Raw genomic sequence first — 72,089 nt, 5'->3', positions numbered from 1 at the left:
TGATAGGATGGCCACGACTTCACATCTCCCTTTTAATAATGGAATAAAAATTCACATGACACAAGTTTGGTAGGTAAAGGATGGCAGGGATTGTATAAACTGAAACACGAATATATATTTTTATAAATATTTCACATCCTGAAAGATGCTTGATGATGTGGCTATTTTGAAACAGTATTATCACAATATGCTGAAATAAAGCTGGAAACTTAGAAAACCACCAACTGAGGCCAGATGGGCTGCTGAAGTTCTCACATGAAACATTGGCGGAGAAAAAAAACAAGTGTGAGATTTTAATCACATCAGTTTGCCCTTGCCCAGTCTTAACAGAAACCTGGTCAGTTGGTAAACACTTCATTTGCTGATAACGAAGAGCTCTAACCTTAGTTAAAATGAAAAAAACGTGATTATTCCACCTAATTTACATTTTAGCACGGGTACACTGGTAAATTCCAGAGTGAAACCTTATCTTCTGTTTCTGAAATGCCAGTGTTGCACTATATTCAACCTTCAGCCATAGCCCATACTGCAGCGTTGCTATTCACATTCACATCCAAGCTTGCTGGAGTTTATTGCTCTGTGAAACACCTAGGATATGATTCAGCTGCCCAAAAGGTTTTGGTGCCCTTCAAATCAACCCACTGCTCTTCATGTCCATGCCTCCCCATCCAGAGCGGCACTCAGATGCCTCAGGGAGAGACACACAAACAGAGCAGCATCACAAGCAGAGCCGGACACCAAAGGCTGAAGCACTGGATCAAATCCTCGGCATCTGAGGTGTAAACCTGCTAAGTCCCTATGGAATCAGGCATTACAGTGACCCGCCCAGAACAGAATTGTGGCTGCAGCCAGAAAGGAGTCATGGGTTTGATGCCCAGGTGGAATGCCTCAGCTCCTCACACATGGGGAGAAAGTTTGGTCCCAGTCAAAGGGATGAGTGGCTTTCGGTTAGTATTCAGACCAACAACAAGTCATTTGTGAGCTTGTCCAAAAGAATTTCAGCCTGCAGTTCCAGTCAGAGAATCACACACTTATTTTCATTGCACATCCAATCCATGTCCTTGTGTTTCCTGAAGCTTTGTCATGCTCGGGTAGACAGAAATTTTCTTTTCATTAATATTTGTATTGTTTCACATCTGGTTCATAATAATTCTCATGCTATTGTCAATGGAATTGCTCTGCCATTTCCTTTCATGATGTGCTTGATGGCTGCTCTGGAAAACAGTTTATTTACAGGTTCAAGAAGATGCCGTTGGGTGTATTTTCCATTTGGCAAACTACAAAAGTAACATTTACAGTTATAAACACCTGCATAGACTAACACATATGTTGTATAACTTTCTTCACACAGAGGTGTACAGCATAAATATCATGTAAACAGCCTTCCACAAATCAAAATGAACACAGAAAAAACCCAAGACTCTTAGGGAAATAAAAAACACAGAACTGCAAGTTTTTCAAAATTTTAACTTCCATTCCTTCCCAATCCTAGTCATGGTTACTTCAGATTTTCTCCACTGACTCTCTTTTGAAAGTAGCGAATATTGCATACTCATTTTGTATTCTATAGAAAAACCCCAAACTTTCAAAAACACTGATTTTTTTTTTTTTTTTTTTTTTTTAATAGCAGCTGGCTGTGAAAATGCTTTGTGTTCTGCCCGGCTCTGTATGGTCCTATGAGAAGTTTCAGTGTGCTCTTCTTTGGAGGAAGCTGAGGTCCTTGGTTGAGTCACATCCACATCTAAATCAAGCTGAGTTCTAAGTTCTTTCACATTTTGCTGGTTCTCACCTGAACATCCTCTGGCATTTTTAGGCACAGCAGTGTCCGTGCCACAAAACACAGCTAATCAGTTTTCAGACCTATTGTTCATCTGGAGAGCAGATATGAATGGAGTTGGATACATAATGTTCGCTTGTGAATAAAGACTGCAGCACCCCTGACTGTGGGGCTTCCAGAAGATTGTAACAAACTCACAGTTGCCCACAGCAAAAATGCCTGAGAGAAAATTCAGCTCTTACATTTGTAAACCTGGCACTAGTGACTGAAATAAACCTCTTGTCTGCTTATCTCTCAAAAGGGATGGAGATGGCTGTGGAGTACACCTTTCCTGCTCTGATTCAAAGACCAGCATCTCAATTATTTTCCTGGCCCTCACATTCCCATAGGAGCACATCTCTTTCTTCCTGCTCATTGAATGTCCTTCAGTCCTCTTCCATTGACATCCCCAAGGGAAACTGGCACAAAACATAAAAAAACCCAAAACTCTTATCTCTGCCTGTGGAGGGTAGGGTCCTACCCTGTAGAACTCTCCTGCCTCTGTTCCTGCACACTTCTAGGAGGTGCAAACCTACTCCAGTAGTGTGGAGAAACAGATCAAAGGACTAGCAATTTTTATCTGCTCATTATGGACAAGGCTGTAGCATGGACCTCTGGGCAGGGTCTTGGAAAGAACTGATTTAACTTAACTGGTCTCCAGAACTGCCAAGATTGTAGAAAAGACCACTGAGACCCCTGAAAAAGAACAAGATAGAAAGAGCCCCCTGAGCCCCACACTTCCTAAGCCAGGCCTTTGAGAGTTTCTGCACGTGTCAACCTTTCACAGGCGGTTGGGTACAAATGCTGAGCAAGGAATGTCGGCCTTTGCCAGGAGTATGCTTCAGAGAACAGCATGGACAAAGGCTAAGAAAAGCTTTCACAAACATCACAGAAAACAGGAATTAGTGAAATTCCTTTCCCAGCTGTAATTCACATGTGTTCTAAGCACTATTAACTCAGACAAAAACAAATTTTCAGACAGTTTCTGTAATAGCACAAGAGGTTCCTCTTGTAACAGGTTATGACTCAATGTTTCATTTTCTTTCATGCACTATAACTTACATCCAGCCATCTTTTAGCTGGCTCTGTCAACAAGTCCTGATTCCCTTTTAAGCCTCAACCCCTGGCATTCATAACTAAAGCAGTGAGACCAAGTCCTTAAACTTATCCACCAAATGTGTTGGCTTTGAGAGCTTTCTCCAGAATTATGTCAACCCTCCACTTATCACCTATCTTCCTACCTCCTGCAAGTGCCCCTATTCACCACACTTAGAATACAGCCTGGGACTTTCAGAGATCCTCATGTAACATGTTAAAGCCATTCTAATTGGCTGCTTCACACATAACCTCTCAATTACAGCTCATGATTCCAACCATCAGAGTTCATAATCTTTGTAGCATATTAGCCAAAAAAAAAAAGAGATAGAAAATCCATTTCCATTCTATCTTATCCACAACATGTGCAAATATTACCTCATCCACTCTTGAGCTGGCTCCAGAGATTAACTCAAAATTGACATGATAGATGTCTAATTTAAAAAATAGTCTGTTTCCTGGCAGTTGATTTTCTTGTGTGTTTTGTTTTAAACTTCAACTTTGGGTGTGACATTGCTACCAGAATTTCATATTTTTAAATACCATTTCACTTTCAAAGGCTGAAGCCAAGGATGATGTCATGTGAGCTAGTACCTTAGCACATATCTGCAGTGGGAGCTTAAAGATAAAAAAGAAAATTTTCCTTCCAAAAACAAGAGCAGGACACATAGGAAAAAGATTTTTGTAGGAAAGCAACATGACACTATTTAACCTTCTGATTAGGTAAAGCATTACATGAGTCTTTTAATTGAGGGAACATCACTTAAGCACTTTACTAGGCAGGAAGTGGCTACTGCTGCCTGTGGAAAGCAGGCTGCATGAGGTTTGACGCAGCATCCTTTTGAAGTGAATGGAAAGAGTTTTATTGAGCTCAGTGGAGGTACTCTGCATTTGTACTAACGCAATTCCGAGTACAATTTGACCCATGGGGATGAAGGGCACTGGCTAAATGAAAAAATAGCATGAATCCTTTGTTTATGTTACAGAAAAGCTCTTATTGTATGCAATATTACTAAGAAATAAAATCTCCTTTGCAGTGAAACAGTTTGTTCTTCCTAATCCAGTATTATTGTTACGCATGTGTTAAATCATAGGATACACATGGTTGTAAAAGCTGATTTATTAACTAACTAAAAATCAGAGGCATCCACCCAAGCGCCACCCAGCATTTGCTGGGACTAATGTCCCTCAAAAACGTCCCATATGTCAAGGAGAGTATATGTTCAGAAAAACACTAATCCCAGCTTGTCAAAAGGAGCAAAAGAAAAACAGGTTTAGCTTTATAGACTACAGTATTTTGTTAGTTTTCATTAAACACTCTTACTGATTTTAAACATCTGTATTTGTTAACTTGTCTAGCTCTTTCAAACTTAAGAGCACAAACAGTGCCATATGTGCTCACTGCTGGCATTTCTGTTCCCGGTCCTAACATTTGCCTCTGGAGACAGGCTTATCTCTGACAACTCAGTAAACATGGCTCATGATGAAACCTGAACTATGCAAGGTAGTTTGCTGCCTAGAGAAGGCACTGTGGACACGTGGAAATCTCTCTCTTAAAACCTGCAACACTGCTGTGGCAACATCAGCTCAGCTGAAGCAGGGCTGACAGACGGGGGGACTGCGTGTGGCCGGTTCTGTTGTCGCTGGTCGTTAACTTTCCCATCGCTTGCATTTGCAACTTGGAGCCATACAAGCAGGTGGAAAGGTAAACTCCAGTGACTCGCACATCCCGCTGCTCTACTATCATATAAGCTGGTTTAAAATGAAAGCAGTAGCTGCCCACAGCCAGTTTGCTGGCTTTAACTCACAGCTGGTCAAGAAGAAGTGGTTTGGCTTCAGTATATTAGTACTGCCACAGAAAAGAAATAGAGTGCACTTCTCAGCTCTTTCATCTAACAAAGGGGGGTCTCACGAGTTGGAAGGCTCAAGTTAAACACATTTAAGTGCTGAATTAGATGGGTTTTTATCAAAAGAAGTAGTTGTTATTACTGACCAGAACCAGTTACTAGGGAAACCAATGTCTTATGGCTGCTTTCCTAGAGGGTAAGTCATGGTCACACAAGTTACCTGTCCCAGTACCACAGTACTTCCAATGGATCAGACCTATCTATTCTGGGAACCCACCAAGCTGTAGATACATAACTCACACTCCCCAGAAGTGTAGGGAAACGACAGCCATGCTTCTTTCACTATGGGACCAAGGGAGAAAACAAACCCCTAATTTCTACTCATTTTTGGCAATTTGAACAGCCTGCTCAGAAAAAAAAAAAAAGGACTCATTTAAGGCATTTCCCATAGACTGCCCTCATTTTGAATATTCAGACCACTTTTTGCAACCATTAATCTAATTTCAGACTGATCTCTTTTCCAAAATATTTTGACTTAAATATTTCTTCTCCTATGATCAGCTTGTCATATCTAATTTCAATTTCTAATGTATGCCCCCCTGGCAGGCATGTAATCTTGGAACCTGGCCTGGAATTATCCAACCTAATTCTTGGCAGAAAATTTCTAGCAGCATGGAAATGGGCACCTCTTTAGAAATTATTCATAGCTTATTTTCTAAAGTAGTTTGCCCCTCTACATAGAGTCCATAGATACTGACATTAAATATTTGTCTATATTTAGAATTAGGAGAACATGTGTGCCTTTTGTCCTCAATGCCTGTTCCCTTTGCATTCAAGATCTATATTTCATATTATGTCTGCTAAACTGTGTCCAGGTTATAGAGACACAAGTCTGTGTTCACCTCTCTCGCTTAATTCCCCATGATCCAGGGGATGCCTCACTCCTCCAGACAGGGGGCACCTATACATGAGAGCATGTGTGTCCACATGTGTATGCTCATGGACACACAATTACTCCTTAAAGACATGCAGCAACTCTGCCTGCCTCTCTCCAGCAGATGACAGTGGAAATACTGATCCTACGTAAAGGCTGGGGGAGCAGCAGGAGAGAGGGAGGGTGGTAGGCATGTGTATACATACATTTCTTCAAAGGAAAAGAGGAATGGTTAGTGGAATGTGCATATATAGGGTTTTCAAATGGAAAACAAGAGAGGAAAAATAAAGGAATGAAAAAGTTTATTTGTCAAAGGCAAAGGACACAAAGTAGGCTTGTGAATACGGAACTGGGGACAGCTTCTGCGGTTCATGTGCAGGTGTTTATATATGTTGGAGTAGGAGAGGAGAATGCTGCAAATACAGAAGAACCTTTCCTGATCATCTCTGGACACATCCCAAGTCAATCTAACAGCAGCTGGATGAGGCAACTAACAGAAGATGAGGCCAGGAAAGAGATATGATACAGTCTTGGATAGGTGAACACTTCCCAAAGACAGGAATCCAGTGTTAGGTGAGGTGCTTTACAGTCTTTCAGAAGTTGAGTAAACAATCTGTCAGAGACACTGAACATCACCACTACTCCTAGAGACTTTCTGAAGTCTCGATCAACATTTCACCAACAAAAGTGTCCAAAATGGCTTCTTCTACCCTTGTACTTCACTACAGGAGGCATCAGCAACGTGAGCTGATCAGAGAACACATAGTTTCATGTACATGTAGTTGATATTATTTTTTTTGTTCCTCTTTTTCCTACAGCATCCCTTTCACTCCATTCTTCATCTGCCCCTGTGGCAGTGAACTTTTGGCGTACCAGTAAGAATGTGTATGTTAATCTGATAAGACTCAAGGTCTCCTAAAGAGGAAAAACAGCACCTGATAAGATTATCAAAAGTTTCAAGGCAATGAAACATCTCAAGACATCTGCCTTTACTCTCCTGGATGTGGACTGTGGCTTGTGTAAGGTTCTGAAGTGAGGGGCAGGTGTCTGGGAATGCTACTGCAAAGAAAATATGAAGGGGATTCCAATTCATATCACTTTTCTGAATTTGCACCTCTTTCCAATCCCAGCTATTGGGTGGGTTTTATCATTCATTACATTTTTACTCGACACTGTGAAGATCAAACAAGCAGCCAGTCATCAATTAACTCTGCAGAGCAAATACTTCAATATTCACAACACATATGCATTGCAGGCATAAAGGGGGGTAGTGAGGGATGGTGGTGGTGGGGATTTTGGGGGATGTGTGCACATGTAGAAGGAACCATGGAATGGGCTGCTCAGTTAACACACAAGTTTCCAAACACGTGGATTATACACACTTCTTCTTTTCCCCAAATCTTTCACTCCAAATGCAGGGAGATACACATGCACACACGTGCTGACCTTTGATATAAAATCGGGCCTGGTCCTTGCTGTGAATGTAATTTTCTTCTGCTCAGTGGCACTCTTAAATGCTCTTCTGTAAATGGTCTGAAGGGGCCACCAGGTAAGGGAATTTTGGCCCACCATGTTTTAATCCTCATCACACATTAGAGCCAGAAACAGCAATAGCTTCTCATTGTAAATTGTGCCTGTTATTGTAATTTATCAGGATCAAACAGTTGCTGGCAGCCCTTTCTATAATATCCAGTTTCAGTGTCTATATCAGCATTGAGCAAAATCAAACATGGCTTGCGAACAGAGGTTTAGTGATAAATAAATCACTCAGGGAGCTTTAAAGAAACAACTCTTCACACACACCAATGTTATGGTACTTGTCTTTATTTCTCTTCCAGCTTTCCTTTCTTTTCTTTTCTTTTTCTTTTTTTTTTTTTTTTTAATTTGATTCACAGTGTTCAGATGACATGTGTTTTGCCTTATTCAGCCATTTGGAGTACAGGTGCATGACTGTGTTTTTGATGGAGTGTTGCTATTCTGGAGTGCTCCATCCAAAACACAATCCCACACATGTAATCCAAACTGCAGAAGATGAGTCAACCATCTTCCCTTTTCCATGATAATTAGACTTTTTTTTCATTCAAAGTTACATAGTTATTAGTTGCAGATGCTATGCTTGAACAATATTGTTGAATCTTAAAAGGCTTTCACACCATGCTACTTTATCCCTCAGAGGGGAGGAAATGAACAAAAAGTCCAAGCTTATCCAACTTTAAATTAAATCACTTAAAATATTATTACACTGCAAGACAATTGTGACACCTAAATACCTTTAGTACACATGCAAAAATCGTAGTCTAATATTCAATTAAATACATACAGCAGCTTGCAAGGGAAGGTTTGTTGTAATTAAGGGATTCGTGGAACAGCAGCTTCCAGTTTTACTAATCTGGTCAGGCCACACATCTAAGTGTCTTTTCTTTGAAAACATTTCAGTTTCTTATCACATTAAGAAAATTACCATTCCCAGAAGCCTGAAATAACAAAGAAACCTCAGTAGGTTTTAAATCCTTAAGCTAGGTATTATTTTCCAGACAAATGCTTGCAAAAGGCTGCTTTCACAGGTCTTAATATACACTGTCTGAACCTGGGGACTGCTAGTGTTTATTTCTGGTACCTTAGGAGCTAATAGGTGATTAGTGGGGTAGATATGGAGAGAAAGAGAAGACACAGGAGAACAGGTGTTATAGTCATTTGAGGCTAAGCTTTAAGGACTATTTTGGTCCCATGACAAGCCGATCTCCGTGTGGCGTTTTTGGTACTAGGTGGGTGGTAGACAGACACCAAAAGGTTCCACTGCTGGCAATCTCTAAGTAATGACAGGTCATATCCCTAAAGCACTGTTTATAGGGGGAAAAAAAAATAAATTAATCTGCCTGTCCACATTTGAATTCCAGACTAGTGAGGTTTTCTACTCCATAGTACCTATCTGTCTGGGTCTTGTTTCATGTACACAGAACATCAATTTAGATTATCTTTTTTTTCAAGGTAAGGAAAAATTAAACCAAAAACAAGGAGGCACATGATGACTCCAGAAAGGTTGCTTCACCTGGTGCAGAATGAAACCTCCTTATGCCAGCACAAGGCAACAAAAGGTATCATGCTAGAAATGTGCTCAAGGTGAGGGACCTGAGCAGAGCTGGGGATGTGGCCACAGAGAAGGAGACCTCAGATTCCCCTGAATTCCTCATCCCTCATCTCTGTACTCACAGCATCTGCACAAACAGCATGGGACTGGGTCTTATGTCTCCACGAGTGAGAAATGAGGAGCTAGACAGCTACATTAAATTGACAAAACATGTAAATTTGCTTCTCACAGAGAACAGACTTGTAATAGTCACCCTGTCCCCCTCATCAATACTGGTTAACACATCCCAGGGTTTTTGTTATTGCATGTGAACACAGTTTTGAGGGGGTTATTCCTTCAGCAGCCAAAGACAAAAAGGGGTATCCATGACCACTTTATCTATCCTTTTTCCATTCATCACAGGAAAAAGTCTTCCTATACATTCACCTGGGAAGTCCACAGATCAGCTGGTGGAGCATAACTTGTATAGACAACAATTCTTGGCAGGAATCTGATTTTGCCCCCTCAAGCTTTTAAGATCTGATGCTCAGTTCCCTGTGCAGGAATGTAAGACCAAACCTCACAGAGAGATTTCAAAGAAAATTAAGAACTGTGAAGCAGTATATCTTCTGATGAAATTACAGTGAGAAAAAAAAAACTTGAGGAGAAAGGTAATAGGGATAAATTTCACACTCCAGATCTCCTGCCCAAATGTACACTGTAACTACCTTTACAGATCAAAAATACTTACTAGATAAAAAATACCACTTTACAAGCCACTTAGTTCAGAGGCATACACACATGAACACCCTCAGCCTGGCAGGGGGGCCTGAACCTCCAGAACAGTGCAAACTGGTGTTGGATTAGCATTAGTTACCACACCTGGGTGCATCTCCTGTTCCACACCACCCGTGGGAGACAGACCTGGAGGAAAGCCACAGTTACATGCAGGGAAATAGCAGTTTGGAGGGACTTCTCTCATATGCCTCCAAGATGAATAACCACATTCCTCAGCTGCATGACTAGTTTGGGGCACACTTAGCAGTGGGCTTCAAACAGGTAACACTCTCAGCCTTTGACACAGACAAAGCTAAACGCTGTGGATGCACAGCAAATTCGAAAACATTTTGACTGATTTTCCTGAGGAAATGCACCAATCTCTCTTTCGATCTCTTCCAACCCAAAACAAGTATACTGCACTGAGTGAAGGGAAGCACAGTCCTTGGCCGAGTGGGTGTTTCAGATTTCCACCCCTCCAATAACAGATCATTTTAAAATCAAGTCCCCCAAAAAACTGAACACCTCCCAATTGCACTAAACACAAGTTTGATTATTTTTCTGCATGCTAGGATAAAACATGGTGTCATGACTAGCTGCATTTTAGGGGAGAAATCTGCTGTGCCCATCCTTAAGCTACCTAACTTTCTGAGGAAAACATTGAAAATTGCAAATCTGTCCCTTAAGATCTGATACTGTTTCTGTACCAACAAATCTAATTGCACTTGCCACACTGTACTTTTTCAGATACTTATCTGAAGAGAAACGATGTTCCCCTAAACCAGCTTTTTAATATAAACACACATGCATGTGCTGTTTATTGTACTTAAAAAAAAAAAAAGTGGAGCACAGAGAAAGTTCTTCAAACTGCATTTGGAGAGTGACCCAAGATGTGGGAAAGTTGTCTATTGCTTATGTTATTTTTTCACCCACTTTTGAGCGCTTTGAGGCTACATTTCCCCTGAGTTATGACAGATATTGCCACCCACCTTAGTTCTTCCTGCCTCTGCCCTAACAGAACCTCTTTGTTGTTTTATCTAATCAGATTCAGAGGCCCTGCTAGAGTTGGCTCTTTCAGACTGTTCAAAGCGGTTATATTTCTTATTTCCCAGGCTTCAGAAGAACTAAAAATAACCAAGTGAAAATCTGAAATGCAAAGCTAACATTCCTGCCAGTGTTAAGCAGATATGTTATCAGGAACAACGAAAGATGTTACAGATCTGAAAAATTTTAATAAATAATAATACTTAATTTTTCTCTGTATAATTTTCTCAGTTTGATCTTTCCTAAGCCACCAAGAAATTTTTATAAAAATATTTGCCTTAACTTCTTCTGAATAGAACACATGCAGTGTGCTTTCACATAAAGAGAAAAACTTACTACAAAACCTTCTATATGTAAAGGAGAATATTCAAGGCAGATAAGGGTTTGCAGTTCAAATTATTTCAGGTGGAAATGACCCAAGTCACTTCTCCAGTGCCACAGAGTAGGAATTGTAAGCATGTTGCCTGATGCCAAAAACTGAGAATTTTCAATGGCAAAGAAGGGCCTACAGTAGGCATAGGGCAACATCATAAGAGTAAATAGTAAATCAAAAGTGCTATAGTTAGTCAAACCAGCCATGTTTGTATCTGTCTTTGCATAATAATTTCCCCCGGATTTCTCAAAAGCAACAGAAGGGATCTTGCTCCACTAGCTGGATTACACAGTGGAGCAATGTTTTCCAACATATTTATAGAGAATCCAGAAATGAAAGAAAAAGCAGTATTAAATGTTGGCAAATGCACTTTAATCTGAGAGAGTGATAAGCACCTTTAATTATCAACTGCAAACAATCACCCTCTTGAAAGAATTTTTAATTGCTTACAGTTGCTGGGGATAGGAGAGTTTCCTCTATGATGGTGAAGGATTTATTCCTGCAGCCAGTAGTTACAGCAACTTTGCACTCTTCCAGAGAAACTGAGAACTTGGCAGTACAGGGCACAACATTAAGGCAATTAAACATTTACACAAATAAGCCAGAGGGAGGATCAATTTTCAAAAAGCATGAGAAACACTGCGTGTCTGCTAACTTCCAGAAAACGGGAAATGGCCAGCTACAGCCCAGCCTCCAAACTCAAAACTTTGCAGCTCCCTTCAAGCCATGCAAGAAGAAATAAGATTTGTGACCAGTCTGAGTCTCTGGAATAATTTGAAACATGACACAGAATACAGTTCTCAGCCCATGGAGAAAATTCATGATGGAAAAAACCCATATGATGAGACGCTGAGTTCAGGCTACTGTAACTGAACCAACCAAAAATCCAACCCTTGGGATCTGAGGACTTGTTATCAGTGATGGAACAAAATGATACTTGCAGTGAAACAAAAGCGGAAGTATTAAAAATGCTCTTTTAAAACTACAATTATAGTTATGTGAACTATTTTACAACTAATCCTAATCTGACCACCATTTTCTCATGGAATACAGTTACACATGATTCTTTTTGTTTTCTGTGCAATTTCTAGTTGTAGAAAGCATTTCTTTTTCATGATGTGTATACTGGAAAGGGCTTTTATTGCATCGTCACTTAAGGAAGTCTCATCACGGTGAGCATACACAGAGAATGCAATTTTAGCTTCTTAGTCCACCACTGTTTGTTTGCTTTTGATTCAGTAGGAAACTGTTAACCCTTAGAAAAACATAACCAAGAATATGGTGAAATATTTATTATCATAATCTCCTATTTCACATATTTGCAAGTTCAGTACTGAAATACTATCTGATGCAATGCTTCAGCCAAAGTGAATGTGGCAGAATTTTTTGGTTTTTGATATCTTTTTCCCCATTGACTTTTATGGATGATACAAAACTGAAATTAGACAACAGAATAAAAGTGTGGATATTTTAATCGTTTTAATTTTGCCATTAATCTTTGTAAATTACTATAATAATTACTAATTTTATTACTAATAATCCATGAAATCTCCTATTTTTGCCATTTAGCAAGAAAAACATATGTATTATATATGCACATGCCACATATTTAAATGAGAAGCCAATGACTACAGCAGCAAAATCTGGTTTCACAGAAGTCAAGAAAGGCTTCCCACTCATGCCAGCAGAGCCTGAAATTTACCTTATAATTTGGGGCTCTGTCCAGCAGGATCTATTTTAGAATTTGCATCCGTCCTTCTGCTTTATTAGCACTGCTGCCCAAATTGCCACGTTCCTGGCTGAAATTCATGGCTAGCCCTGCTCTCCCATTTTTTAAGTTCTGCTGTTAAAACCTCTTGAGAAAATTGCTCCAACTGGTTGGCATTAGAAGGAAACGAAAATCTTTTAAGTGGCTATTGTGCATGTTATTTGAATGCACTGGATGACATTTCAACACCAGGCAATGCCTCTTCTCCACCACAGTCATCAAGAGTGGTTTAGGTTTTTTCTTTCCCATATGGGCACTGAGGTTTCCAACAGCATTGATCCCTCTGCACATTTTTCAATACTTTGTATAAGGCTCTTTGAACATATTTCTGCAAACAGAAAAGCTTCAATGTGCAACAGTTTTTTAGCGGCTTGAAGGACTGAGCCCTTGATGTGATTATTTGATCATATATGAAGTAACTCTCATGATCAATGAATGATGTCACAGCTATCACTTTGAAGTAAATGGTAAAATTTGCATTGGCTTATATCTGAGCAGGATCAAGGCATGAAGCATGACTAGCATTCTTTTAATTATTTTCCATACTTCTTTTTAAATTCTCATGCCTCACGCTATGCTTTCTCAAGCAACAAGAGAAAAGAATAAATGTTGGAAATTGATGTTTTCATCAGTAGGCTGTCGTGTGTAACAAATTGTTCTAGTGTATTAGTTCATGTGGGCATTCTGTCCTTGATCAGCTCCCCCATTTCCCACAGACAGCAGCAGAAGTTGCACATAAAGATGGAAAAAAATACTTTGCAAATGGAAACATAATAGTCCATCTGCAGACAATTGGCCTGATTGAAAGAACTGCTGCAGCACCTTTAGCAAAATAATTCCTATAGATTTCTGTGGAAAGTACAGGGCCCATATTTCTTTGCTTCTTTGAATTTAAACTATAATTTATACTAGCATTAAAAAAATCTGGGAAACATAAAGGCCATATTGGGAGTGCTGTCTTTATCTCTCAAGCTTACAGGAAATGAGAGGCAGTAGTAGGACTTTAACTGGTTTCTCACTTGCAGCGAGTACCCAACACCCTTTGAAAAAAACTTCAAAATCTTTTCGTTCCCAATCTGCTGAACAGAGGACCAAAACCCGTGCGTGTGTGTGTGTGAACAATGTCCATTTGTATTCTTAAGTGAACTTGTTTTATTTTGCCATTTACTAAATGCTGGCATAAAAATTCCTGAAGCAACGTGACTCTCACAACAAACACAACTGACAGACCCTCACTGGAGAGCACATGCAAGCACAGACTGCAATTGTTCTGCGGTTATTTGAGAGGCAGTGGTCAGGGAAACAGGGGTCATTAATTTCTCTGCGTGTTTTAAACATTTCCAGAGATGTGCTAAAACGTATTAAAAGCACAGGCCGACATCTAAAGCTAAAATATTAGGGAAACTTTAGAAAGGGATTTCTGTGAATAAGCGAGAAGGGATGCTTTGAGTCCGACCCTTGCATTAGGGAATGCAACGCACTTTTAACTCTTTCCTTGCTGCTTTTCCTAAAGATCAGCGGTACGACTTCTGGAGACGCGCCTGGAGTCGAGGCAGAAGGAAACCTGCTCTGACCGAATGACTGCGGTGTGTTGTACCTGCTGAGGGGCTTCGGTCCCCGCTCAGGTGGTGCGAGTGCGGCGCCAGGGCGGTTCCGGACCGCTCGGACATGGAAATTCCCTGTGCTCGGACAGGGAAATCCCCTCAACCCCGTCCGGCCCTGACGGCTTCAGGGACCACCCGCACCGCCAGCCCCGCCCGCCAGGGGGAGCCTCCCGCCTCTGCCGCCCGTCAATGGCGCCCGGGCCCGTCCCGTCCCCGTCCCTGTCCCCTCGTCACCCGCGGGTCCCGCGGTGGGCGCGGCGCCCGGGCCCGTCCCCTCCCGTCCCGCGTGGCCGCCGGGGCCCACTCCCCCCGTGACGTGTGTCCCCCGGCGGGGCGGGCAGAGCGGAGGGAAGCTGGTGGATTTGGCGGAATCACGTGGCGCGGTCCCTGCCGGCGGGCGGGACGGTGGCCGGGAAGGTTTCCCGGGCAACCGCGCCGCCGGCGAGCGGGGAGGCCGTGGCTGAGCGGGGCCCGGCCGGCGCCGAGGGCAGAGCTCCACTCCGATCAGAGTCCTCTTCCCTGCCCCGCTGCTCCCCGGGGCGCCCGCCGAGCCTTGGAGCCGAGCCCTGCCCGCCCGTCCCCGCGCTGCCGTGCGTGTGCTCCAGGGACAGCCGGAGGAGGAGGAAGCGGATCAGGTCACGGCTGGGGTGATTAAAAGGTTGCGCGAAATGTGTTAGGCTGTTAAAGCTTTCCTTCATCCCCGTGGTTTTGCCATACCTCCTCAAAGCTTCGGCTTTTTGCGCTGTGTTGTAGCATATATCCCAGCAACTGCCGCCTTTGTCTTGCGCACAAAGCGGTTTGTGAGCCGCCAGGTCTGAAGATACGGCTGAAAAGTGTAATTGCTAAGGTTAATGTTTGCCTATGACCTTCTGTTACCGAAATTGTAAACGTGTGTGTTGTCCTTTAAGTGACATATTGTTAGTTTTTATAAAAGATGTAGGTTGGCAGATGTAGGTAGATAAGGCAGGCAGAAGAAAGCCGTCATTCTAATGTAGGAGGAAGTACAGACAATGTCAATGCCTTTTCTGGCAAGACTAGAATTAAATATTCCCCACTTGCTAAAGCAGCTGGCACGGTTAGCAAATTGCTAAAGCATTCTGCGTTTTACATCAAGTGTTCTTTGATGTGAAAGTTTAAAAGGATACTGGATTATGTGTGCCCTGAGAGGTAACATTCTTAATCTCCTTACCGTGTTTTCAGAGATATTGTCCAACTGCTTACATAAGGATATCGTACTCAGTTCAACGCTGGGCAGTGTGCTATATAACTTTTTTTTTTTTTTTTTTTTTTAACTGCCAAAGCCAAAGTGTCGGGTGGTCTATGGATGGATAAGGAGTGAAAGCAGGAAACAGTTGTCACAACTCGCCTGTCAAAATCAATTTACTAGGTAGGTAACAGTCCTGTGTACTGAGCGGGCTCCATACTGGGAGAAGTTTTATTTAGTGGTAAAAGCACTTTTGCAAATGCTTAGCCCTTTTATGTTTACATCACACTTCTCAGCCTGGAAGATGCTAGTGCAGTTTAATGCTGCCATACATATGCGGTTTTGAAGGGAGCCGTATGTGTTGAGCAGTGTGATACACAAAAGCTTTGCAGCGTTTTGGTTGTGGGGCATATTTTATACCTAAAAAGTTGATGCAGACTTAGGGGAAGGAGAGGGGGGCAAGTGTCACTGGCTTTCTGTGTCTGGGCAGATCAAACCAAATGCCATTCCCTAACCTTAAAAAGACTTGCATGTATTTATTGTTTACTAAATCCAAAGCCCAGCAGAGATGATGAAACAAAACTAACAATTCCAGATGTCCCCAGTGTTGGAGAAGAAACATAGAAAGGAATTAATAGCTCTTAAAATGGAAATATTACTGCAATAGTTTCTCCTTTGATTATTACCAAAATGCTTAATTGTGGGTTGCTAAGAGAGCTGTTTTTTGAAGAAAAATATAAAGATGCTGAAGTGAATCATATTTTATTTATCCCTCAAAGTTTAAATGCTGAAGCTGGTGTTTTGGAAGTGAGTATTTTGCTTATAAGGAATTTTGGTGATCTAGGTACATTTGCACTGATTGTCTCATTTGTTTAATAAGTTTTGTAAGGAATGGGAGAATGGTGTTCGTCATCTCTCAAGTTTTAGACTGGGTTTTTTTTTGCTTACAGCTCTATTCAAGCAAATTGTTAGATCAATTTCAGAATGCATTTAATTAACTTTAATTTAAATTTTAGTTTTTAGACTCACTTGTTTGGAGGATAAAATCCAGCTGCAAATTATGGCTCATCGATTTTCAAAGGAAGAATTAGATGAGCAGTTTGAAGAGTTTCTGAAAGAGGTATGTTTGAGAGCAAGGTCGCATCCCTATTCTCTATTAAGAATGGGGAAAATTGAGTATGGAAGATTATGAAGTGTAAGATTCAGCTGTGCTTTTATCACATAGTTAACATAGCTGTCTTATGTATGGGTCTTTGCAAGGTCTTAATTACTAAGCTAAATTCATACTATTTTGCTGTATTGAAATCAGGAGAATAGTTTTGTAATTAAATAAATATTTTGTCATTGCCTAGTTGTGTCTCCAGAAAGAGATTTTTGATTTTTGTTTCAGTTTTATTGTGGCTGCTACTTAGTACCAGAAGCTTCAAATTGATGTATTATTGAAAATAAGGTAAAAAAACCCCTCTGCCTGTATGTAAGCACAAGCCACATTTTTTAAAAAATCTTTATTTTTCAGTGCAATATTTACTCTCCGTGAATTATATTTAAAAATTCTCATATAGAATAGAGCATGTTGTAGTGATTAGAAAATTTGAATTAGATTTCTTTAATTCCTCATGGTGCTTCATGGTTTTGAGTACTGGTAAAAGCATACAAGTGTATGGGTTCTGACTTAATCTAAGAATTATCAGACATGATCTAAATGCCCTGACTAGGTATGGCTTTTTCAATGCAAATAGACCTGTAATTTCAGAATTTGCCCTGTGGTCTTGTCAGACACATGGTGTGGTAACTCTAAAACATAAATACTGCTACATAAGGCCTTTACTATAATTTAATTCTGTATATAAGCATAACTAGTGATGGCAGCGAATATTTCTGGAGTCTCCGTTACATGTAATGTATGCTTGAATTTTTTTTAGAGTAGAGACTGTTACAATTTAATGACTTGTGAAAAGTATTTTAACTTAATGATGTAACTAAGTTAGCACTCTTGAACTCACTGAAATTATTACTGTTAGTAAAATTAGAAAACTAGTCTTTGCATTTCCTTCAAAATTCTTTTCTTACTGTTATCACAAGGGGAGTTGCTCTGGCGAAGAGAAAGGAGTTTTGTTCTTATTTGTTATGCACGTCTGTCAAAACTCTGTATGTGATTGCTTCTAGTATTTTATTCCTCATTTGATATGCTCTTCTTCCTCCTCAGCTATTGCCCACATTGAGAATGCTCATTAAAAACAAAATCCAAATAACTATTTAATTATTCTAAGTGGCATTTGGAGCATCCCAGAGAATATAACTTTAACAATTCATGTCTTAATTCTTTTATAGTCCAACCCAAAACTATTTTCACACTGCTAATCCAATTATTAAGAATATGCATTGTGTTTTTTGCCAGATAGATACAGACCCAAATAACAATGACATTATCTAATCTCCGTTGTTTATACACATGCATCTTCTGCTATGTCCTCCTCCTTGCTTCTGTTTTTTATAAAACGTGTTTTGCCTTTTAATATTAGAAAAATGAGAGACCAATGGGCTCCATCTTTTGAAATCTCTCTGTAGGTGACGTTTATGTTGAGAGTATCACAGCAGGTGGGGAATAGTAAAATCTGTTTCTCTGTAGTTTGGGGAAGACTAAATATTGTTTAAGCAAATCTTTCAAAGAGGAAATTGAGCAGGATTTTTCCCTTTTAAATAACTCTTAATGAATCTGTGTTTGGGGTGAGGCTGTGTGTGTATGTTTGTGATTAAAACATGAAGTTAAAAGAAAGACTGTATATACAGTTGGATGATGCAGGTCTAATATGAGGATTAAACTAAGTCTTTTGGCATGTACACTGAACTTTAAAAGCTATCAGTGGATTTTCTAGACTATTATTGTTATACAGAAGGAAACACAAATGTGTAATAACAAGGGCTGCATGTAGGATAAATCCTTTAATGATTCTCTCTGCCTGGTTATGCTTATTCCCAAACCCCTTGCCAAGACAGCCTGTTGTCATCCATAATTCTTCCCATAACTTTCCTCCTCCACTGTGTTCCTGTGGTCCATTGGCTCCTCACTGTCAGTATCCTGTTTTGGTGTGTGTCACCTATTGTCAGTTGGATTTCCTTCAAGCATCATCTGTTATATTTGTTTAGCTCCAGGTTTTCAGTGTTTGCTGTGTTGGCTGTGACATTCTCTTGGGACATGCAACATGAGGTAGTCTTTCTAATACACAGTGCCTCAGTTAATTGAATTAATTGCCTTTTCTTTATGACTCAAAGCAATGTTGTGAGAAAGCTGTTGTCTGCTTCTAGTATTTTCAGTTGATCTTTGTTCTACTTGATATTCATGGATACTTGAGAGGAAAGACCTTCAAAAGGAAAGGCTATACTATTTTTATTAAAATATCTGTAGAATAGTATCTAGAAGAGAAGCACCACACATTAAGCCATGGTTGAGAAACATTTTAAGTTTTTTCTTAAAAGATCAAATAGATTAACATATTACTGTGTAATAAAGGCATATTTTTGAGTAGACTTATTTAATTGAAAAATACTAGTTTCATGAATTAATTAGGACAACTGGTCATGAAAGTCTGAGTGTTTTAGATCAAATTCTGTGTTACTTATCTTTTTTAAGTTCCTTCACATGCAAAGGAGGTGGCAAGCTGATGATGTGGCATGTAGTTGTTCTAGTTCTTAAAACTGTCTCTTTTGGCTTTTATTTATGTTGAGATTAAACAACTGACACTTTTTGTGTGTCTGTGTTCCTGAAAGGCTTAGAGGCTGTCTGATAGAGGAGGGGAAGGAAGAAATTGGTGCCACTTACTGGTACAGAGAAGTCATTATGAGTCCAAAAAGTTGGTTGATGGTTGATTGATTGATTGGTTGATTGATTGATTAATAGATTTACCTTTTTTCAAAGGAAGGAAAAAAAATCTGGAAGTTTTGCTGTTGAGACTACTGACATTCTGGGAACAATGCACCAGTATTTTTGTGTCAGCATTTCTTTCCCAGCTGCAGTTTTACTGCCTGCAGTTGACAAGATGGCTGGACTTTGAAAGTTTCCTGAACTTGAGCACAACCTGTGGGAGTTGCAGGTTCTTTAGTTACAATCCACTAAGAAGTGCGAGCATCACTGAAGTTCTGCTTGCAGTGCAGAGGATACTGTTGGTTGTAAAAGAAACAGCAAGTGATAACAGAGCTTACATCAAGGACCTGTCAGTGCTTCCAGCTAGCAGGAGGCTGTCTGACCTTTAGGGACAATGGCACTAGTACTTGTGTTATGACTAGTATGAGGAAATTGTTATTTATGGGATATTTGTTAGAAATCTAAGGCTCTTTTGTTCTATGTCACAGAGGCAACTTAGAGAAATTGCAATACATCCTGCTGTCTCTAAATTTCATGATTTATTAAAATTGTTTTTTATTAAAGTGCAAGGCTCAGAGCACTTCTTTTTTCTTAGTTTTCTCTAGTGAAACTGAAAACTATAAAGATGTTAAGTTCAGAGTTACTACTAATAATATTTATTGCAATTATTTTTTCTTAAATTATAGTTTTGTATAGTTGGCATTTGATTTTTGAATGTTCTTGTTAAGCCCAGAGAAGTTTAAGTTTTTGTCATATAGTAAAGGTAGGCTTTTATGGCAGTGTTTTTAATGTAATAGGAGGCAGTGGATTACACGGGCTTGTTTTAATAAAACATACCCTTGTGTTTTGCATGTTAAGTATTCACAATCCTGTTGCCTCTAATATTTGGTTTATACTATCATATTTTCTTGTTTGTGAATATTTCAAAAATGAAGGTTTTGAAATTTTCTCATGTGATGCATTTCATATGTGAATTCTATGTTACCATTTATGGCTTTTGCTAAACTGAGCACCTTGTTCTTTAAGATGCTTCGGATAATTGGTTTTAACAGTTGTAGCTAAAAATTTAGATTAAAAGTATTCCATTCCCCCTAACTCCAGTTTGCTGCACAAACAATATGTAGAACATAGGGTTGCAGTGCACTAGTTTAAATATTTACTTGTTCAGTGTGTGGACAGCTAATTGTGGCTCTGAGCCTGCTCTAGGCCATAAAGAGGAAAAGAACAGAGGTTAGTCTTTTCCTAAAGTTAAAGAGCAGAGGTTAGTTGTCTTTTTCTTCCAGTTGCTTTTCAGTAAATTAAATCCATATAGTGTCCATACTCATAGATTTATTTTTTTACCAATTTATTTAGGCCATCAGTCAAAATCAGCATGGATTACTAACACATATGAGAGTTTAATACATAGTTGGGTAGTAGTGGCTCTTTAATTTCTGTTATATTCCATGAATAAAAAGTATAAAATAAATTTCTGAAATCTGATTTGCTGGCAGCTAGAATGTTCCTAGTGCATTTATTTTTAGAATATTAATAATAATGTTTCCTGTGCAAAGCAAGGACAGGCAAAAATTGTTTCTACTCTGCTTCGTTATCTTCAGGGATGTAGTCAGAGTTTTAGTTCTTATATATCTTGACTAATTGAAAAAGAGCTGCCTATGCTGTTCATTTGAACATACATTCTCTGAAGTAGATTTTAATATATACAAATTCTGGCAGCAGGATTATTAAAATATGCAGTATTATGCTACATGAATATAGTTATTGTTTCTTAATCAATTTTTTGATGCCTATACAAAAAAGATGAACAGGGAGATTGGGGAGTAATGAGAGGTGTCTGGTCTCAGAAGTTCAGAATTGAGCGACTGAAACAATGTAAAAATGTAAAAGCTCTCTTTAATCTTGCGTGTAATTGGTTCAGTCTCTTTCAGATGATTCACTTGGAAATTCAAAGAAAAAGTCCAGCATTCTTGAGAAACTGGGGCAGCCCAGGAAAAAAGAAAAGAAGAAAAAGGATTCAGTGCCGTGGTGGTTATCCGAGGAAGATTCAGATGATGGTGGTAAATTTAAAGTTTTGCAATGTTTTGGCCACAGGGGGTCAGGCTAGCTCTTTCTCATACTGCTTGTTAGGCTTGGTTTCAGATTAAGTTGATGCCACTCCAGTGTTTGAGAATGGTGCAGTGCAAGTTTGTAAAGCATAGAAGTCAAATAGGATTTTTTAAATGGTTCATATTCGAGCTGTATACAGGCTGACTGCTGTTTTTTTTCTGTAGCTTTTGGGTTAATCAAACTTGTAAAAAGTAAGCACATTATAAATAGTAAAATAATTAGAAAACATAACTTATGAACTCTGCAGAAATATTGGTACATGTGTTTTGTAGTCAACCTGTTCTTTATACTGATTTTTTACAGCTTTCTGTTTTCAAAACTGTAGTGTACAAACTACTCTAAGCTGTAGGTTGTAAAAACATATGCTAACTGCAGCATTTGTAGTAGGTTGGAATACCACAGAAAAACTTCTCAACACCAGCTGAATCCAAGATGTATGTCTCCAGTGTTCTCAACATTTCCCTTGCCAAGAACTGTGGCTCAAGGTGAAATGGGCTGTGATTGCTGGTTCAGCATTGACATGGTCACGTAGTTCTGGAAGAAAATATATAATTGTTGGCAAGCTTTCCACCTCTGCATTTTTAATGTCTGCCTTGTCTTCTTGTTGGGTAGTAAAGCCTATGAGTAGTGATTTTACACAGGGTGGTTGCCTCTTCTTCTTATAGTAACTGGTGGTTTCTTAATTTTCATGATAAGTATAAATCGCGAGTGGACCTTAACAGAAAGTTACAAAAATCAGCTTTTCATCTGACAGAGTTAAAATACTGCTGGTAGTCTCAGGTTTTAAGACTAGCTGTATCCTGTCAGTGTTGTCTTAGTGAGGAGTCAAATCCTAGTCAGCAGTTGTGCCATTTAGACTTAATCCTAATAGGGGTAGCTGGACTTCTTATCTGTCTGTGGCCCTTTAAAATGTTGATGTAAAACTCAGATGGATATGACAAAGATATGAGAAAGTCAGGTGGTTATGAGATACAATGATTTCCTTACAGCTTTTTAAATAATGTAAGGATGGAGTGTTTTTGCTGGGCAGTGTGATAATTAAGAGGTTAGCATGATCTCATTTTTCTACATACTATCATACATAAGAAAATTTTCTGGTGACTTTAGCAGTTCAGCATGTTTCCATGTTTTTTTCTGAGATGCTTGAGGCAGCTCAAGCCTTGATACTTCTTATGGTAGAAAACATACTGGAATAGGTTCCTAAAGCACAGGGTGATTATAAATTTTAGAGAATAGTGCTTGTGTGGATTAAGTAAAATTCAAAACAGAATCACAAGAAGCGATGTGATTATATCGAGATGTTCCATCCAAATGATTTCTACCTCTGTCATTTTAGAAATGTTTAAAGACATTTGAGAATATCTTATCAGCTGTGCAGGTTAACTAGAAGTAAACCTGTTAGAGCTGTAACAAACTTGATCTACAGTTTACTGATGTATGAAATATCTGGTAAATTTTTCAAAGTCTCTCTTAAGAGAAATTTCTCATTTGACAGAAAAACATTACTAAGGTGAGCCTACCCAGTTTTGCCAGTATGGAATCAATTTATGTGCAAAAGAAGCTAGTGTGTTCATACTGTTGATTAGGGGCTGGTTTGTTTGGCTTTTTTTTTTTTTTTTTTTTTTTTGGAGGGAGTTAAAAGTAATCTGTATATAATGCATTTTGCCTCCAAGATCCAACATCTTGGCAGTTGGACATAAGAAAACTGAGAATATAGGGGTGTACACCAAAGTGCCAGATCTGTGCACAGAATTCTTCCCAGAGCACCATTTTTGCCAGGCAGATTACTAGTTTTATTTAATTTACTGCTCTGTCACCACTCTGCATAGAATACCACACTCACGGAGCATATGCCTTAAGCCATATCCCACTTGCTACTTTAATATTGCCAAGCAGAGGGGCCTTTGATTCCTACTGGAGGGCTTTCCTCTTTCTGTCTGGGCAATTAACCTAGAGTCAAAAGAGCCATTTGCAGAGACCACCATGGCCACCTTTGGGATAAATTGAGCTTTTCTCTGCAGTTTCATGTGGCTATAATTTTAGTTCATGTAGATGTACTTGTGGTGGTTTAAAATGACTGGTCGGGTGACTGTAAGAATTCAGTGTGGATAGCCTTCCAGAATTCCTTATCTTTTCCTCTGTGTATCTCTCTGTTTTGTCTTGTATGCTTCCAAGTACTTTGTCAAATACCATTTTGCCATTTCTAATATTCTCAGCATGTGTATGTTGTGTAATGTGTTGCTCAGACCTCTTAAAAGTGGGTGATGGCACAGCAGCATTGCAATGTAAGTTACTGCACTGGATGACTGAGAAGATGATGATTCAGACTTGTAGTTCTCTGTAAGGTTATATGTAAATGTCCCCTAAATAGCAAAATAATTTCCTATGGAAGAAAATAATAACACTGCTGTGATGCTAACAAACATAAAAATAAGTTGAATTTAATTTCTGGAAAGTGTAATGTCAGCATGCTTCAAAATTTTGTGGAAATCCTTGTGTGTCCTTCTAGGCTTGCACCTTCATATTAGTTGCTGATAGGACATAATCAATAGACTGCCAGCTAATAGAATTCATATTTTTTAAGGTTTTTTTTATCATCATGAATCAAACTTATATAAATGTATAAATCTTACCTTCACCCAGTGTGGCACTGCATTCACTAGAAATGCATGTTCCATATATGTAAGTTGATGTCTTTGGGTATGACTGTATAGAGATAATGTTACCTGAAGAAAGCCAGGATAATTAGCTGGTGTAATACACTAAGCTGATATGTTGCTTGCAGTTTGAGGTTTTGATTTTGAGTTACTTTATATTCTATATCATGCTTTCTCAAAAGACAAGGAGAAGATTCAGTTAGTGCTCTACACTTATTTGTTATCTGTTCTTTTTTTTTTCCCAAGGCATTTTCTAACAGAAGTGCCAGGAAATAGGTAGGGAGTTAAGCTAATAGCCTGTTTCACTGAGAAGTGTAAAGTATGTTTTAAAATAACTACACTAGTTATTCTAGACATGTTTAAACTATTTGTTCTTCAGCTTTAAATTGAAATGTGCAAATTATGATTCAAGACACTGTCTCCCATATTGGACAGGTTAGAGATCTAGGTAATGTCCTTTCTACTTGCTTTTGTCATTTAAATGATAAAAACAAATTGGATACTAAGAATTCCTGTCCTGTCTTGCTTGTATGTCTGTTCCTGCTGTTTGTCTCTTCAAGATTTTAAAATAAAGTTTGTTAAAGTGAGAAAAGAGAAGAAACTGACAGAAAGCCATGCTGAAGTAGTGGAAAATACTGAACAAAAGAGTCCCCATTCAGATTCCCAGTCTGGTATTTGATTAAATATGTTTTGATATAGTTATTCAGTATCAACTGTGTATTACTACTGTGTTTCCTATAGAAAATCCTTAGCAAACTCTCCATTTGACCAAGCTGCCACATACTTCTTTTATCATTTTCAGAAGAAACTAATAATTGAGTGAACTTTTGCTCAGTTGTTGTATAATCATTCATCTCTACATATAGTGATGTACTAGGACAGTCAGGTATTGGATGTCAGCCTGGGGAAAAGGGGAAATAACTTCAAAATTCTGAACGAAAAGCTTTCACCTGTACTAAGCACATGTTTAGTAAATAGAAAGTCTCTTACACTTCCTGCATGTCATACTTGAGAAATGTTAATATTCATTGTTCTACTTGTTTAATGTCAAAGGCAGCAGTCAGATAAACATTTTACTTATTTTCTATTGATGCAGTTATTTTCCCTTTGCTGACAACTGCACTGTTTTGAGCATGCTGCCCCTGGAATGGCAACAGTTGGTATAAGTGAAAAACTTAAATTGTTTAATCTACAGGATTATTTTAGTCAGTGTAACTTTGGAATCATCATTTTATGTGAGTCGTTTTATGTTAGCTGAAAAGAAACTCCAGCGATAAGTAGGAATTATAAGCATTCATCCATTAAATACTTCTCTCAAATTTATGAACCTTAAAGACAATGGCAATTCACTTGTCCTGATTTAAGCATGGTATTGGTGTTAAATTTAAGCACATTACTAATGTTTTGGAGGGTCATGACAATGAAATATTTGGCACTTGGTCTTTGGATCATATTGGTAATCTAGTTTGTAGACTATAGAACATCTCCCTGTGTTAGTTTTCTAGAGTGTATGTGCAGCTCTAGAAAATACATGTATACGTATGTTTTTATTTGCATAGAATGGCTGTAAAGCATCTCGGTCTGGGAGATAAATACTAAAAATTAATTTATTTCTCAAATTAGGATTGATATTTGAGGTATGAGCAATAGGAGGACCTCTGTAGTTATTTCAAATTACTGTTTTAAAAGGTAGCAGGTGTTTGCATTACTTACAATAGATGGTATGCTGTCAACACTTCTAGTTTCCCAGTAAATGTGGGAGAATATAGCTCTGGAGAAGTAGTGCCTTGCTAGTGAACTTACACATCATTTGAAGGAATAAAGGATCTGAATGGATCATTGTATCAGAATGGATTTAATACCATTTCTTTCCTTGATGCACCAGCTTCCTTTAGTTATCTTGGATGTTTGAGCTGTGTTAAGTTCTGGTCACATATCCCTGTTCTAGAACTCTGTTCTAAATAGCAGAATATTTGGCTTGATGTCCTGAACTACTCCCTCTTGTGTCAAGGTAAACTCAAAAGACCCATAACTAAGAGTTTTATCTGAATTCAATTTTGAAGCCGCTTCTACTGTGACAATTTCAACATGGCAAAACCTAACACAGGCCAGCTGGCTAGCCTAAGGTATATAAAGGCTGTAGTGGAGCTGGCATGTAGAAGTCCAGAGGAGGCCACTAAGAGGGTTGGAGGACCTCTTGTATGAGGAAAGGCTGAGAGAATTGGGTTTGTTAAGCCCAGAAAAGACAAGACTTGAGATGACCTAACTGTGCCCTTGCAGTACATGAAAGGTGCCTGCAAGAAAGATGGAGGGAGACTTTCTACAAGAGCACATAATGACAGGATAAGGGGGAATGGTATCATACTGAAAGAGAGTAGGTTTAGATTAGGCATTAGGAGGAAGTTCTTTGCTGTGAGGGTGGTGAAGCACTGAACAGGTTGCTCAGAGAAGCTGTGGATGCCCCATCCCTGGAAGTGTTCAAAGCCAGATTGGATGGGGCTCTGAGCAATCTAGTCTAATGAAAGGTGTTCGTGCCCCTGTCAGGGGCATTGGAACTGGGTGATCTTTAAGGTACCTTCCAACTCAAACCATTCTGTGATTCTTTGATCATGAGAGCAGTTTTAAGCATAGGTGCTGTTATCTAAAACTTAATTCTGCTAATGTAAATGGAAAGTATTTGTTGTATTTGCTGCTGAGCAAGTTCCCACAAGGGTTTGAGCAAACAAATGCAGTTCTTAACATCTGACAGTGATGAAGACAGTAGTAATTTGTACTCATGAACCTATATTTTCCCACTTTTCTTTGAACCAGTCGAGATGCTTTCATTCAAACATCGTAGTAAAAACCTTTTACTGTTGAAGCAGTTTTAGTAGTTTTCTTTGTTTTCATGTCATTTATTGAGCTCCTAGAACAGTAATTGAATACAAAGTAGACATGGATCAAGAATATTTTTTAAAATAAAAAAAAGGGATGGAGAAGAGTAGTTCTATTTCCAGAAGTTAGAAATATTAACTTCAGGTTTTACTTACAGGTAGAAAATTAGAAATAATTTGATATACAAGAAACTGAACTGTATTACTTTTTCAGAAGTGTCACTTAGAAGTCTCACCTTTCATTCTTCTCTTTATTCCCTGTTCACTATGCATTAAAATTTATGATGTTTATGTACACTTAGAAGTAGTTCCCTCTAAATCTTCCAGTGCATCTCGCAGCAAGGCTTTGTCCAAATACAAAATGTTGGAAAAGTTTCATAAGGACAAGAAAGATTCCTACTTAGACAAAGAAGAAGGAGCCCTTGCTTCTGACAGTCCAGACAATTCTGAGGGTAACAAATTTACTGTATTTTATATGGTATTAAAAAGGTAAAACTACTCAGTTCTGACAGTCTTGATCAGATTAGGAAAAAAATTACCTACTTTTTGAAGTAGATGTTTGTCATTATCAGTTTGAGTCCTTTGTATTTATGTTTTTAAATGTTTCTTTGCAAGTGTAGCAGTTAGAAATATTCTTCACAGTGAAACTCAGATTCTTATTTTAATTAATTTCTGTTGGCTGTAGTTTAAAAAAAATACTATACTATGGCTAAGTTACAAAGTTTAATGGCTGCAAAAGCAGTATTTGTTTTTCACATTATTATGGAAGCTGCTTTTTAAGAAAACTTCTGATTTGACTCAAACCCTGCCTAGCAAAATATTAAAAATTATTAGTTAGCTTATATAAACCCCATGAAGTCTTCAAGATCAATGTACATCCACTGAGAAATTTCACTGGATATGAGGTGATTTAAATAAAAACTCACAGGATTTTTTTTAAACTTTTGTTCAGTTAGGCATTCTAATTGTTTTTTTTATTCTTCTATAATCCCTTCCCCTTTCTTGCAAATCTCTACATAGGTGGTCAGTTGCAGTTAGCATTTGATACTGCTAATATATTCTCATTCAAATATAGGTCATTTGAGATCTGGTGAAATTATGGGTAATCTAAAACTCTGAAAAAAACCTGTGACCCAGCTGACTAGAGTAGAGTGTCATCTGCCATTGGAGTAAATTACTTTAAATTACTGCATTTGGCTACCTGAGAAACAGGCTATTTGTAGTTTTTTACTTCAGTTGAGCACTTTGAGCTTTCCATTTTCTACTTTTCAATGTAGCAATATGTATTTATTTTGGCACTGACTTTCTATACAAGTAGACCTTGACCTTTAGGCAATGTCTCTGACCTTTATTTGTTGCATGCAAGGCAAGTCAGTCAGAGCTGTATATTGAGGACAGAGCTGAGGTTAGATACAGGAATGTAGATTTCAAAGATGTGTAATCTTAATGCACTAAGCCTCCGAATAAGATATGCAAGGGGACTTTATCATTAAAATCAAGAAAATAAACCTAATTTTGCTTTTTAAAAAGAAGGCTCTTACAACGAAAATAAATGTGCTGAGGGCTGCCCAGTAGGGAGGGAAAAGGTGTTGAAACTGCTACTTTCCTACCTTCTGTCACTCTAAGTACATTTTCAGTACCAAAGGGAAAGGATGCTCCATTGTCATGATATAGGCAAGCATGGCATTTTTAAATGGGACTCATATGGGCCTGTGTAGAGAACAGAGGAGGATCCCAGAGCTGAAGCACTTGGTCAGCACATGGAAGATTGATTTAGTGTTATTGATGTATGGATCTCCTCCAGTCTCCTGCAGCAGGAAATGAGCTGTTGTCGGTGTGTTCAGCACAAGGACACAGCACAGCTACAGCTACAGTCTCAACATCATGTGGCCAGGCAGAACGAAAAAATTCTGTGTGTTACCAACTGACTATTCATGTTGGAAAAGACAGACTTAGTTTCTGTTCCCTTCTGTGAGAACTGTTAAATAACTTAATGTCATTTGATAAAATGCATAAGCAGCTTTTCGCCTATCCCTTCTCCAATGAGAACTTACTCAGCATCTAAGTATTATATATATATAAATATATATATATATATATATATATAATATCTGCGTATTTTGCAGGCATGCAGAAGCGAGTTTTTGGAGTAGGAATGTCCTGCAATATCTGGCCTTTGGTCTTCCATAAGGAAGTAGTTCTCAGTGTTCTGTCTGAGAGCCATCATAAAGCTCTTAAGGTGGTGTTGAACCCTCACAAGAGTGAAATTGCAATTATGAGAGCTACTACAAGTTGTAGTTGCATAAATATATAGAATGGGAGGACTGGGTGTTCATCAGTGCCTTTTAAGTGACTTTGATTACTGTTTTCTTCCTTATAGCCTTTAAGACACAAATGAAATTGCTAAGCCAATGTCATAGCAAGTTTAAAAAAATCTGTGGTGATCTGAAGTAGTAGATCAAATCAAACAAACTGGATTTTAAGAAAGAAATGTCAATTTCTGTATGGGGTCCGTGTCTGAGGTTGTCTTTCATGAGTAATGTGATGGTGACTCAGTTTTTGCATTTGTCTCATGCTGAACTTTAAGTATGTTTTCAAAGGATGGGAAGATAACATTTATAACAGCTTAATTAATTAAGATTTATAGATAGAATCAGTGGAAATTCGGTGAATGCAATTCGTGAGACTGCATATCTTTGCAATTGCAATGTGAGATTAAAACTAGTGGTTCAGGAAGGAGACTAGAAGACTAATACAAATATCTTTTATATGGTAGTCAAGAATAATGCAACTTTTTTCCTAGAAATTCTTGAAGCCAATGGAAACTTTGTCAAGATGCAGAACACTTCACAGCCTGTGGGAGAAAACCATGACAATATTCATGTGGAAAAGATGCAGCCTCAGAAAAGTAATGGAGATGCTGTTGCTTTGAGCAGAGACAGCCTGGAAACAAATGGTGAGAACTGAGAGCCCAACCATTTCATCAAGTTAACTAGATCTAAATAAGTTAGTATTAAAAGCAGTTTACCTTAATTCAAGATGGGATTCTTCACATCTGTCAGCTGTGTCGTGAACTGAAGTCTCCTAGTACTAGTTTGTGTTGATTTGTTGCCATTAATATTTTACAAGTCCATCTGTAGTTGTTAACTATTATGGCTATTCTGTGTGGACATACAGCACAGACACAGTTTATTCTCTTTCTTGAAACTTAGATTCAGTTTTAGCTTCTGGCCCTAATCAAAGTATCATGGAGGTTGGATTGGATACTTTGGAAGAACAAGAAGAAAAGGAGATCTTCTTTGCCAAACTTGAACGAGAAGCTTCCTCTACTATTGATTATTCAAGATTAAATAAAGAGCTGGATTCCAATGATTCTGTCATACTAGCACCATTTGTACGGTAACTTAGATGGAAGAAAAGTTGTGGACTGTATTGGTGGGCACAGGTGGCTTGGGTATGGCCACTGAGATTTTGTTGGCTGATACCCTGTATATGGTTCAGTCAGGTTTTTTGTTTATTTATCGTGGTTTGATTTTTTTTCTTAAAGACAAGGACAGAAATTAGCTTAATAAATAGAAGTAAGAGCATGACTTAGTGATGAGTGGTTGTAGCTCCACAGTCTTGTGCATAACTCAGTAGTAACAACTCAACATTCATAATTGTAAAGAGTAGCTAAATTAAAAGGTAACAACTGATAATAATAAGGAAGTAGATCAGGAAAGATTCTTTGTCCCTTTAGACATGATATAACAAATGAATCTAGAGAAAAGATACTTCATAGACTAGGGCAACACATTTAAAATCAGTTGTGTGAAAATAAGTTCAGACATCTGTGAGAGAAATGGTTGAAGGCTAAGTTCAGGCTGCTGTTGCTGAAAATACTGAGTTCAGAGGCAACTTCCAGTATGGAAACAGTTAGGGGGGCAGAATTCTCGAGAGCTTTAGATAAGGACAAAAATTCTGTTTTATAGGAAAAGGGGAAAGAAAGAAAGAAAAGGTGGGTGGTTATCAAATTTATTTTGTGAGTCCAGAATGACAGGGTCAAAGCAGGAGGCAAAACTTGATGATAAAAATATTTTTTGGAAAGTTAATGTAGGTATTGAAGAGAATGCAGAAAGTGGGTTGTTTTAAGAGTTTGATTGAGAATTTTAGCTGGGAAATTCTTTATTTTAATAATTACTGACGCTTTACTACTTTTCTTATCTTTGATTTGATTTGTTGGACAATTTTTTTCTTTTATTTCTAATTGTAAGAAGTATCAGAGTGTAGAGTTCCGAGAAAAAGAAGAGTATTTATTTGCTGTCCAAAAAGAGAGTAGAATTTTCATTTTATTTCTCAGAAATGAAAATGCTGAAAAAGAAGAAGAACCTGCACATGAAGAGAAATCTGGTAATACAGGCTTTTCTTTTGTTTTTTTTTATTTTGCCTGTAGTTCTTATATCAGCCTTTTAGGCTGTCCTTGCATTATGACTCTGCAGCTGTTGTTCATACACCTGTGCTTTTCTTAAGTGTATTTTTAAGCCATTGTAAACCAAAAGACAAAAGAAAAAAGGAAAAGTAGCAAAAAACCTGGATCAATCATAAATTAAAAAAAAAATTCTGATGTTGAAAGTGGATTTGATGTATGATTTACTCCAGTGTCATAACTGTCATCTGTATTTTTTTGTCATCTGCCATCTTCTCATGCCTGAGTTTAATCTCTGTAATCTGCAGTATTACTCTTAATTGATTTTCACCCCCAAATTTCCACACTACATTTCTTGGTTATTTGCCTTTCACTTGTCATATCTCTATTTCATGCTTCATTGCTGGCATATGATAGTGTATTTCTGCAATTTAATGGATTGTATTTTCAAATTTATATATTTAGCTGTACTTTTGAGAGGTCCTGTTGTCAGGCTTGAATTTCCCAAGCATAAGGAGGATGCATTTGTAATCCATAAACTCATAAAAAACACATTATGAACCAGTGTTTTGCAAGGGTTCTGGTTTAAGTGTTACAGATAATGCAGACAGTGGAGCCTGTAACTGCAGGAGAACTGAAACTTGTGAAAGGACCTAGGTACCTGAAGGAAAAGCCTTTGGTTTGCTTGCAAAGTTTATTCTCTGACACATCTTTTCAAATAGTGCTTTCTCTTGAGAGTGGCTTTTGGTCCACCAAAGCAGGTCATAAAGAAGCCAAATTACAGATTCTGAGCCTCAAAACTGCTGGAGTTGCCAAAGAGAATGTACAGAGTACTTTATCTGCAGGGTTAGAATTGCATCATTTCACCCCTAAGCGAGAGAGTGTAAGTGAATAAAGGGGGTCAGTTCTAGTACATCTTGAGGAGACAAAACATGTCTGATCACAAGGCAAGCTTCCTTTGAATTTAGAGATACTATGTGTGACTTTCACTGTAGTTTTTAGTACCACACTCAGTTTTGGAAACTTTCTTTTGCTTTTATAAAAGTGGTAACATTAGCAGTAACTGTTCTTAGACAAGGCATTGGGGAAAAGGAGATAGCTGTCTCTTACTGCTTTATCTGAGTATTCATTCTCTTTGATGTTTATTTTACTCTTTTAGGTAGCTACAGTGAAGATTTTGAAGAAGAAACAGATACTAATCCTGCCCTTAAAACTGAGGGAGATCAGGTGAATCAAAACATCATGTCAGAAGTTGATTTAAGTCCTCAAGAACAGGTATAGCTTGCTAAATGTTTCTGTTACTTGCAAGAATTTTAAAAGCTCTGCAGTATGCAACTGAATATAGTAAACCTTTATATGATATGTACTGTCTGAAAGAATATACTGGCCCTCAGACTATATCTTTCTATTGAGGATATGCACTTTACTGTGATGCATCATAGAAAGGTTTAAGTGCTTCACAGGGTTTCCTGCTTACTCCTCCTTTGAGCTGAGAAATGAGGATGGAAGTGCACAAATGATGAGCTCAGGTGGAAACTCAGACTCAGAATGGGTAGTGATTTGTCAGAGCTATTGAGGTGCACGTGACACAGACTACTAGATGTAATTCCCTACAGAGAAGCCCTTTAGACAGACGACCCAAAAATCATAACTGTATGAGCTGTGAGGATGCTGCTGTCCACTGGCTCGGTCAGGTCTTTTGATATGTAGCACATAGGTGCATCCCTGGAGCACACATTCAGAATTGGGTTTTTTCAAAAGAAGTCTATAGAGCACCATATATTCATTTTCACTTGGTAAACTTATTTTCGTTTTAGTTCTTTTAAAATGAATTTATTGGAGTAGTATTTCTAATAAATACTCGAAAGGAAAAGTTAGAATGGAACTCTAAATAATGTGCTTACTGCTTCTTAACTTTCTTTTCCCAAATTACAATAAAAGAAAACCAGGAAGATGCAAAAATGCTCCTCTGTGCAGAGGAGCATTTAATTTCTGTTCACTTGTGAAAAGGTTTGTAGAATACAGGATGTTGAGAACTTTTTGGCGGTTTTAGAAAGTGCATATTCTTGGAGAATGAATAACTGCTTAGTCCTAAGTTCTGAAAACTGTTTTTAGGTATTGGACCAACTTCAAGTTTGTCCAATTTTTTTTCCCTTCATATTCAAAAAATAACTGTTTGGGTTTGTTTTTGTTATTTTTTTTTTTTTTTTAGGAAGAAGCAAACACTGGCATGCTGGCTAAAGGTAAAATACAAACTTTGATTACTGGAAGAAGATTAAATGTAACTTTTTGAAACTTCCTTACTTGATTTTTACTATTTTGATATTTTCACCTTGTTTTATGTTTTTTACTGAAAATATGTTGAATTTAAATAGTTAAAAATAATCTACAATATTAGCACTTCAAGATGATCATCAATGCATTTTTATATTTATTACACCCACTCAGAACTCAGATTTGTAATCAGAGTTCATTGGTTTTCAATTAAATGAAATTAAAAATTAAATGGCAAGAAAATAATCTACATAGTATTTTTTGTATGCTTAATACATCAAGATAAGCTCTAGTATACTTCTAATTCCAGTGTGATGATGTATAAATAAGAAGTTTTGTGTTTTCTGTAACATTTATCTTCTTAGTTGTATTGCTTGATTCACAAGATTCTACTGTAGAACTTCAGAAGGCCATTGAAACATTGGATGTAGCTCCAGGCGAGACTGAAGAATTCAGTGCAGTTGAAATGAACGAAGCAGGTAAGAGGTGCCTTAAAAAACAAAACAAAACAAACAAACAAAAAAACTAAAAAAAAACAAAAAAACCCAAAAAAACAACTCTACCACACAAAACTCAAAACCTAAAATCTTACTTTATTTAAATAGGTGACTCCAATGTCTTCACTTGTTTTTAGATTATTGGGGAACATGAAGCCCTTGGCTTTTGCCAAATCTTGAAAGCACGAGGAGCTATTTCAGGAAAAAGTGATGTTTCTGCTAAAAGAAAAAGTCTTTTTACACTTGTTTATTGCAAAGTAGCTTTTGATGCTGCAATTTCATCTTTAAATACCATCTCCTTTGGTTATTTCTCATATCTAAGATTCTTCATTGGCAGCACTGAAATGAATTATTAAATACATTCTCTTATCAAAATTTTCACAACAGTACAGGCCATTTATATCCAGATTGTGGCTGTGATGGCACCTCTTAAAATAGTCATATAATGTAATTTTAGTACTGATAAAATATTGAGGTGGGGAAGAATGGGGGAGAGGAATGCAAACTAGATGAGACAATTTAGTAGGCACTAATTGACTTGGCAACTGTTTCTTTTTATAGGAAAAGTGAGATTTTTTAATTATTATTTTAATCTAAGTGATATCACTGTTTTCCCCACATATTAGACCAACCTAGTAACTGAAACACAAGGTTCAATGGGATGTTTCCCAAAACAGAAAATCCAACAGTGTCTCTTACAAGCCTGCTTTTTTCTCAGGTACTTCCTATGGACCATCCACCAGTGACATGGAAGCACTACACCAGGCATATCATCACATTGATCAGTCTTTGCAGGACACTGATGAGCAGAAACTGCACAATTTTGCAGTGGCAGTCTCAGAAGGCTTAGAGCAAAGCATTTCACAAAATAATGACATCTATGCAAAAAACATGTCAACTGTTGATTCAGGTAAATGGCTCAAAGGAAGGCATATACTGTACAAACTTGTAAAATGAGTGAGCCAATATCTATAATACCATATATATATAAATTTATAAAACATTTATATAAATATATATTATTATTATATTTAGAGTCAATATATATTACATATATATGTATATAACAATATGTATAAATATCTGTTTCTGAAGCATTTTTAAATGTTTAAATGTTGTCCTTGTAACACTTTTTTTTTCTAGGTTGTCTAAATTTATTTTACATTTATTTCTCATTATTTAGATTTACCTACTGTGGAAGAATTGATGAAAACAATTAAAGGACATACATGTAATATCAGAAATTTTGATGTGGACTCTGAAAGGTATTTATTTAAAGATGCATTTTAAGAATTGCAATAACTTAAACCTGCAAACGATTTGTGAAAAATACCTTAAAATAACTCATCTGTCTCTTTCTCTTAATTAAATACTGAAATTTTGTTACATCCTGCACTGGCCTTAACTGTTAAATGAGTTATACAGTGTTAATAGGTTTAGACCAGGGATTCCCATAGTACTTTGGGAAATAAGCAGTAGTATTTATCAGTTGATTTGGAGGAGTGTTCATCATTCTCACAGCTAAGATCTCCACCTTCCCAGTCTTCTGCTCTTTCCCATTCTCTATGCATTTCAGCCCATATACTATCCTAGCTCTCCAAACTCCATAATCTGAAACTCAAATCCTCTTAAGATCAAATCCCACTGCTGTGATTCTTACTAACCTGTGCTCCATACCTCCTCCTTAATTTGCTGCAACTGTTCTGTCTAGAGCAGACAGCAAATGCCTTGGAACTGTCAGAAATACAGTGTATGATTCACAGATAAGTTCAGGGAGCTTATCATGTAGCTGCACTCAGCAGAAATACTGCTCATTTTTTTACTAGTGTTAATTGCAGGCTTACAGGTGTTTATCTTGTCAATTTTTCTACCTCCACAAAAACAGTCACTGCTGGGAAGCAGCTCCCACAGTGTGGGAGTGAATCTGTATGACTACATCTGCGAGATGGGTCTTAAAAGAAGCTTAGTAGCTCTTTGAAATTCAGGCAGTCCTTACAGCTGATACCTAAGGAAAAAGTGCCCTGCTTTTTTCAGAGTGATAAAAAAGCAAAGGGCAAAAGTCTTATCATATATGACTTCTTTTTTTCTTGTAGTCCTGTGAAACTGGTAGGCAGCACAGAAAATGACCTCATGAGCCACTCACCATTTGAAGACCCCCAGAGTAATACAGCTTGGGGGAAAAACTTAGTTGAAGAGTTTAACAGAGGAGAAAGCATCGTTCTACAGACAAGTGTGAATGATGATAACTTTCGGAGGATGACTGAGAAAGAAATTCAGACCAGTAAAGCACAGCCTGATATACTAAGAGAAAAAATAGGACAAGACTCTCTGCTTTCAAAAGGAAGCAAAACTAAAAAGGTAAGTATTACCAGCCAGGTTTTTATTATATGGAATTAATTTTTAAAGTATGTATTTTAGACTGCCTGTCACTTGATTATTGCTCTGATGTTAAGAAATTGAGAGACTTGTTATTTTTCTTTAAATTCTCATGCTGCCACTGCTAGTGTTAGAGGTCACCAAATCCAGTGGACACTGGGACCAGTGGGATTCTTCTTGTCCCAGCCCAACATGTGCAAGGTTGCTGCAATGCCATGTCTCCAGCTGAAGACAGTGATGTCTCTGAGCGTGTGAGCATTGGAGGGACACCTGTAAACACATTTGTACAGAGAGAACAGTTACAAATGCAGTTCAGTAAGAATATAGTGGTCATATATATATATGACAAATACAGTGGTCAGTGTCCAGCTGACTCAGACAAGTGTGGTGACCAGCAACCTGGTTATGTCACCAGCTTTTTTTATCTGATTTTTTCCTCTATTTCCCAGACTTGTTTCTTTACCTAGTTTTTGTTGTTTTCCTAAAGATCCTGTAAGTTTTGCGCATTCTTACAATCATCTCAGACATTCCAGAACAAGATTTACATAATCCCAAATCTTCTCCCTACATTCCAAAATTCTTTTCTCCTTGCATCCCTTAAATTAGCTTCAAACTCCTTTAGGCAATCATCTCTTGTGTATGCAAGGCAATGTAGGGACAGAGGTTTGGCTGATTTATACTGGTGGATTGCCCACCAGGGCAGACAGACTAAACTTTTTCATTTGTTGGAGTTGCGTGCTTTGTTTTTGATGATCAAGTTTAGCAGGGTTCCTCTGCCTGCCACTGTTCCTTTCTTCATGGCTGGGTTTCTATACTCACTGTTTATTGGCCTTTAGTCATGACCTACCTTATTTGGTAAGCAAAAGATCCGGTAATGTCTAGTAAAATTAAAATAAAAATACAATTTCCCAGATCAGCTAAACAGAGCCAGTACAAAGTACTTGCCCTGTGTAGTTCTGAAGTAGTACAATTCTGCAAAATTGCTTACTACTAATTTGGTTAAAAATAATGCTTACCATCACCCTGAGTCTTATAATTGTGTAATTTTGGTAACTGGTTCTGTTTTTCGATGGTGAATAATACCCTCAGTTTCCAGCAGAGTCTAAAACTTGTTTTAAACAAATGTATTCTGTCACAGGCTCTTCAGTCTTGTTCCTTGAAGAATGAAAGAGCAGAACCAATGACAACCAAACCAATGTCATATAAGAATATCAGAAGTTCAGCACCTGTACATAAAAAAAAACCTTCACATGGTCCTCATGGACTGGTTAGAAGTTCTGGCTATGGGAAACCCAGTTTACTTTCAAAGCAGTCTTTTCCAGTTAGTGAAAAGAAAACACCAAAAGAAACTTTCAAAAAGACCTGTATGAAAGCCAAAAGTCCTGCAGATAGAGCAAAATCTAAAGGTAATTCTAAGTTTTAAGAGTCTTAATTCTGAGTTTAAGAGCCAGAGAGGTCTGCTTTCTATGCTTCACATTAAAAAAACCCCAAATATTGTAGAGAAACCTGCTAATCTCAAATGCACTTAAGTACTGATTTTTTTCTGTATTAGCATGAAATTGGTGTGAGAGAGACTTTTATATGAATCTTTGTAGTCTTCATTTTCACTCACATTTGCTTCCACTGTGTTTGAGACTTATCTATTATTCACCAGTAGGACCAAAAGAAAAAAATCTGGGGTTCAAAAATTAATATCTACAAGTAGACATTTTTCATTGCAGTAAGTGCAAAGATTTGCTGACTCACTAACTTGTATGTTTGAGGCTGAATTCCTGTTCGCAGCTTCTTTTGATCTTTGTTTTCCTAGAGTACAAAAAAAGTACTAAAAAAGAAAGTCCTATTTTCTGTTCATGTCTCTTGGAAACACTATGAAAAGGAAAATACCAATGTAATCCTGTGTAAATTGGGTTGCAAGTAAAGGACTGAACCTTTTTGTTTTGGGATGAAACCTGAAGAATTTAATGAGATAATTCAGCTTAGTGTTTGCAGACAATGTTTTCTATCCCTGAGGCATGGACAAGTAACTCTACAGTAACCCAAGCTTTACTACACTTCTAGCATGCAGTGCTTTTAAAAACCCTGCAGTTAGTGTCAAGAAGAGCAGTTTAGGATTGTTACTTATCTTAAGGAGGTGCTTCAGTGGCAGCTTTTGAACTGAAGGACCTCAGTTACTCAGTACATTGTTGCTTCTCTCATTGAGGAAGAGAAGGTTTTACAGCCTGGTGAAAGTGGTAAAGTGAGTGACAAATGCTGAGGAAATCAGACCACTGGCTTCATTCAAACTTGCTCTTCCCTCTCTAGCTATAACCATTCACAATAGCAATTTTAGGTGATTTCAGAGATTAATCTCACCTGGCTGCATTCTGCAGGGGCCCCCTCTATAGGTAGGAGGAAAATAGTATTGAATCAAACAATTCCCAAGTCATCAGTGCTAAGAGAGCACCTTTCTGAGGGGTCTGTGACACTAAAAAGGTATAAAATTTGAAAAGAATCATTATCTGATGGGTTGGGTTTTTTTTCAGGTGTAACATTCCTAAGCAGGAGCAGTTGAAATGGCAATTGTAGTTACTATCTGTATTTCAGAAGACTGAGATGTGAACAGTTGTATGCATGTTAGTGACTTTTGGGGGAACTTTCTTGATTTCTTATTCCAGTCAAGTTGGTATTTGATGCAACAAATAAATGTTGCATTTCTTTCTGTGCTGTCTGCATTCCAAAGTGTGTTTTGAAAATTGCTGTCTTATCTTCCCCAGAACTTGAAATATGTTGTGTTTCTGTATACTTAGATAACTGGCCACTTCTGAAGTGTAGGAGTGAGGTTAACCTTGTTTCATGAAGGATTTATTATACAGCTACTTGTTTCAGTTGTTCTCCTGGGTTTTATCTTGTCATCAGTTCCTTACTAAAAAAAAAAAAAAAACAAAAAAAACCCCAAAACCCTCCAGTTTTTCCATAATTCTCAAGTTTCTGTATTTCATTCAAAATTCAGATTTTGTAGAATATTTTATATACCTGCCTAACCTATATAGGTTGGATCACATAAATACATATTTCGCTTAAAGGACATAAAATTCTGAATTTAATTTGTTCTGTTTTACTTTCTGCCTAAATGAAGAAGTCTTATTTGCTACTCGGATAATAAGATCTGCAACAAATGAACCAACTTTGGAGGGAAGTATTAACAGAGTTTTGTCTGGCCAATCAGTTGTTAGTAATCTTGGACACCAGGCTGTGGATTATAACAGGCAATATCATCGTGTGAGTAATAATCAGTGATGCTTCCAATTATAGCATGTACAACTTGGTTTGCAAACCTATTCTGTCAAGGCTTTTAGCAGTTACCACAAGGTTGGCGAATACTGAAATATTGAATGAAGACTTCTCCTTGGTCAAACACTAGTTTTTGCTTTTAAAATATGCAAATATAATCATGATGCTTTTCAGTTGCTTGGATAAAGCTGTTGCTTTGGTGGTTCTATATAAAATTAAAGTTGCTTATTTGAAAAATTACTATTTCATTGTAAAAGAAGATTAAATAGAACTTCTACTTACAATATTCTGCTTTGAATATTTAAACAGTACTACTGTTCAGGGACTTTTCCTATTTGCATTGCATAAAATATTTAATAGTATCTTCTGACTTCTCCAAGATGACTGAATTTACAGTACCATAATGGTTTTTCCTTCTTCCTTATCAACTGCATAAAAAAGCTGTTCATTCAATACCTGAATCACTGCTGCTTTTCTAATAGTAAGATGCATAATAGAACAATTCTGGTAGCAATATAATGGCTGTCATATGTGATCTGTTTGTTTCTTGGGTTTTTTGTCTTGTTTTCCTCATATATATTTTACAAATGAGAAGGTAGATCACTGAAATAAATATAGGATGTTTTGCTATTAAAATGGGTGGGTTGCATTTTTTGTTGTTTTTTCAAGTACCTTGCATTGTTGCTAAGAGCCAGACAAACTAGTTAAATAAAACTGATGAGCAGAGTTCTGATAAACAGTCAGCTCAGAGTAATGTTTCCCCAAATTGTCTACCCTAGGACTTACCATTTTCCCCTTTCAAAAGCTGTGATCGAGAGCTGTATTTGTTAAAACGAGTACAAGCAGCAGAGGAGGACCTGAACACAGCTCGGGATTTGATTCAGCAGCTGGCCAGCAAGCTTTCACAAAAAGAGAATGAGATGGAGTCCAAGGTGGTGGAATTGAAAACACTGCATGAAAAGGAGCTTTCCCATCTGGGTCAGGAAAACTATGTTCTTCAGAGTAAGGTATTTTATCATCTTGTATCCTGTGCCTATAGAAGAGAAGAAACATTGCTTCTGAAATTTGAATCAATGTTACTTTACATGAGTTGTTGATGAGCAGAAAATCCAAATTTGCACAGACACTGCAACTTTATAAGTGCATACCTGCTGTTACATTTATTGCCTGTTAGATTTTTTTTTTTCTTCCTGGAGATAAACCATTTATCCTGAGGTCCCTTACTTCGCTGTTTTGAGAGTCCCGCAGCAAGTTTTTTGCAGAGATTTAATTCACTCTTACAGATACCACTTGTTATAGATAAATACTATATGCTGAGATATTGTTTTTAGTTCTTGATGCATTTTTCAATGTCGCATTTTGTCTGTATGAAATATTCCCAGAGTTATTCCACTATACCCTTGTTGCAGATAACTCTCTGCTTCATAACGTTCTCTCCTGTCTAGACACATAAGAACAGAAACTTCTAGCTTTTCCCAAACACTTCATACCTTTTCTCTGTTTCCTAATGTGTCTGTAAACCTCCAGTAAGAGTCACGCACTGGTCTGCTGTCATACCTTAATGAAGAGATTGGACTGCAGTCTTACAGAAAATTCCATATTGCTAAGAAAACTTTCTTATTGCTTGTGTGTCTTTTTCTGAAAGCTAAGAAATGTGGAAGAGATGGCCCAAGAAAAGCGGTGGACCCATGCAGCAGCAATTCCTGTAACTGAGGAAAAACTGGCACAAATACAAAAAGAGATTGAAGATCAAGAGGTCATTATTCAAGGTTATCAACAGGTAACACCACACATCATGTTAAGCTGTGTTTCATCCACTTTCAGAAACAAAATTGTTTAATGATTACACTTTTCTATTGAAAACAGGTACCTTGTTTTTTAAAAAATTGATGGAATTTGAGTGTGAAGGGCAAACGTACTGCACATTTAAAAAGTCTTTCACATGTCCAGTTTTTCCACAGTTCCATGTAAATGTTCTAAATTGTAAAAATTGGTAACTTTTCAGTTGAGTACTGGGAAAATACTTCATGGTCAATGAAGAACCACAAACCTTTTGCCCAAATGTAGTTTAAAATTCGTACATTTAAGCAGCATTAGAAATCTCAATAATTTGGGGTTTTAAAATGTTTTTCTCAAGATCTGAGCAGCAGATTTCAAGGTAACCTTGTTAGCATACCTGATTTGTATTACTTAGTCAAGTGGAAAAATAGCTAACTCAAGCTTAATAATCCTTCTGAATACTTGCAGCTGTAAAATCCAGTAGGGAGCTCAACCAGCTTCCAGCTGATGCTCAGCATAATTCCTTGATATAAACACCACGTCTTTCCAGTATGGCTCTGAGCATCCCAAACAATGATGGTTTGTGTCTCCAGGACTGGAGCGTGGGCAGGCTGAGCTCTAGTCTATCAGCACTCTCCCCTGAGCACATTTTTAGAATATAGTTGGGATAGTTTGTAGAGGGTCTGTCTTAGCTCCTTCCTTCAGAGTGAGCAGACACTTGGATGAGATTGTAGATAATGAAAGTACACATCCATTTTAGAAGCGCAGTTATGAAATATTTAGTGTTTTCTTCCACTGTTTCAGCTGGGAAACTATATGATTCATAGGAAATTGTTTTATAACTGTAGAAAACAGTAATTTATGAACATGATTTTACTTTGTCTCAACTTAGGAAAATGAGAGGTTATACAAACAAATGAAAGAGCTACAAATCCAAAACAAAAAAAATGAGGAACAAATGTTTAAGGAGAATCAGTGCTTAAAGTCTGAATTAATACAATTAAGGTAGGCTCATTTACATATCTGACCTAAAATCTCTGGAGTTTTCTGGTGTTCATTGTTTTTTTTTAATGAACCATTGCAGAGTCTATCAGGTACATGTTTTCTAGTGTTTCTCCAGTTTGTGGGTTTGTTTCTTATTTTGAGAATTGGTTTGTGTTGGTTATGGGCACTTAATTCTTTGTTTTCTTGATGGTATTGCAAACCTGTAGGAAGACTAGAGACTTCCACTTGGGAAATATTTCAGTGTTCTTATTCATATCAAAATGCATAATACATTATACTACACTTGTTCTGATATTATGGCTCTGCTGATATTGTTAAGATGTTTTGATGCTGTTGTAAGATACACAGTAGATCAGGGGTCACAAGAGATTCTGCTAGAGAAACCATTCTATTCACTGCATTGTAGGTCCTGTGAGATTTGCATCCTGTGCTAGCAATGAGAAAAACAACCTAGCATTTGCATGTACTCCTAATCTACAGATCTTTGCTTTGGAGAGGCCTGTAAATGAGTTCCACTGATGCAGGGTAGACTTTTATTTCCTTCCCTTGTGTAGTCCAAATAAACAAGTTTGCCTTACAGTGAATTTTGTTTGCATACAAATGCTGTGCATATTTGCTTCTCTTTTTGTTTTGAACCTGCATGGATTGACTTTGTGGTACTATTTGGGGGACAGGGGGTTGTGATTGTTTTCCAGTAGCCATTGATAGTATGCTGATTCATCACATTGCATAACTGCTTTTGCTGCTACTGTTTAGAGAAAAGATAGAGAAGACTGATAACCAGTCACGAATCATGCAGGATTCTGAACCAGCCAAAAATCAGAGTTTCACAGAATTGATTTCAGAGCTTCGGGCAGCACGGGTAGGTATATACTAAAGCTATAAAATAACAGAGTAGTGCCTTTGCTTGTAGCACAGAAATAAATAAAATAATACTGCTGGAAATGTGTGGCCTGATGCACACAGGCCTGATGTAGCCTGCTCAGCAGATCAGGATAGGAGTGCACCTGCCTAGACACTCAGTCTGTTTACTGTCTGCTCCCAAAATCTCAGGCCCCCAGTTGATTTTTACTGTACCTGTCATACTTAAGACCAAGGGGCACCATCTCTAGAGGTGGCTCTCACACCAAGACCTTTTGTCCTACTTGGTCTTGAAGTTTGCTACTGTTCATGTGTAGCAAAAAGAAGAGAGACTGCCAGCAGAAAATGGCTAGAAGTAGAATGTAGTAAGGTGAACTGCTGGACAATACATCTGTCCATTTAACCTACAGTCTTCTGTCTCAGATGTAAGTCAAGCCATTTTCTTTACTGACCCTCTCAATAGGCAGAGGTTTTCTACTTCTATGACAGTTAAGTAAGGCTTAAAAAATCTGGAGTTTGGGGTGTTTTTTTAGTGTTTAGCTTATGTTTTCCCATGCTCTCCTATCACAGGGCCTGAAAATAATACCAAAATTAAAAGACCTTATTGTTGCTGTGGTCGGATGCAAGTGTAGTGATTTAATCTTTGTATAATGAAAAGGATGCTCAGGGGTTTTGTGTGATACTATGTGTTTAGTTTTTTCATGTTTTACTGTTTTCTCTAAAACCCAGAAAGAAGAAGCTAAATTGCAAGAAGAGCTAAGACGTCTAAAACAAGATAAGCAAGCTCTTGAGGTAGACTTGGTCCAAGCTAAGAAAGAGAGAGATTTAGCAAAAGTCCAGATTGCATCTGCATCAAGTAAAGCACCTTCGTTTTGTTGAATGATTTTGCTTACTTTGCATTTCATTAAATAAATTTGTAACAAAAACTGGTTTCAGTTTCTTAGTGAAATGCATCTAGAGTATTTCCAAACAAGTCTAAACTTCTAAAAATAGCATACAGTGAAGGACATGCTGCAGTACTTTTGGTACTCTATTAGAAAGTATCTTCCTGTATCCAACCAAACTCTTTGTTTTGGCCTGTTAAGTTTGATTTCTTGCCCATCTTTCACTGGACATAGAAAACAGACGATTTCAATTATGTGACAGCTCTGTTCATAAGAAAATATTATGTTACATCTTAGTCTTCTGTTTAGATTTAGCCCATTTTTTACCTATAACCTATGCCTTGGGACTTTTTTCAGAATTCTTACCAGAGGTTTTTCCAGTTTGAATTAATGAGAGAAGGCTCAAAATTGGACTCTCTCATTTCTAGTGTCAAGTATAACATGCTGACATGCATCAGATGTCATGCTAAGTGCAGTAATATTTACCTCCATGTCTCTTCTTAAAATGCTTGATCCCTAAATGGGAGGAGTATGATCAGTACACATCTAAGCATATATTCTATGTTGTCACCTTGATGCTAAAGGTCTGGGTATTAGAGCATGATGAAGAATACATCTCCCTAAGATTCTGTTTAAATACTTTATGCAGTGAACTGTAGGCCATTGAGTACTGCTATGTATGACAGAAATATAGGGATTTTTACAAATATTGCTGCTTTTAAAATCCTAATTAGGATCTGGTTTTAAAACTACTGCAGTAACAGTATTGTCAAAATTATAAACATATGAAAAATGCTGGGGAATACAGTGTTGATTAATTACTCCTTCAATGCATAATTGCTAATAAAACAATTCTAAGAATGTTTTATTCTTGTAGGTGAGAAGTCTTATGAATTTAAAGTTATGGAAGAATCATACAAACAAGAAATTAGTCATTTAAAAAAAAGACTTCAGTGGTATGCAGAAAATCAAGATCTTCTGGATAAAGATGCAGCCCGTCTTAGAGATGCAAGAGAAGAAATTGAGAAACTAAGACTAGAGGTGATAATATCTAGCTTTATCTAAGAACTTGGAACTGGAAATTGTTTCTTTCTCATTTTCTTTCCATGAGTGTAATGTAATTACTTCCTTCATAATAATACATTTTTTTTCCGGTATTTTAGATTGGTTTCATTGTACATCTTGGCTATGCTTCTGGGAGCAAAAGTAACATGCTTCCCTAAAACCTTCAAATTTCTTGACCTAAGGGAAAGAAATATATTGTTACATTAACAGCTGAGAACAACCTTCTTCTCATTCTCTTTTTCTTCTTTTTGCTCCATAGTAACTTAGACAACACTTCTTTTACCTCTTAAGTACTAGTTCTAAATTCTTTCTTAGGAAAAAAATCCCTGGTTACTGTAGTGGGGAGGAAAAACCCAAAACACTCAATATATAAAGCAAACAAATCTAATGCATGAATCTTGAATACTGCTGAGATTTGCCTTGTCTAGTTGTCAGTACATTTGACTTAGGATTCACAAAATTAAAAAATCTTACCAGTGCTAAAATATAAACTGCTCTTGGAATTTTTATGGTGTTTTATTAGAGAGATCGCAGATGAAAGGAGGTGCTTCTGAAGGAGCAGCCAGGGTTGGACACCACCATGTCAAACTTTGATCAAGATATCATTCCTGTAAAAGAAAATATTTTTATTGACGTTTTTTCTGGGATGGACTCGTGTATAAAAATTCTGGTGCCTAGAGCTGTGACTTCACTGAAATTATCAAATCAATCAAACTATAAAATGCTGACATAAAAGCATGACTTACACTAATATTACCAATGTGGGAGAGAATTCAAGATAGGAATATTGTTTAATATCCAACGGTATAATATCCCTGTACAGAGATCATAGTGGCTAATAAAGGTAGGAAATTCAATTTTGGATTGTAGGTTTGAGTCCTCATGGCCAGACTTCTTGGGAGTGCAAGAAAATGAGTTATCCAGGTCCTTCCCCTGATTCTGTGACTCAGCTTTTATTGAGGAACAATATAATGTTGCCTTTTGGCTGTTTCTATATCTCATGACATTGTGCAGCATTGCAAATCACAAACCATTTCCTAAACTCATCCTGAAGCATGGAATGCACTGTAATACTTTATATAACAGCTTATTAATCAAGCCTGCATACTGGCAGTATGAAAGAAAGAAACAGTTTTACTGGTATGAAGACAAGAGTGTCCCAGAGCTGAAATTCTCTTGGATTTGGATATCTAGTTTCAGTTGCTTTGGAGAAGGAAACTGTCACATGGGCTTAGAATCTGAAGAATCACTTAGTACAGAAATTACCATTACAAGTTTTTAAGTGCCAGAATACTTTCATTGAATGGTGTGTGTTTGAAATGCTTTTGTACTATGGGGCAGTGTCTCTGAATACATATTTCAATTTGTCTCCTGGTAAATTGGACAGGTGGAGAAGCTCAGAGCTGAAGCAGGAGATCAGTGTGTGCAACAGAAGAAACGCTTACGAGACAGAGCAGCAGATGCTAAAAGAATTCAGGATCTTGAGCGACAAGTATGCAGTAAAAGAACTATCATTCCTTTAACCTTTGTTTCACATAAGGTCTCTTAAAACTCCAGTGTTTTCATAAGGATAAAGCATAGCATGAAGTTCTGTGATAAAGTAACTTCCATTACAGTCACAAACACAAAAAGCTGCAATTATTTACTTAGAAAGAGTACTTCTTGCTACTATGTTCTAAGAAGATGATATCCCTCTGAAAATCATTTAAAATAACTGTTTAAGAGTTTCTTCAAAAGGGGCAAGAGGGAAGAAGCCAAAGTTTGCTGTTTATCGTCTTAAGACTTCTGTCCACCTTCAGTAATTCCTTAACAGCATGATGAATTTCAACCAAGTAGGGATTTTAATTCTGTTGGATTCCTACAAGATTCATGGAAACTGTGGGAGTGGACACCTTAAAATCCATGTTTCTACTAAAGAAACATCAAGTGGAGGTGGGCCTTCCTGAATTTTAGGAGGTGGCAGTTGGATTAATTAGGGATGAGGGACTCATGGGCAAGAGCCTTTGCAGAATTCTGGTATGAGTATCTTATCCATAGATAAGAGAAGGACTTGTTATTAATGTTGCATGCAAAGTGTTCAGTTTATGTTATTGCAGACTACAAAACAAAAGGCATACAATCTGTTGTTGGGAGAATAATGCCAAGATTGCTATGAAATATCTGTAACAGCTGGAAAAGTAGAATGCGAATGCAAATCCAGAAAAAACAGTCACAGCATTCAGAGCCATACTCAAATCCCGTTTTTTGACTTTCTGTAGACAATTGACATAAGGCAGTCTGAAGACCAGAGCAATATTTTAAGATCATGTGTAAGTTAGTCAGTAAGAGACGATGAGTCTTGCTTTTCTGTAAACAAAAACTTAAATGGGAGGAATATAAAATAATTCTCAATATATGCATATATGGTATTCATTCTTCTACCTTAAGGGAATGAAATTTGTTAACATTCTGTCACTTATTTCTGTTCCCTTTTCATTAGAACTTTATTATTTTTGACCTTTGACTTAATTTTCTTATGAGCAGATCAGAGAAATGGAAGGAATTCTAAAAAGAAGGTATCCAAATTCTTTGCCTGCTTTGATATATGCTGCTGCTGCTGCTGAGAAAACAAATGATTTTTCAGCTAAAACAAACACAGTTGAATTTTTGGAGAGAAGAATAAAGAAATTAGAAACAGAACTTGAAGGTAAAGATGATGAAGCTAAGAAAAGCCTCCGTGCCATGGAACAACAGTTTCAAAAAATAAAGGTAAAAGTTGAGTAGTCCACTTCTGCAAGTAACAGTCACAAGGCAACTGGAGTCTAACACAAGGCAGTGGTTAAAACTGAAGACAAAGACCACATTCAGGAGAAAAAAAATACTCAAAAGAATTTAGAACCAGAATTTCAGTACCTTCAGCATCTAAGATTAAAAATAGCATTGAAATTCTAGGGTAGTATTGAAACAAAGAGGACATGTTCTCAAGGCATAATAATTCAATTCTTACAATTAATGTAAGTGGTTTTCACCCTGTGGGTCAGAGTAGCTGCTTATCTAATTCCTTGCTGTACCAAAGGCTGTGATTTCAAAGGTCTGCTGACTGAGCACTTCTGCAGGGAGCATTGGGAACCACTAAACATGCTGTCCAAAAATTACATGATAGTGAGCCTGAAGACTCGGGTTAGGAAGCATGGAAGTCTGGCATTTCACTCAAAGGAAAAGTTGAACTGTGCAGGTGCTTAATGAGCAAGAAAGGAAAGCATTGGCCAGTTGTTCCACCTTTTCTCCACGAGTCGCTCATCATAGTTTCCTCAAAGGCCATCCAAGCAGTTTAAAAGGTTAGATTTTCCTCAGCTCATTAGGAGGAAAGATCCTGTGTGTCTCTGAATACATACTTCTACCTTCATACTTATAAATACATAAAAAGAAATATCTGTTCTGTTAAAAATTAAGATGTTTTGAAAAATGTGAAGTGCCGTTTTGAACATTTGACATGAATGTTTTCCAGCTGGTATATAAGAAGTACATAATGGCAAAATTAACATTGGTAGCATCTGAAGAGAACTCAATTACATAAAAATGAAATATTTTCTAGTAAGTATAATTTTCTATCCCATAGTTACTGCATCCATTGTGATTAGATTATTTTGTCGTAAATTTTTCAAGTAATTCTGTTTTGCAGCAGACTTAATTATTTCACTCACTAATTTTTGAACTGATTGAATAGTTTGTTAGCAAACATTATTTGTATCCTGTCTTCTGAAATCTTCCTTCAGACAGGCCGTAACTTTAAAAAGTAATAATAACAGTGGAGCTAATAATAACAGTGCACTTATGCAACTGCTTTTTTTTGTCCCTGCTTTCTACTCCCCTCCTAGATACAGTATGAACAAAGGCTTGCAGAGCTTGAGCAACTACTTGCCTATGAATTTATGAATGGAACACCAAAACTGAATGGTGATAAAGCCGCTTCTAGAGAACTTGAACAGGAGCTTCAGAATCTAAAGGAGACCCATCAGATCACTGTTGGAAACCTCCAAAGAGAAATTGAAAATCTTAAAAGTCAAAATTCCCAGTTAAAACTCAGAAGTAAAAATGATAATAAAGACTTAGAGTCCATGGACTCTAAGATAAAACAAGGTAACACAAAAGACAGGTTGTTAAAACTAAATGAAGAGCTGGTCACCAAAAATAGAGAAATACAAGACCTCACAAAAACTGTAGAGAAACTTCAAAAAGAAAGGATGGTGATGTTGTCTGATAATAATTTAAGAAATAAAATAAACACTAATGGAAACTCTACAGAAGTCTTGAAAAAGAATACCTCAACAACAGATAGAAGGAATTCCAACAACACTGAACCCTCTCTAAGCATTTTCAATGATGACAAAATACACCAACCACATACCTTTTCTGATTCTCATCTCTTGGAAGTTCTGCAAGAAAATGCACAACTGAAAGAAGAGCTGGAGAGATTGTCCCTAGAAATGAGCCAGCAGCGGGTGAAGTCTCAAGCAGCACTGGCTTATTCTGAAAGTAACATACGAAGGTAAATGCTCAACATTCCTTTAAAAACCTTCTTAAAGTGTTGGCAAATGTAGGATTGAAGTAACACATTAACATGTCAGCCATGTGTGAAGGTTGCTTATGCCTTCATTTGTACTGCTTTCTGGCTTTGGGAGGGGGTTTGGAGTTTTTTGTTACTTTGGGTTTTTTTTTAAGCAGTGGACTCTCAAAGTTCTTTCTACAGGCAAACCTGTATTCATGCTTTTATTAATACTACAATTTCTTACACTTTTAAGTAAAATATCTCAGTGTAAATCATCATATCTTAGATACTTTGTGTTGTATAGCATTAATGTTTGGTCCATGTTCTTTCCTTCAGACCTGGGGTATGCTTACAGTGGGATTTACTTGACAACTGCAGAAATATTATACTTCACCTAGTCTTCCTTACATCCCTTCACAATCAATGTAGAAGAAATTGGCATGTTTAGATTGCAACACATTCCTTTCTAAAATGGATACCTAAAAGAAGATAGCTGCATTATGGTTAAAAAGCATGTGTTTTCTCAACACTGTTTTAATAAGAGGAACCAGCAAAGACAATTGCCTGAATTTTATGTATCCTAACAGACTCTAGTTAGATAATGCACATATCCACCATCCTCCCTTCAGAGCAATAGAAGTAATTGTGGTCCTTTCTTGCAAGGTTTCATTATGAAATATCAAAGATATGCCACCTTTAACATTTTTGTTATTTAGTGTGTTCAAGTGAGAATCTGCTGCATTTTTGAAGAACTGTCTGTAGCTGCTTTGCTACATCTCACATTTTTCTTGCTCTGTTCAGGATGCAGGAAGACACAGCAGAATACATTGCATCTCTGAAGACTTCCCACCAGAGGGAAGTCGAGAAGATTGTTTGCCAGCATGCAAAGGAATATTCCACTTCTAAAGTAGCTGAACTAAAGAACAAAATTTCAACACAGGAGGTAAAATGCAGTAGATATATCTCTGGCTTCGTTGTAGGTCCCTTCAGATACTGGAAGGTTGCTATGAGGTTTCCACACAATCTACTCCAGGCTGAACAGCCCCAACTTTCTCAGTGCTGCTTTTTTTTTCTGTACTTCTCCTGCACAGGTTTTTGCATGTTGTCATGGGTGTGTATGCTAATGACAAAATATTTTTAAACCTTTTGTAGATGCTAATTAAACATCTTCAAGAACAACTTGGTGAACAAGACAGACGTCAAGAAGCTCTTCTAGTTTCACAGATAAGAGAGCAACTCCTACAGAAAGAGGTATATTTAAGTTTCAGTGGGGGTACCTTAGTCTAGTAAGAGTTTTTGTCATAATTCATGTCAAGCCTCAAATAATATATAGTAAAATATGCCTTAGGAACAAAATCTATGTCAATTGCTTCTACATCAATTGTCCCTGAGAGTGCAAGGTTTTTCTAGTGTGACCAGGAGAACAACACAGAACAGAATGCAGAACTTTGTTGATTTTAATCCTTTTATTATTATATTTATTTTGTTTAAATTTCTGATGTTTGTATGAAGGTTAATCAGCAGGTTAATCCATGTTTTCATATCCTCTGAGAGTTATGGTGGTTAGTGATAAATAGACCACAGGACTTTATCTTTATTCCTCTTTATTAAGAGGATTTTTTATTACTGTTTTCAAAACCTTTTCTTTTTTTCATTCTCCATTGCTATAAAACTAACTTAGGCTGTTATATATTTGGCTTTCTCCTCTGCTATCTCTGAAACTTAATGTGTCTTAAGAAGAGAGTTAGCTATAAAAGTTATGAAATTCAATGGTTTTGAGAGAAGTATATAGTTTTTTTTCCTCGCCTTCTACTTCTGTCAATAGCATATAATTCTAAAATTATGCTTGTTCTTATCTTTGCATTTGGGTTAGTATTGTGTCAAATTGCTGTCCACCTTCTAGCTCAAGCTTTTAGAATCATTGGCTATGCTTTTCATGTTCTTGAAGTACTGCCAGTCTTTTTGTTGCCACCTCTTGTTCAGGAGAAGGATGTAGCGTGTCTCAGCATTGTGCTTATGCTTCATTCACCATCTCCCTGATATATGAACATCACTAATTTTAACTTAATTTTAATAATACTCTAATTTGCAAGGGTTATTAAAAGTGCTTAATCTTAATCTCACTAAACTCGGATTGATCTGGGTATTTTATCTTACACATGCAAAATTCCACCTCTGTTGTGATGTATTTGTATAAAACCGTGTGTTTGTAGGGGGAGAAATAAAATGCCCTGTTATACAAGTTCTGTGTTTGCAGAAAAGAGTCTGAGACTTTGGGTATATAGATGTTGGCTTTCTTTATAAAGCTTGTTTCATTCCAGTGGTGTCAGTGTATGTAATACTTCTTCCTGGAAAAACAGGGCAAGAGTACAATGAGAAAAATATTTTTCTTTCCTCTATGACTGCTTTACAGATTATTGACAGTGGTGGTTTAAGGTGTTCATCCAGTCTGACCCACAGGGTAGAGGCCAACTTCAAGGTGCTGGTATTTAAGAAAATGTACAGGAGTATCTTTGTTACAGAAATCTTTGCAAGACTATACAGAGAGAAATATCTATGTAAAGCCTTGCTTTTGCCTCTAGCACAATGTCTGTGCTGCTTTTAAAATACATTTTAAGCATTAAGTGGTTAAATAAGTTTTGCTGAGAAGAGAAGACAGTCAAACCTGCGCATGGAAATAGTAGTGATAGGGGAAAGCACCTCACTGGTAATAGGATTGAGTCTTCTGTCTAAAATGGTGGTATGTCCAAAAAGACAAAGCTTTTCCTGAGGCTTCTTGGAAGATCGTTATTTGAATTATAATCTCAGAAATGCTATTCATTGGATGTTTTCCATTAATTGAGTACTTCTTTTCCTTAACAGCTTTCATGCAGCACTGTATTGTATTCGACGTGGTTTGGTCACTGGCAAAATACACAAGAGCCCATTTTCTCTTGAACCTTTCTTCCCCCTCATGAGATCTGTCCACTATGATTTTTAAATTATATTTAATTATATACTTGAGACCACCCATTAGCTTTCCCTTCAGTGGGGCAACTTAGCAGCCAAGCAGCAGACACTCATTTGCACAGACCCTTTCTGCTCCTCTGACAAACATGGCTGAACAGGTGCAATGCTGCTGGAGTAATGGACAGGCAAAAATGTACTGATGTAAGCCTTGTTATTTTAGAAAGCCACCTTAAAATGGAAATAACAGTAAGCTGCCTTAGAGTCACTTCTCACTAAGAGTGACAACATCTTATGAAGGGACAGTGCTTCCACAATGCAACTTGAATTCATTGAATTCACAGTAGAGAGCCAAGGATGGCTGAGTGCTTGAAGAGGGATAACAGCTCTCATATATATTGGCTAAGGGGAGCCAAGGACTATCATAAAGGTTAAAGATGTCAAAGTTTTCCCTTTAGTTTACTTATGCACATTAAGAGTGACCAAAAATGCTTTGAATGTTAAATAAGGGAATATTAAGTTACTTAAAATAGGCAAAGAATGGGAATAAACCAGTAGGGCTTTATAAGAAAACTTCCCTGAATTTCTGGAGCATTAGGAAATCAGTTTCAAGTCATTGTCAAGTTGGTTTTTACCTGGTAGTTGTTAAACTTACATGCAGGCTTGTAATCATCTTTCTTAGCAGCATGTTTATAATTAAATTATTCCTTAAAAATACAGCGGTAGCTTTTATATTTGGTCTTTATCTTGGGTGTGAGAAGGGATTGTGTAAGAACATCTAATCGTAATATTCTCTGTTAACTTCTGTTGTATGAAGTATAAATGTGACAGAACACAATCCCTTCGTAACATTATTAATAGGACTGGATTTATCAAAGAGACTGGACTTTCATGTCCTCAGGCTACTTCTTAGAAATGAGAAATCCTAATATAAGTCCCTGAGTCCCTGTTAAAGCTTTTGAACAAAGGACATTTCTCTTTTATGTCTGCTTTACTACATGTTTTGAATGTAATGATTAAACAATGCAAATGCATTTTTAAAGGAATCTGGTATATACACTGCTTAACACTATGATAACAATTTTCTTCAATTCTCTTTGACTTCAGGTGACAAAACTGTTGGAAGAACTGAGAGAGGCTAGGGAGAGCCAGAGTCCTGAAATGAAACATTTCTTGTGCCTGGAAAAGAAAATCAAGCATATAGAGAGCAGACATGCAGAAAGAGAGCATGAAATTCAAAAGGTACACCTTGCATTTACATCTAAGGAGCAATTTATTGGTTTAATTGTAATTTTATGGTATTTATTCAGGCTTATTTAGCTTGCACTGCAGAAGGGAAGTAGCTTGGTTTTGTCTTTGCCTGCTAATGCAGGTGAATGTAGGTGCAGACCTGGTCAGCTCGACCCTGCTGTGGTAATTAAGATTACTTTTGTAACTTCCTTGCAGCCTGGCCTAAGAAGGCCTTGCTGTTCCAGAGGGTTGGACAGTGTGACCTCCAGAGTCAATATTGTTACTTCATACTTCAGCTACAAAGTGAAAGCGACCTACTGAAAACTGACAAGAGTTTGGAATGCAGAGTCTAAGCTATGATATATTCCTCAATTGAACTGTGATTATCTAGTCCTAGCAGTCCTGTTCAGAAAAGCTATGTTAAAAGTATAGAAATATCTAGTTTTATTTTAAATTTTAAAACCAAATCTCAAGGAATATACTTTTAATGTAAAGATTTTTTTGGATTTCTTCTTGTACATTTTTATATCAGATACTTATTTTCTTTCAAAATAGACGTGTGCATAAAACAAGTCACTGGATTAAAAACAAATCCTGTTGCCACTGTTGTTTTTACTGTGATTTTTGTTCGCATTCTGTCCTGCTACAGGTGACTGTAATACAGTTCATTTCTTTGCTATTAATTTGCTTTTATATAATGTGAGGATGTCTTTACCATTTCTGTGAAGTGTTTGCTGCTGCCTACTCTGTGATCTAGCTCCACTGAATGCTGAGATGTTTTGTAATATTTTGTGGTTTTTTAAAAAGAAACAATAGTATACATAATGAGTACTAAATAATTTCATCTTTTTGTGGTGCTCCTTCTCTTGTTATATATTAAGCTTTGGGTTTTTTGTCCTAGTTTTTTTTTTCCTTTAACCATCAGCACTGGGCCACTGAACAGTAGCCTAAATGAATTATATCAAAATTAAAAGTGTGGAAAAGGAAATTGCTGAGCATGTAGTTAACAGGTTATCCTTAGTATCAAACTGCAAGTATGATAATTATGGCCTTTAAGTGATAGGCTTTCTTTAAAAATCAATTACAAGTAATTGTGGTGTGAGGGTTTTGATATCTTATGACACTTCTTATGATGTGTAATTTAATAAGATTATTTCAGGGATTTGTGTTAAAGTTGTTTAGTTCTTTATCTGCAGCAGCATGAGATCTTTGTGACTACAGGACAATTTCTGATGACTTACAGAACTTGTGGTTTTTAAAAGTAGAGTAGTAGGCTACAACATGTCATTGAGATTTAGTTTGTTTTGCAGAGAGTTATTTTAATTCCCACATTTAAGTGGCAATTCAAAAAGTTAATTTTGATTTATAGAGGGTTTTATGTTGTGTGTTCAGCTTTGTCTTAAGTATTCAAATTTAATAGCTGCTTTGTAGAGGATAAGTTCTCCTGGGGCTCATTAGTTAATAATCAATTCTACCCTTCTGTCATTAATGTAAATATTTAAAGGAATTCATTGCTATCGGAATGGTTTTTGTAATATTTAGAAAAAATTGCTTCCACCTATGCCCACAGTGTGAGTATTCAGCTTTGATACTGAGCATCAGATAAAATGATGTGGCAAATTTTTGCACAGTGGCAGCACTGCCTGAGTATTGGTGTGGGAAGTCACAGTGCTGACTTTCTTCTAATCTGCAGGCAACCCAACTGACACAGCACATTTCTGAAGTAAGGCAAACCCAGGAGGTGGAGAAGTGGAGAAGGCTGGCACAGCAGAAGAATCAGGAGCTGGAGAAGTTTCGAATGGAATTGGATTCAATACTGGATGTTTTACGTGAACTGCAGAAGCAAGGGGTTGTTATTCCTGCACCTGATTCCAGTGGATTCAGAGTGACAGACAGCTGTTGGAAGACATGATTAGGTAGTAGTTAAGTAGAGCAGCAGAATTTTAATATTCAAAGTTAGGTATAGAAAATGTTACTGAAAATCATTATTGTAACATGTAGAAATTGCATTGCATTCTGATCTTCACTGCAGTCTCTCATGTCCAGAGGCAGATTTGGATTGAGCAATACTCTAGTCATACTGTATGTTTTCTATTTTATTAGTAATAAATTTACATATTTTTTTAGTAATAGGAATATTGAGGTTATTCCACAAATTCAACTACCATTGAAAAATTTCCCTTTTCACAGACTGTAGAACATGCCTGAATATTTTTAAGTTTGATTTCTGACTTGTCTTACAGTGATTCCTTTGTGAAAAATTTGAGTAGTAAGTTGTTTGGCTTGTAAGTTTAGTGTACAGCATTGTTGTATTGCATTCAATAGGGCAGGAAAAGCATCTTTTTCCGACATATGCTGCTCTCCCTCCAATTCATATAATACTCCTTCCCTTATCTTTAAGACCCATTTCCACTTCAGTGAATGACTGGAGGGCTGGAACAGCATTCCCTGGTGTTGCTCAAATTCAAGCTGTTCTTTCTTTCTTTCCTATTCAGATAATTCCTGTGCTGGTAAGACTGATGGCAGAGTGGATCTAGCTGAATTCTTACAGGGCAGATACAGAAAAGGCCTATAAAATACAGTGTGAGAGTGGTTATTGGTGTTTCTTTTTAAAAGGGAAGGCTGTACTGATAAGGTTTTTACAATGGGCTGTTCAGGATCTGACATAGTAAGTACTTCTGTAGGTAATCTTGACAGCCAAAGAACCCAGTCAGATGTGAAGACTGTGCTAAAGTTCAGACTTCAGGGATGTGTAGGGGGGGAGATTAAGAGTTAAAATATTGAGCAAGTTGGGAAAGGGGCCAGGGGAAAAAAAAAAACAAACACCCCACCCAACTGAAAACCCGACCAAAAATCCAAACTTGGAGGTAACTCTGCTGAACTGACAGGCATCCTGGCAGGTAACACACTGAATGTTGGAGGCTGTTGCCTTCTCCCTCTCCTCAGGCCCTGCTAGTTATACACCTGGGCTGTAGAGCAGGTACATAAGAGCAGTCCCTATGGCAGCACAAATGTGTACCTTAGGGGCTACACTTTTGGTCTCTTCTTTTAAGAAAGAGATGCACCCAGTGGAGGGAACAAAGAATCGTCACTCCAGGAAATGTAGCCCTAGGAACCTCTGAAGCCATAGGAGCTGCACTGCTCCACAGAGGAGACTGGGGGGGATGATGAGCATGGCTATTACACATAACGTATATGAAAAACCTGCTGCTAAAAGCAAGGAGCAATTAAAAATAAAGAAAATTCAAAATAGATTATGGTAGCCGTTTGATGGTTGGAAGGAATGCTTTCCCAATAAATCACTACAGTATTAGTTTGAAGTTTCAGTGGCTGCAAGTCCTTAAGAATTCCTAAGCACATATATTGAGGTTGTGTATCAATCAACTCTACTTATTTAGGGCAAAGAGAAGATGAAAGCTTGAATGCACTCCTTAGGTCCCTGAGGACCTGCAGTATGGGTTGAAACTAGCATTTAAGTCAGATATTAAATAGTTCAGGTCTGTGTGTGTTTATGTATCGTGGTCTTCAGGGACCAGCTAGTAAATGTGTATTTTCTCTCATACAGACATGTGGCTGAGCATGCATAAGAAACAGATGAGTATAAAAGTTATACCATATAGACCTAGTGCTTAACTGCAAGACTATGTTTCTTTCTGGCTCATACACAAGCATGAAATGAGCTTGTATATACATATGTAATGTATACACATACAGTAATTTTAAAAGGATAGTCAATTGCCAGTTCATATGGTAATCTTGGTTGTTCCATATTCAGATATTTTCAGTATTTCTATTTTGTCCCCATCTAACAAAGTATTAGTCTATATTCATAAAATGTGTAAATATAAAAATGCTTTGTATATAAAATATCAGCTGTGTGTAAATATGATGTATTTTCTTGATTTGGGTCTGTTTTGCAAATAAAAATGATAAAAATTAAATAATTTCAACAATTTATTTCCTGTACAATTTGCTATTTATGTAATACTATATTAAAGTGTGTGACCTGAAGTCAAAGATGTTTTTTCAACTACTGCAGCCCTTGTGCTTCCAGAGAGGCCAGGTCCTGGATGGAGGTTCCTAGGACAGGAACCCTAGAGGAAGCACTTCTGGTCACTGGAAATTCTCTCCCCTGTATGTTCGTGTATGCCCTAGTGTTCATGCAGTTCATTCAAACACTTTTTACAATTTGTATAGTCAGTTCTCAGCCAATGCTGGTATCTTACATAGTTGGAATTAAATTCTCTCTCTGTTTTACTGAGCAGGGGCAGTATTATTTACCATTACTGTAAGCTATCAGATGGTTTATACCTTTTTCCTATAAGTGTTTATGCAGCTGTACACCCACTGAAGCATGGTGTTTATGTGTTTAGGCAGTTTTTAGGCATTTAACATGAAGTGGCCACTCTACACTGTAACAGACTCTCTCTGGGCTTGGGTGGCTGCAATTCATGTGTCCTTTTAGAGAACTAAGGTGCAAGTTTTAAGTTCTTTTCTAAAATTTTTACTGACTCTCTGAGGCTTTCAGTGTGATCTTTAAGGAGTTACATAATTATATACTCCTCATGTATATTTTTCATCTTTTTGTGCCATTCTGTTTCACCACGTATTTCCAGAAGGCAGCATAATGGATTGATTAAGAAAAGTCAAATGTAATGTCTTTAAATCATTGCCTAATGCTTAGCTGGCTTCATCTGTTTACAGCAAAGCAGCTGGAGCGTAATAATTTGAAGTGTCATGTTTGAAGCTTTTAAGAAATCCTGTGAACAGCTGGCTAGGTGACTCAGTGACCTAGATTGCTTCAAGAGAGGAAAGCATGATGTGCAGAAAAGTATCAGATTTCATCATGGCACTTGGGGCAGATACAGCAGCAGTGTGTTCCATTTCAAGTTCTGTGAAATACATGTCAAATTTGTTCATGTAACAAATTAAATAGGTTATTGTGACTGAAGACTTTATTTGATAGCACATAATACATTTTGAAGTCTTTCCCTCTATCCCATATTTAACCTATTCTGGAATATATAAGGAAAAAAGACAAGTATACCAGCACTAGCTGTGTAAATCCACTTCTGCACGGAACGGGAGGGGAGGGGGTCAGGTATCAAGTGCTGCCCTGACTCTTGAACAGAAATTCAGTGATATCTGAATTGAGAATAGCCTTTCATACAGCTAACTACATACCTGCCATCCAAAAATAAGAAAGCAGAGGCCTGCAACTCTTACTCTCATCAGAGAATGTGTGGTAGAAGGTTCTTCTCTGCTGTCCTTGCTACCTGTCAATATCCAAGGCTGAAACCTGGCAAAAAATGTCAGTGTGTAAGTGTTACAGTATTCAAAATGGAGAGCTCAGGTGCATAAATACTTAGTTTCATGATAAATATGCCTTATTTACTTCACCTTGCAGTCTCAGAGACTGTATAGCTCTGGATTGTAATAGACTATCACACTTTTACCATTTTCACATGTACTGATTTTACATTAGAGGTTTTGGGGTTTTGTTGTGGGTTTGTTTTTTTTTAAGATACACAACTAAAACTTGTTTACACAGAAGAGCATTTTGCAAGTATTTACCTTTGAAAACTGAGATAAATAACTTGAACTAGAAAGTTCTTACAGAATACAAGACATATTTAGGCAAACAAACACATGTAGTATGTAGCTGTTTTAGAGAAGCTATGTCTCTCTGCAGTTAAATCTGCTGCAGGTGATGCATATATGCTGAGTTTTGAGGTTTGAGGCTAAGCACTAAGAAAACTCACAAAATTTCCATTTTCAAACACCATTAAATTCCAAGTACTCCTTTAGAAGTTTACTTGGATTGGAACACTTTCTCTTCTGTTTCTAATGCACCAGTGAGTTATTTTCTGAGAAAGGATGAATTTTTAAAAATAGGTTATATATTGCCTTTTCCCCTGAGGCAAAATATGTCTTACTCTTAAAAAGATTAAATTTTTTTAAAAAAATAAAGAAGGACATACTCAAAATAGCTGCTTTTGGGGACTGTAGAATGCTTTTGCATTTGCCTTTGACTCTGCTTTAAGACAGAGGCAGAGCAAAAATCTGAATCAGACTATTGCTCCACAGTGTCTCTAAAGTGGTGTGGGAGCTCAAGAGCAGGCACTGACAGGTTATTTTTCTGAGAAAAGCAGCATGAAGGACTTTATATATAGAAGGGAGATAAGATGAAAAAAAAGTAGAACCATCATCAGGAAAGAACAGAAGCAGGAACTAAACACTTCAATAGCTTTACAGGATTAATACATGCTGCAGAAGGATATTAACTACCCAACTTAAATGTGTTGTAAGTTAAGTTGACATAATCTCTGGCTCATTTTATTAGGTACCTTTCATCTAGGCATTATCACCAGTACACAAAATGCTTCCCTTTTCTCCCCCAAATAGTAGTTATGTACCCAAAGAAAGCCACTGAGATTTAAGGTAGCAGAAGAAAAGCACAGGACAGTCTACAGGGAATAGCAGCATCTTCTTTTTTTTACAACCCCATTTGCATTATTCTGAAAATTCTGAGGTTTTTTTCCCCGAAATGGGTTGTGGAGCACCAGAACAGACTGCCCAGGGAAGCAGTGGAGTCACCATCCCTAGAAGTTTTAAAAAGCCATATGTGGCACAGCAGAAGATGATTTACAGGGGGACTTGGCAGTGCTGAGTTAATGGCTGGACTTCATGATCTTAAAGGACTTTTTCCCATCTAAATGATCTATGAAACATAGTTTTAAATGCCTTAAAAATACCATTAATGTCTCAGTTGCAAAGGAGATGGATTCCACATGGATTTTCCCTTCCTTCAAAACAGCATTGCTATTTTCAAGCACAGCAAAGGAAAAAATAAAATTAATAGCTCAAGCATTATTTTCTCGTCCAAAAATCAGCTATAAAAGCCCCATTTAGTACAAGTCCCCCCAACGTGTTGGCAAGAAAAATTTTGAGTTTCAAACTTTAACCATCAGATAGCTAATAGTTATTGAGGCACCTCAGCAGGAAGTAGATATTCATTGACGGATTTCCCAAATTTCGGAAAAGGAAAGTTGACACCTACAGCCTTCATACTTGTAGCTATGGACTTCCTGTGAAAGAAGGCCTTTTCTGCTCCTGAAACATTTTACTGGAGATGTGCATTGCAGCCCATGGAGCTGTGCTCATTCAGAACAGGGTTCATCTCAGTCTTCTCTGGAAATTATTTTCAGCGATAACCTGCTAGTTTTACATGGTCTCTGCTTTAAGTGTAATCACATTTCTTTAAACACTCGCAAGTCCTGCAAGAATTACATTTGAAAACAGGAAATTAATCTGTAAAGTAGTATGTAATAAGGGCACAGGATATAAAAATAAAATACGTTTCCTGCACTCTTTGTAGACAATTTGTATCCTTTAAATGCTCAACCCATTCATTCTCCTTCCTATTTGTAAGTTGAAGAAGGGATGAATTAATCAGCATTTAAGTGGCTGAAGAATGTATCAGCAGGTCTCTAACCTCTAACACAGATGTGTTGGATACAAAGCATGCTAATTTCAAGAAAATCCAGTTAAGCACAGTATCTGGAATCCACTCTTCGTCTAAATTAAGAATTTCCTGCAGAGCATACTTGAAATCCAACCAAGGGTTTGAACTTGGTACCTCTGTATCTTATATGTTTGCTCTAAAACCAGTCATTCGCTACCATCTTTTGAAGAAAGCTGAAATACCATTTTTAAGTACTCTCAAAGGTTCAGAACTTAATTCCATCCTTAAAAAACAAAGGTTGAAACTATACCTATTCAAATCATTACCAAGTCTTTCACTGGCAGAACAGCTGGGGTTGTAACACTATCCCAACTGAGAACAAAAAGAAGACAGAGCAAGCACAGCTTAGCTATACTTTTGGAGTTGGTCCTCTCTACTCAAAGCCTGCTAGCACTTCACTGGCCAATGAGTAAAGAAATGACCTTTTCTAAAGGCAAAAAGCATAGGAAGGTTCAGCCTATTAATAACACATAACACCAGCTTAACAAACCACAACCACTTGCATGTAGTAACTTTATTGGCCAAGAAAAATAGTTCTTTTTCTTATTTCCTGTGGTTTAGCTACTGAATCCTGTAATTACTGAACTGGAAGTTCACATCAGCAATTAACAGGAAAAAAAGAAAAAAAAAGAAAAAAAGAAAATGAGAGACAAATCACAGTTTGTATTTGTGTGTAGAATACTAATTCCATGTCATCATGGGGCAGCTGCTGAGGTGTCATTCTGAAGTATAATTACAGGCACCAATTTGCTTTTACTCAGCAGCAGGTGGTGATAGCATTTTGTAAACACTGTAACCAAATAATTTAATTAGCTTAATTTGCAAGTTATTCCCTTTGGAAGCTTTGTAAATTGGGTATAACCTGCACCAAAAAGCAGATAGGGATCAAAAACTGAAGTTAGTCCCAAGTAAGTATTTAGTGTGCTGCTCAGCTTCAGGCATCCTTATTGGGAGTAGCAGAATCTGTAGAACCTCCCCAGGGGCTGTTTATTCCTTTTTTTCAGTCTTCTCTGAGATATACACTTCTCTTAGCCAATGAATTTTCATAGACCTCCCAGTGCCAGGCTCCAGCCTTCACAGTCCTTGTAAATTATTATCCTTCAGAAGCATGTAATAAGTAGTCATTTAAAAATGAAGAACAATACAAGAAACAAAAAAATCAAAAAGCAAAAATAATACTGGGCAGAAGTTTTAGACCTCAGAAGGCATCAAAATAAAGCATTCAGTGTTTTTCTTCTTGTCTAAACTGAGTTCTGTCAGTACAGCGAGTTTTACAAGCAATAAAAAGCAGAAAGGTCTGAAATACCTTCTGTCAAAAGAGCAGCAGGCCAAGAAAGGCTTCAAATTGGACAATAGCAGGAATGTTTACCTTAAAGATTTTTTCAATCTAGGATCCGATGAGAAGATTGCATAACCTTTAGTTTGCTTTATAAAATGATTGGTGGCTCTGAGATGAGGAGATCATCCTCACCTAATGAAGAGTTCTGCTCAGTGTTCACAAAGTTAGGAATGTTAAATTTTGCAAGACAATGTAGGTCTTCCTCAAACATTCCATTGCTTTTGGGAACCTCCTGGAAGTGGGTTTTACTCTCCAGACTTGGACCTTTCTGTCTCTCTTTTTCTTTGTTCATATGGTCCACTTCATTAATGCAGAAATGGAAAAGTGACTGGGATTCTTCAGCCATTTGGTGAGAAAAGACCCTCTCAGACTCCAAAGGTCTTCCAAAATCCGCCACAAAGCTGTTCATACGAAATCTTTTTTCAGAAAGTTCTGCATTTCTATGGAGGAAAAAAATTACAGTAAACACAAAAGTAGAATTATTTGAGTTCTTATTAACGAGTTTGGTTTCAACAACCATTATAATCAGGAGAAAAAGGAACCCTACAATTTATCTACCATAGACTTTTAAAGCCAGCACTACTTATTATTTTCTGTTTTGAAGCAATTTTAAGTCTTCATTTGTTATGATAATTTTCCATGGGAATAAGTTAATGCCAGCACTCTTAAATGGCACCTCTAGTAATCTAGTAATCAATATACTATAATAACCACCTCACTGAATGAATTTATAAACACTCTTGATTTCAAGTAGTAACAATTGTTTTAAATGGCTCATAAGAACAGTTTGAGTAAAGTCCTTGATAGACAAAATGTTTCTGAGGCACAGGCAGCTCTGCTATCACTAAGGGCATTGAGTTTGTGCAGACATATAACCATCCTTTCTGCTGACTTCAGTCAATGAAATTCAAATTTCTAAATAAGGAGAATTTGAACTAAAGACTGCTTTAAACACTGGCAGTCTTAACAATCCAGGCAGCCCAGGAAGGATAGTTTAATGTTTTTTGGCAGTTTTCCCTACAAATCTTATCTCAAACCAGCGCCAATCTGCATGGACTCATGCAGGAGTCATTTGCTGCTGGGGGTGAGAAGAGCTCAAGCTAGGTAACAGTTTTACAGATTCATTCTTTGTCAGGCTGAATTTATATGCTATCATCACAAAATGCAAGTTAATTGCATTTGAAAGGTAGTAGAGGTATTCAGAGAATGAGCCACGAAACACGTTCTCCAAATCTTAATTTTGTTAAGAACTAATAAATCATACTCTTTACATCTGAAGATGCAGCAAGTAACACTGGAGTCAGATAATTGGACACCTAAAGGTCTGAAGAGTTTTTCAGTGTAATTTAATTTCCTCAAGCCTGCAGTGGGAGATAAGTGCCTAGAAGCTTTTGAAAGCCTCAGATGACACCTTCAGAAGTCTACCCACTAAAATTTTCAAGTTCACAGGATACCTGCCATTAGTCTTTCAGGCACAGTTAAAGATCCCTGCTTCTCAAAAGCTAATTTACTTCCATTACACGATGGGGGAATTCTGTCCTCACAAAAATCTCTTCCACTAGCCTAGAAATCAAAGCAGTTCTCTAGTTTGTTAAAACTGTATTGACTCACTCTGCATTTCAAAGTGAACCAGGTAGAAGAATAACATTTAAATTGATGTAAGAGTGACCTGTAACTAAGTAATAATCTACTGTGTACACAGCAGGGGGCAAACAGCCAGAAATACTTCTGAACTGACAACTGATATTTATGTATTTATAATGCAGTAAAAAGCACCACTCTGAGCTGAAATTTCATATATAATTTGGCAAATCTGTCCCACGGATTTCTACGTAGTGTTGTGGCACAGGCAGTAGAGGTGGCAAATAAGCACAGAAAGAAGGACAAGCGCTGTAAGCCCAGGAAGAAGTGCCTGCAGAAGAAAGTTTAAAATGCATCCACTACAGGAGTAGAATTGCTTCATAGGTGTGGAAAGTGCTTCATAATCCAGTGAGCTATGAAGGAGCAAAGGCTGACCATGCAGCGAAGCACACAGAACTGGCAATGGCAGCTTAATCCTAATGGAAGAACAGAAATGCAAATTTTACAATGACCCAGAATGTTGAGGATATATGATGAAGCATAAACCTGCATTCATGAGCAGGGAACACATGATCTAATATACTGTGATATTTTTGGATTTTGAAATTCACAAACACCATCTTTGTATTTCAGAGATGAATTATATGACTTTTTTTTTAAAAAAACTAGACCAGAAACTTGCATAGTCTTGCTCATTTACAATCTCCAAGAATTCTTCAGCAGGTATCTATCTTTTCAGAACACCCAAGAAAAGCACCCTCAAATATCAGGTTTGCTTAACCAAGATCAAATAAGGTTTACTTAACCAAGATAAATTTATTTCTTAAAAAAACAAACAAAAAAAAAAAAAAACAGTTATCTAACATCTACTGCCTTAAGATTACATCAGACAATATTTTGTAGAGATAGTTTGCGTGACCTCTTGCATTTGTTGCGCAGATGTGCTCTTAAGGACATTTTCAAATGCAGAAACAAATACGGCATGCTTTCCTCTTCTGAGTGATGAATGAGAGCATTTTTTGGGGGATTTAGATATTGCCAAAAATTTTTTTTCAGTTGCACAAGCTAATGTTCCACACACACTTATATATTCAGGCAAACAAAAGAGAAATGCAACAGACAATTTCCACAACTGATGAAATTTCTCCCAGTCCCCACCCATATCCTATCCATTCTGCTCTGGGAATGTATCTAACTGTGAACAGCTTGTGTAGTTTTGAAAAATATATCCTATCATTCCCCTTTATATTGAGCCAAGAAAAGCGTACTACTAGAAAAACAAAACAAAAAAAAACAAAACAAAACACAACAGTATTCTACTTCAGATCCATCCATCTGAGCCCAGATAGACTTAAACTCTCACATTAATGGTACTTTAAAGAACAGCCAAATAGCCTTACTGAAGTGAGAGACTTCAGAGACTTCATCCATCAGTCAAGCTGGCTTTCTCCTAGGACCTGGGAAACCCATTAACTTCTATTTCTAAAGGAGGGCTCAAGGCAGCCCAATAATGAGACACCAAGTCATGAAGAGTCAAGTCAGGTATCAAAACAGACGATAAGGCAGGCAAACTAAAACCAGTCTTCTCTGGTTTTGCAGGTAGCTGTTCTCCAGTTCCTATATACAAGTATCAAAAAATAAGAGAACACAACTGTATTCACTGCCCTTAGCATATTCCCAGAGGATCCATGTTCAGTACCATGAGCATTTCATTACCAAATGTTGAAAAAACAGTGCTCAAATTTGTTAAAGGTGGCAATTCAGCATACATAGCAAGTGGGCAAGCACTCAGGGACATGGGTCCCAAAGCTGCAGAGATCTATAACAAATACAGAAATAATTGGTCTCACTCCAGCAACTGAAGAAAAATTATATTTAAGTGTAGAACAGAAGGAACTTCTGGAAGTCCCAAACCTAATGATTAAGGCAAGGGCAAGTCTGAATTCTGATCATGTTATGTGGATATAGAAGTTAACCAAAGGTGGACATGTCACAAAATCTCTAGGACACTGTTCTGAGAAAATTGATGAAAAAAGTAGAAAAACGTGGGAGATATAAAGCAGGCCTCTGCTACCTGAAAGTAAATTTTTACAAGTATAAACATTTTTGACAAATATCTGTAGTAAACTCTCTCTGTATAAGTATTTTTGACTTCACCACTTTTTCCCCTCTCAAATTGTCCACATGGGATCCAGACTCATGCTCAACTAATAAATAAGATCTTTGTGAAAAGGAGGCAGCACACCAACACTTACAGGGATTTTAAATATGTTTGGGAGCAATGTCTGGTTACTTCATAAAAGTCTGTAGGGGAAGCAAAAATACCAGCATGTCAGTTCTATTAAATTGGACTCTTCTGCCTCTATTTTCTTCTCACAGGAGCAAAACTATAGGAGCACAGAAGAGGCTCAGTATGTACATCTGCCCTCTCTAGTGTGGCCCTGTCTCTCTAGATATGCTATTACATGGATTTTCAGAGCCACTTTACATGTGATTAAATAGCAAAGGAGGTAGAGACAGGCTGCTTTAGGAAGTGAGAAGGACCAGCAATTGCCTTTTACAATCAGCTTCTCATCATTGCTACCTGCCTGCAAGCAATCTCACGCTCTAGAAAGGCTTTTTTATTTCCACTTTATGGCACACAAGCCTGAGAGGAGATGTGGGTTCAAACTTTCTCAGAGGAAGGGACACTGACAGCCTGCGTCCTGTGCAAATGCAGATAAACCACTGAGGCAAGGCACGGTTTGCACATACTTATCAGCCAGAAAGGATAAAAAATAGAGCACTTTCAAGGGAGCCTGGTTTTAAAGAAATGTCGACCTGAACTTCAGCATGTATTTCAATTTCTCAGCAGAAACTAAGACACTCTCAGATCTCAGGGGTTAAGGGAAGATTTTGCAAATATTACCCATATCTATCTTTGGACTTGAACACACAAACATTTGGGAACCAGCCAGGCTACAGCTTCCTCAATTCAAGGTCTGAACTGCATTTTATTTGTATCTACGCTGTTGATATTTAGAGTATCACTCCATGAAAACTTGAGGCTACTTAGAACCGTCCCACCTGTTTGCAAAACAATAATCTAAAGGCACCTGTTTGGCAACCTGCCCAAAGCATCCTTTTTGTTTCATAAGAACAGACTAGAATAAAATGGTACAATATGAGCACTGCCACTGCTTGTTTGGGGGCTGCAAGAGCCCAGGTGTGCCACTTAGCAGCCTAGATTTGGTATTCCCAGTTTCAGACTCACTCTTGATGTGGTGCTCCTGTCTTCGTCAGCAGAGTCAGGACAAAAAACATGAAGATGACAAAAACTGCAAGACCAACCCAAAATCCAATCACAATGGAATCTGGTGGAGGGAAAGGAAAAAAAAAAAGAAATAAAGGGAAAGAAAGGAAACAAGATGATCAATATTTTACTTGCACTTGCAAAAAGTTGCCTTCTACAGGCAGCATGAGTGCAAACCCAAAACCATTTGCAGCTTATTTCTGGGTGACAAAGAGAAGGGATAATCAAATTTATTTTTATCTATTTTTAAACAGAAAGCACAAAAAATTGAAAAAAATCTCATTTCAAGGCCAAATTTTACTGATATTTAGACAAACCAGACAGCAGATAACAGAGGGAAGACAATTCTCTTGGTTAGTGAAGAAAGAGGATCTCCCTATGTGTTATCAGGCCCATTTCTAAGCATTGGTTTGAAATTCAGTGCTAGAACTAGGAAGAAAGGATTATTTGATTTTCCTCAAAATCCTCTGTCTTTGTAGAACTGAACTCCTGCCATTTTAAGTTATTTCTGCCCTAGACCATTAAATTTCTGGATTTAAATGCATTTCTTTAACAAAATATGTTTAGGAAGACCTTTTAGTAGCAAGTAGCAGTGTTCTGCAAGAAACAGAACCACAGATAAAACTATTTGTTACTTCAGTAAATATCAATAACCAACAGATACAAATGTTTTTGAATAATTTTCAGTTTGGGTTTCCAACTTAAGTACAGAGAACTGCAACACAATGTCAGAGGAGGGCAATAGATTTAAACAAAAAAGTCAAACCACCAGTTAATCAATAGGAAAACACCAGTGCAATAGCCAAATAAAGCAGTCATTGGAAAGAGCATGGCTTTTTTTCTGTGTGCACAAACTGTATCTACTATTCTCATTTATAGCAAATGGGCCATAGACATTTTGCCAGTACTACTAAAAACAAATCTATGTCCTCTTACAACTTCACGGTGGATCCACAGTTGCTCCTGGGGGAAGTTCAAAGTTTCCAGGAACTTCATTTAGAGAGGTTCAAGTGGGACAAACATATTTCCAGACAATTATCAACCAATTAGCATGGACCAAAGTTACAGAGCACCAACACTCAGTATCACCTGGCCCAGGACCCATCAGCACCCAGGGGTTTCTTTACCTGTCATTTCAGCTAGTTACTCTTTGCTTATGCAAGTATTCAAAACTACCAGTGTATAAGTTCAAAACCATTAACATACAGACATGCAAGAGGGAAGGCTTGGTCAGGACAGGAATCCTTTCTACCCTTACCTCTCATTACACAGCCACTCCCAAACCTCAGAGATCCTCACTGGCTGTAACGTCTGACCCAGTGCAACAGGCACAGAACAGAACTGTTGAATTTCCTACAGGATTACTAAAGACACTGAAAAAACCAAGGAATCAGCTATCCTACCTGGTGCTTGACCCCAGCTATTAATCTTGCTCCCACTGTGAAATATCTTCCATGCTAAAAGGCAGATGTGGAAACTGGAGATCAATCTATTCTCTTTCCCTGCAAAGTCAAAATGCCTGCTGCAACTGGAGAGTTTCTCCCTGAGAAAATACTTTATCACATTGAAGTCCCTCCTTAATCCCTTTCTCAGGTAAGCTAAGGAGGTTAAGTTTCAAGCCTCCCGCTGCAACGTTTATTCCATCTCTCCTATACCCTACCTTCCCCTCTCAGTACCTTGTATAAAACAACTGGAATGTTGTTTAAGTCTCTGTAATGGAGGGGGAAGAGATTTTAATGTCCCTTTCTGCTTAAAACATTCTGCCATGAGTTCATTTCTGTAATTCCATATATTATGTGCACTAAACTACTTTCAGAACCATTCTGTAAGCACAGCCTGTATTCACTGGTTCAAGATATACCTTATGGTCAACCTTCATAATAACAGCTCATCTTGTTGGACTTTGTAGTACCTGAAGATTTCATCTAAAAAGAAATACTCCCTTTTAAAAATTTACCAGTTGAACATTTATAGCTACTAGTACCTTCTAATTAGTCAGACATGCCTGGATGGTATGCAGCTGCATTAACAACCAGAATGCAAAATGCAATCAAGATAACTGAAAAATATGCACATAGATTATATCAATCAAACTGGAAAATGTAATTCAAAGGAAATAAATAAATAAATAAATATCAAGGCTCTGCTAAACTACTACTCCCCATAAAAATCACACCTGATATTATGTGCTGAATAACAAACCTGTTTTGTGGTTGGTTTGGTGTCCCTGCTCCCAACAGAATTCTTAAGTTTACTGACCCTAATGCTACATCTTCCTTGCTTTATTGTGCCTCTTAACACACTTCCAACCCTCTGCTGTATAAATTACATTGTTAGAATTTGTTTAAAATTCAGGCAGGTATCCTGAGTTCTCTTCAATATTTTATTTAGGCATCACTCACTTAAGTGGAAATTATTCAAACCTACTGAATTCTAAACACTTATTCAAAATTAACAGTACATAAACTGACTTGTTCAAAAAATATGATATGAAGGACACTTATACTGCCCAAAGATACATAGATAATCATGGGATACTTTTACATTTTAAAGTTGCAGTTTTGGCCTTCCTTTTCTTCATAATACAGACTCATAACATCCAGGCAGTTCCAACTCCTTTGATCATTCCTACCTATTTTGCCTCTCACTAACATTACTGAGGCTTCCTCATTTTCAAAGGCACAAAAAGTGATTTTGTTCTTATCTCTGCCAGTCACAGGTATCTCCTGGCTGTCTTTGTCCATTTAATTTCGAAAGTTTCAACGTACAAAATATCCGGTCCCTACTTTTCCAGGTTTCTTGATTTCTAGTTCCTGCCTTCACTTCTCCAGCAGAAGAAGAAAAATTCAACAAAAGGATACAGAATAATAAACAATAATGATCTAATAAAGAGAGGGATACTGCTAATTGCAGGGAATCCCAGGAATTAGGAGAGAAATGTTTTTGTACAATAGTCAGTCACAAGTGAAGAACAGGAACACATAGACAGGAAGCTCAGCTGCAATGAAGTGTGTCTTTCTGAACTTACACTTATGAGCCTTCAGGCCTTCGAATGACACCGGTCCATACTCATAGTACTCATAGTCCCAGGTGTAATCAGAGTTAGACAGGGCCTGCTGGGAGGTTCTGTTAGAGATCAGCCTCAGGGCAGACATCTTGCTCCTCAGCAAGTACAGACCTGTGGGATATGAAATGTGTTAATGGGGACTACACCTAGCAGAGCTCTTGGGGTTTTTGTTCTTTCTCATCTATTGGATCACTTCTTCATCGCTGTTCCCAGAGCAGCCACTGCCTCATCAGACAAGGCTACCCCATCCCCTCCCATTCCTTCCCCTCATTATAGACACTGGGGCCCAGTGAAAGGCAGCCAAGATGTTTAGGGAGCTGCAACACAGGAGGCACAAGAGCCTAAGGATTTGTTCAGCCTGGAGAAGAGACAGCTCCAGGGGGACCTCAGTGCTGTCTGCACTTAGAGGGAGCAGAGATGCTGCTGCCAGGCTCTTCTCAGAGGTGCACAGTGAGAGGACAAGAAGCAATGGACAAAAATTGGGAAATGGGAAATTCATATTAGATACAAGGAAAAAATTACCTGATCTAGTTGAACATGCTTTGAGTAGGAGGTTGGACCAGATGACCACCAGGGGTCCCTTCCAATCTAAATTTCTCTATGCTGATAAACAGGCTCAGTATGCCACTACAAAAGGAAAATAAAACAGGAGTGATTTCCCTCACAGATTAACAAAAACTGCAAAGCAACACTGAACATCATTAAATTATCTTGATAGGTATCTCTGTCATTACCACCATTCTGTACCAGAGCCTTACATTTTGCAGAGTAATTTTTTTCAGAATATGAGACAGTTTTATGCACACCAAAAGAAAGCACATCTCAGCACAAAATATCTGCCGCAGTAGCTGGAGTAACGTAATCCAAATTGAAACATATTACAAAATGCTTTTTGTGAAAGCAAGCTGAGCTTTGGGTAGTTTTGGATTCAATTAAAACCCAGCAGGATTGACTAAGGCTTCAAGTGCTAGGAGGGCCATATGTAAAGAACAAAAAATCAGGCACAAAATAAGAAACACTTTCACTCAGAGAATATGAACAACATTTCAAATTTGTAAAACAGTTCTTTCTGCAGCTGTTTCACCATTACCAAATGCTGGCAGAAATACCTCAAAGCAATTTTAAATAAGTAGAATGC

General features: G+C 37.5%; 2 protein-coding genes across 2 annotated transcripts; one reads left to right on the top strand and one right to left on the bottom strand.

The window, feature by feature from the left end:
• The first annotated feature begins 16,589 nt into the window (after positions 1-16,589).
• CEP162 (centrosomal protein 162) lies at positions 16,590-56,059 on the top strand. The gene is made up of 28 exons (XM_062488651.1): positions 16,590-16,649; positions 21,310-21,448; positions 24,715-24,825; positions 27,330-27,479; positions 29,831-29,983; positions 30,240-30,426; positions 31,367-31,416; positions 32,592-32,707; positions 33,645-33,675; positions 34,072-34,185; positions 34,922-35,113; positions 35,387-35,468; positions 36,297-36,561; positions 37,718-37,985; positions 39,695-39,837; positions 40,629-40,856; positions 41,495-41,629; positions 42,521-42,633; positions 43,390-43,495; positions 44,224-44,350; positions 45,256-45,419; positions 46,831-46,935; positions 47,967-48,191; positions 49,301-49,971; positions 50,773-50,914; positions 51,124-51,222; positions 54,025-54,159; positions 55,841-56,059. The coding sequence occupies exons 1-28, from the start codon at positions 16,590-16,592 to the stop codon at positions 56,057-56,059; spliced, it is 4,530 nt and encodes a 1,509-aa protein (XP_062344635.1).
• A 7,013-nt stretch (positions 56,060-63,072) lies between these two features.
• Positions 63,073-71,054, bottom strand: MRAP2 (melanocortin 2 receptor accessory protein 2). The gene is made up of 3 exons (XM_062488650.1): positions 70,913-71,054; positions 67,846-67,945; positions 63,073-63,451 (listed from the first exon to the last, which is right to left on the bottom strand). Exons 1-3 carry the CDS (start codon positions 71,037-71,039, stop codon positions 63,100-63,102), a joined length of 579 nt encoding a protein of 192 aa, XP_062344634.1. The 5' UTR covers positions 71,040-71,054; the 3' UTR covers positions 63,073-63,099.
• Between the last annotated feature and the right edge of the window lie 1,035 nt (positions 71,055-72,089).

This window comes from Cinclus cinclus, chromosome 3, assembly GCF_963662255.1.
Source record: "Cinclus cinclus chromosome 3, bCinCin1.1, whole genome shotgun sequence".
In the NCBI taxonomy this organism is placed as follows: Eukaryota; Metazoa; Chordata; class Aves; order Passeriformes; family Cinclidae; genus Cinclus; species Cinclus cinclus.
This window is presented reverse-complemented; position numbering and strand designations above follow the sequence as displayed.

Excerpts from the sequence above, each read along its gene's own strand:
- MRAP2 (XM_062488650.1), bottom strand. The coding sequence starts at position 71,039 with ATGTCTGCCCTGAGGCTGATCTCTAACAGAACCTCCCAGCAGGCCCTG. Across the intron at positions 67,946-70,912 it reads AGGCCTGAAGGCTCATAAGT|ATTCCATTGTGATTGGATTT; the intron begins GTAAGTTCAGAA and ends TCCCTCCACCAG. Across the intron at positions 63,452-67,845 it reads ACAGGAGCACCACATCAAGA|AAATGCAGAACTTTCTGAAA; the intron begins GTGAGTCTGAAA and ends TTTCCTCCATAG.
- CEP162 (XM_062488651.1), top strand. The coding sequence starts at position 16,590 with ATGGCTCATCGATTTTCAAAGGAAGAATTAGATGAGCAGTTTGAAGAG. Across the intron at positions 39,838-40,628 it reads ATAACAGGCAATATCATCGT|GACTTACCATTTTCCCCTTT; the intron begins GTGAGTAATAAT and ends TGTCTACCCTAG. Across the intron at positions 42,634-43,389 it reads TCTGAATTAATACAATTAAG|AGAAAAGATAGAGAAGACTG; the intron begins GTAGGCTCATTT and ends GCTACTGTTTAG.